The 71,886-nt window shown below is 46.6% G+C and overlaps 2 protein-coding genes across 2 annotated transcripts; one reads left to right on the top strand and one right to left on the bottom strand.

The window, feature by feature from the left end:
• Positions 1-44,902: 44,902 nt before the first annotated feature.
• On the top strand, positions 44,903-51,547 carry LOC147971998 (uncharacterized). Its single transcript, XM_087524198.1, has 3 exons — positions 44,903-45,238; positions 47,210-47,423; positions 51,429-51,547. The coding sequence occupies exons 1-3, from the start codon at positions 44,903-44,905 to the stop codon at positions 51,545-51,547; spliced, it is 669 nt and encodes a 222-aa protein (XP_087380324.1).
• Positions 51,548-57,521: 5,974 nt separating this feature from the next.
• LOC125530574 (3-hydroxy-3-methylglutaryl-coenzyme A reductase 3) lies at positions 57,522-62,060 on the bottom strand. Its single transcript, XM_048694953.2, has 4 exons — positions 61,054-62,060; positions 60,689-60,870; positions 59,095-59,441; positions 57,522-58,328 (listed from the first exon to the last, which is right to left on the bottom strand). Exons 1-4 carry the CDS (start codon positions 61,965-61,967, stop codon positions 58,083-58,085), a joined length of 1,689 nt encoding a protein of 562 aa, XP_048550910.1. The 5' UTR covers positions 61,968-62,060; the 3' UTR covers positions 57,522-58,082.
• Between the last annotated feature and the right edge of the window lie 9,826 nt (positions 62,061-71,886).

The raw sequence follows: 71,886 nt of genomic DNA, 5'->3' as shown, positions 1-71,886 counted from the left end.
CAGCGTCGTAAGGAAAGCCAAACCCTCGGTTTGGAGGACAAAATTTCAATCTGGAAGAGGTGATGAATCAGCCCTGTCCGAAGCATGGTACATGGGAAAAGCCGGCCGCTCACCTTTGGAAGGATTGCTTCATTATGAGAGAGTACAGAAATTCAAAATTCTTTCAGAATAATCATGGGCCGGACGGCGGCTTAGGACCCGGCTCTCACAGTCTGGGTTACGGTGGTGGCCGTTCTAGTTCCTGTTTTCAGGGCCAGGGTAATCAAGCTGGTTTTAATCAGCAGTCTGGTCAAGGGAATCAGCAACAGTCTGGTTATCAGAGTAATCCGAAACAGTTGAATAGTGGGCAGTACCACGTTTTCACCATGAGTCTGTGTAAGCGGGATCAAAAGCTCCATAAAAGGGCAGTAAACGCGGTTGAGCCAGCAATCCCCGTTACTTGCAATGGTCTGAACACCCTATTCTTTGGAGCCATGAAGATCACCCGCCCCGGGTTGACAACCTGGGTCACTTGGCTTTGGTCGTGGCGCCTCAGGTTGGAGGATACAACTTCAGTACGGTGCTCATGGATGAAGGCAGTAGCATCAATATCCTTTATTATGACACTTTTCGTCGCATGGGATTAACTGATAAAAATCTTAAGCCATCGAACACAGTTTTTCACGGTGTGGTGCCTGGTAAGTTGGCATATCCAGTGGGAAAAATACCTTTGGAAGTTGCCTTTGGAGATGAATATGATTCCAGATCAGAAACATTGACCTTCGAAGTGGTTAAAATCAAGAGCCCTTATCATGCCCTGTTTGGGCGGCCCGCTTACGCTAAATTCATGGCAAGGCCTTGTTATGTTTACTTACAGCTTAAGATGTCGAGTCACAAGGGCACCATCACAGCGCATGGAAGTCGCAAAGTAGCCTTGGAATGTGAGGAAGGAGACGTGGCTTACGCTGAGTCTGTTTGTGCAATAGAGGAATTGAAATTTTACAAAAAATAATGTTGACCCAGCGGATATGACGTCTTTGAAGAAGCCAACCACAGAGAACGACCCCTTGTTGAAATTTAAGTCGGCAGATGACACCAAGCTAGTTGACTTTGTTCTTTATGATTCATCCAAGCAGTTCAACATCAGTGCTAATCTGGATCCGCAATAGGAAACCGCGCTCATCAGGTTCATCCGTGAGAACCGGGACATCTTTGCATGGAAGCCTTCATACATGCCAGGTGTAACGAGGAAACTCGCTGAGCACACTCTCAATATTGATCCAAAGTTTAAACCGGTCAAGCAATTCCTTCGTTGTTTCAATGAGGAGAGGCGCAAAGCTATTGGTGAAGAAGTGGCCCAGCTCTTGGCGGCTGGGTTTATCATTGAAGTTTTTCATCCCGAGTGGTTGGCTAACCCGGTACTGGTGCTTAAGAAAAATGGCACCAGGCGCATGTGTGTGGATAATACAGATTTAAACACGGGTTGTCCAGCTGATCCCTTTGCTCTCCCCCGTATTGATCAGATTATTGATGTTATGGCGGGTTGGGAGCTTTTGAGCTTTTTGGATGCTTATTATGGTCATCATCAGATCAAGATGGTAGTTAAGGACCAGGAGAAGAAAACTTTTATTACTCCCTTTGGAGCCTTCTATTACGTGTCTATGCCTTTTGGGCTCAAGAGTGGCCAGGCAACTTACCAGCGGTGTGTGCAAAATTGCCTTCATGATCAAATTGGACGCAATGTTCATGCTTATGTGGATGATATTGTGGTGAAGTCTAGGAAGAAGGAAACCCTGATAGATGATTTGAAGGAGACCTTTGACAATCTCCGGGTCTACAAGATGATGCTTAACCCGGCCAAGTGTGTTTTTGGTGTGCCAGCAGGCAAGCTCTTGGGTTTTCTAGTTTCAGAATGGGGTATTGAAGCTAACCCGGAGAAAATAAAGGCTATCACCTCTCTTGCTAAACCGGCGTGTGTCAATGATGTTCGGCGTTTGGCGGGTCATATTGCGGCCTTAAGCCGTTTCATAAGCCGGTTGGGTGAAAAGGCTATCCGTCTGTACCAGGTGATGAAGAAGACAGATCACTTTGTCTGGAGTGATGCTGCTGACCAAGCATTTGAGGCTTTGAAGAAACAATTGGCTGAGCCGCCGGTTCTTGTTGCTCCAATTGATAAAGAGCCTTTCTTGATATATGTGGCTGCCAATAGCCGAGCTGTTAGTGTAGCCATTGTGGTGGAAAGGAAGGAGTCGGGCAAGGAGCATCCGGTTTAGCGGCCGGTTTACTACATTAGTGAGGTGCTTATTGAGTCCAAGCAGAGGTATCCGCATTGGTAGAAACTTGTATATGGGGTGTTCATGGCTAGTCAAAAGCTCAAGTGATATTTTCTGGGTCATCCCATCACCGTGGTTAGTTCTACTCCTTTAGGGGATATTATTCAAAATAGAGAAGCCACAGGTCGGGTAGCCAAGTGAGCCATTGAGCTTGGACCTCATGGATTAAAGTATACGCCTCGAACAGCCATCAAGTCTCAAGCACTTGCGGATTTCATAAATTATTGGACAGAGCTGCAGATACCTAAGGAGAAGCCGGATAACACATATTGGACTATTAACTTTGATGGATCCAGGCAGTTGAATGGCTCGGGGGCTGGAGTTGTCTTGACTTCCCCACAAGGTGATAAATTTTCTTACGTCCTCTGTTTGATGTTTCCTTGTACTAACAATGCAGCAGACTATGAGGCCTTAATCCATGGTCTTCGGATGTCTAAGGAGATGAACTTAAGCCGGGTGAGGTCTTTCGGCGACTCAGATCTAGTGGCTCGGCAAGTTTCTGGCACTTGGGATTCTAAGGATCCACTCATGGCGGCTTATCGCCGAGAGGTTGACGTTATTGCTGGTCACTTTAAAGGCTATCAAGTTGAACATGTTGATCGTAGGAAAAATGAGGCGATTGATACTTTGAGCCGGTTAGGGTCCCAGCGTAAGCCGGTGCCACCTAACACTTTCCTGGATATTCTGCATAACCCTTCAGTTAAACTGCCTACGGAGGAAGATCTAGCTATTCCTGACCCGGAAGCACAATTGGTGGCAGATCTACATGTTATCCCTGATTGGACAGTCCCATATTTGGTTTATATGACCCAGGGCGAGTTACCCGAAGATGAAACTTTGGCCAGGCAAATAACCCTGCGGTCTAAGTCAATGACTATTGTCAATGGAGAGTTGCATCATCATAGTGTTACAGGGGCATTTCAATGTTGTGTTTCTCCTGAGGAAGGCTGTGAGATTCTACAAGAGATTAATGAAGGAGATTGTGGTCACCATGTCGGCTCTAAGTCTCTTGTAACCAAGGCTTTTCGTCATGGGTTTTATTGCCTGACGGCTCATGCCGATGCAGAGGATTTGGTCAGTAAATGTGATGGTTGTCAGAAATTTTCACGGCGGGCTCATGTGCCGGCTCAGGAATTGAGGATGATCCCAATTGCTTGGCCATTTGCAGTATGGGGGCTTGATATGGTTGGGCCTTTCAAAAGTTCCAAGGATAAAAAGATCCACCTTTTGGTGGCGGTTGAAATATTTACAAAGTGGGTTGAAGTGGAGCCAGTTAGTAAGTGTGATGCCGCGACGGCGGTTCAATTCGTTAAAAAGGTGATTTTCCATTTTGGCTTTCCCCACAGCATTATAACTGATAAAGGCACTAATCTGTCCAGAGTTGCTATGAAAGAATTTTGTCAACGAGAGCATATTCGACTTAATGTATCATCAGTGGCTCACCCCCAATCCAATGGTCAGGCTGAGAGAGCCAATCAAGAGATTTTGCGAGGCATCAAGCCCCGGCTTATGGTCCCTTTGCAAAGAAAGCCTGGTTGTTGGGTGGAGGAGTTACCCTCAGTGTTATGGAGTATCAATACTACCCCAATAGATCTACGGGTTACATGCCTTTCTTCATGGTTTATGGAGCAGAGGCGGTTCTCCCTAGTGACATCCTTCACGATTCGCCTCATGTGGCGGCTTATGCTGAAGCTGGTAATGAAAAGGCACGTCAGGATGCACTTGACCTGTTGGATGAGGAGCGTGACCTTGCGGCAGCTCGTTTGGCGATTTACCAGCAAGATTTACGCAGTTATCATAGCCACCGGGTTAAAACCAGAACCTTTCAAGAAGGCGACTTGGTGCTCCTGCTTATCCAGGATCAGAATGATATGCATAAACTATCCCCACCTTGGGAAGGGCCCTTTATGGTCAGCAAAAATCTGAACAATGGGTCATACTACCTTATCGATGTTCGAGACCACAAGGACTCACGCACGTCGGAGGAGGAGACCTGTCGGCCATGGAATATTGCTCATCTTTGACCTTATTACACCTGAGCCACTGGCTCTTGTGATGTACATATCTTGACATTGTATATATTATGATGAATATAATAAAGCCGGCATCCCTGATAATTCAGGGCCTTTGTCGTTTCATTTTGAGAATAAGGAGTCTTTATTGTCACTTCATATGGTCACTTGGGGGCTTCCTGCTCATTGAGCATAGCTATGTGTACCCTTTTGATCCGGCTTGTACGCCATGATTACTAAATACTTGGGGGCTTCCCGCTCCTTGAGCATAGTTGTGATTACCCTATTATTCCGGCTTATACGCCTGGAATAACATATTACTTGGGGGCTCTTTGTTCAATAGACAAGAGTTTTTATGACCCTTGTAATAGGCTTGGAAGCCAGGTGTATGCACCTAAAAACCTGGGTTATCCTGCCTTTTAAGTCTACCACTCCGCCCAGATTGACAGGAATGACTCACCATACTTTTGACAAGTCAATCTTATACAGACTCTGAACTTGTCAAAGTTAAAATGACGATTGGTCATGTGAGGCCCGGCTTATAAGGTTGAGTGAAGGTTTAACTCAGCAGCTGTGCGGCCCTTTGAAAGCACTTGATTTAAAGGTTTGGTAGCCTGTGAAAGCCTTGTTTTTGTCTTTTGATTTATGTCTGATTTGAATATTTTTGAGGTTCATCTTTTGTGACATGTTAATACATGGTTGAACACCAATGAGGGCTATGATGACTTATGGTTCACATATGGATCTATCCGGAGTTTATCAACCCGGCCTGGCTTTGGACTATAAGTCACCAGTGTATGATGATCTTATAGACTTCGAAGCGCGGTGCTCTAAGTTTTGGGATGTTATCCCCTGCTACATACGGCGTTGTAAGCCGGCGGTATATGCCAATGGAAAAGGGCATTGTATGCTCAATCCTTTGGGTTGTAACCCTTCCTACACAGGTATGATAAACCGGCAGTGTGAGTAAATATCACAGGTATGATATTTTGTTATGTCTATATAAGGTTATGATTGAACCGGCCCTGGTTATGGACTGCTTTTAGTCACCAGTGGCTTTTCTACGGCATTATGACCCGCCCTGGGGTAAACCGCCAGGGTACTTGTAATTTGTTTGTGTCCAGGTAAAATAATAAATCTGGTCCACATAATTGATGCAATCATGAGCACAAGTGGCAGATCCTTAATTTGCAGATCAACAGTGCCATGCAAAACAAAATGTGCACGATGGCACAACAAATCAAAAGTTTAACTATCCTATTACAAGGCATACAATGGCCCAAGAAGGATAAGTGTTTTCACGATGCAAGTATCAAAGCTTTATGGTGCATAAGCCGGTTCATGATTCCTGACGGGTTGAAGCTTCCGGGTCATCTTGTGTTTCTTCTTCTTCAGCTCCTTGATCATCCATCAGCTGGAAGTCAGGCGTATCCCAGTTGATACTGGTCAATGCTCTAAACACAACTTCGTCATCAATAAGTTTTGATGGATCAATGTCGGGAGCGAATGAGGGAGTCCTGGATTAGGGGGTCTCCGGACAGCCGGACTATATCCTTTGGCCGGACTGTTAGACTATGAAGATGCAAGATTGAAGACTTCGTCTCGTGTCTGGATTGGACTCTACTTGGCGTGGAAGGCAAGATAGGCAATACGGATATGGACATCTCCTCCTTTGTAACCGACCTTGTGTAACCCTAACCCTCTCCGGTGTCTATATAAACCGAAGGGTTTTAGTCCGTAGGACAACAACCATAACATACAATCATACCATAGGCTAGCTTCTAGGGTTTAGCCTCTCTAATCTCATAGTAGATCTACTCTTGTACTACCCATATCATCAATATTAATCAAGCAGGACGTAGGGTTTTACCTCCATCAAGAGGGCCCGAACCTGGGTAAAACATTGTGTCCCCTGCCTCCTGTTACCATCCAGCCTAGACGCACAGTTCGGGACCCCCTACCCGAGATCCGCCGGTTTTGACACCGACATTGGTGCTTTCATTGAGAGTTCCTCTGTGTCGTCGCCGTTAGGCTTGATGGCTCCTAATATCATCGATAGCGATGCGGTCCAGGGCGAGACTTTTCTCCCCAGACAGATCTTCGTATTCGGCGGCTTTGCACTGCGGGCTAATTCGCTTAGCCATCTGGAGCAGATTGAAAGCTATGCCCCTAGCCGTCAGGTCAGATTTGGAAGTTTGAACTACACGGCCAACATCCGCGGAGACTTGATCTTCGACGGATTCGAGCCACAGCCAGGCGCGCCGCACTGTCACGATGGGTATGACCTAGCTCTGCCGTCGAACAGTACCCCAGAGGCCGCGCCCGTATCAGCTCCGACCCTTAGCTCGGGGCCAACTGCGCCGATCAAGGACGGGTGGCTAGACACCGCCTCAGGGGCTGTAGTCTCAACGGCGATCGAGCCGAACACCAGCCTGATCCTCCATGAAGCCCGTGACTCCAAGGTGCCGGACTCTTTTCTGGACTCCGAACCGCCCGCACCCCTGTCAATCGAATCCGATTGGGCGCCGATCATGGAATTCACCGCCACTGATATCTTTCAGCACTCGCCTTTTGGCGACATTCTGAATTCACTAAGGTCTCTCTCTTTGTCAGGAGAGCCCTGGCCGGACTATGGCCAACAGGATTGGGATGCGGACGACGAAATTCGACGCCCACCCACCACCCACTTCGTAGCCACTGTCGATGATTTAACCGACATGCTCGACTTCGACTCCGAAGACATCGAGGGTATGGACGACGATGTAGGAGACGAACATGAACCAGCGCCTATAGGGCACTGGAAAGCCACCTCGTCATATGACATATACATGGTGGATGAAAGTGCGTTATATCGACTAGAGGGGGGGTGAATAGGCAATTTTTATGAAAGTCTTCAAAACATGGGAGTTTTGAAGACAAACGATAAAATTAAACCTATTACCATGCAGCGGAAGGTAGGCTACACTAGGCAAACCATAGTCAAGTATTCAATGAAGTGAAAGCACAAAGACTAATAGCAGCTAGGTAGTAAGGATCAGGTAGGAAGATATTGTGAAGCCAAACAGAACACGCAGTCACTCAGTGAAGACAAATGATAGAGCAAACATACAATGACTTCACAAGGAGTAACAGTAAGTAAAGTGAAGTGAGGATGAAACCAGTGACTCGTTGAAGACAATGATTTGTTGGACCAGTTCCAGTTGCTGTGACAACTGTACGTCTGGTTGGAGCGGCTAGGTATTTAAACCTTAGGACACACAGTCCCGGACACCCAGTCCTGAACACGCAGCTCAGGACACCCAGTCCTCACCATATTCTCCTTGAGCTAAGGTCACGTAGACCTCGCCCAATCACTCTGGTAAGTCTTCAAGGTAGACTCCCAAACCTTCACAGACTTCGTTCACTGGCAATCCACAATGTCTCTTGGATGCTCAGAACGCGACGCCTAACCGGCTGGAGGATGCACAGTCCTCAAGTGTAATAAGTCTTCAGATCACACAGACAAGAAGACTTAAGTGATGCCCAATTCTCTCTGGCTCTGGTGGTTAGGGCTTTATCCTCGCAGGGAATTCTCTCGCAAAGGCTTCGAGGTGGGTTGCTCTCAAACGACAAAAGCCGAACTTTCAATCTGAGCAGCCAACCGTTTATGGTTGTAGGGGGTGGGCTATTTATAGCCACTTGGCAACCCGACCTGATTTGTCCGAAATGACCCTGGGTCACTAAGGAACTGACACGTGTCCCAACGGTCAGATTTCACACTCACACGGCAAATTTACTTGGGCTACAAGCAAAGCTGACTTGTCCGACTCTGGACAAGATTCACTCTCATAGTCTTCACTCGAAGACATAGGTTTTTGGTTTAGGCATCACTTCAGTCATTCTGACTGGTTCTCTTGGACCCCACTTAACAGTACGGTGGTTCCTATGACTCAACACAAAAGAAAAAGAACTATGAAAGATCTAAGTCTTCGAGCTCCATAGGCTTCATATCATGTCTTCTCTTGTCATAGTCTTCAATGTGAATATCTTCATATACCACCTTTGACTTCAATGTCTTCATGCATTTTTAGGGGTCATCTCTGGTAGTAAAACCGAATCAATGAGGGACTTCTACCTGTGTTATCCTGCAATTCTCACAAACACATTAGTCCCTCAACTAGGTTTGTTGTCAATACTCCAAAACCAACTAGGGGTGGCACTAGAAGCACTTACAATCTCCCCCTTTTTGGTGATTGATGACAAACTAGTTGAAGTTTTCAACGGGGAATATAATCTGTGAAACTGTAAAGGATAAGGAATTGTCTTCATAAGTTGCAAGGGCTCCCCCTGAAGATGTGCATATTAGTTAATTTGCTTTTGGAATGCAAATGCACATGGCAGGTGGTACTTGTGGAGATCCACTTCAACTTATGATGACAATCCACTATGCATGTGAAAGTATATGAAGATAATGCCATGCATAATGGAAAATGGACGTCTGCAGAATGAGCTAAGTGCGGAATTTATCGTCGCACATGCGGAATTTATCTTCGCAAAACAAGGTGGCAAATAAGTAGCAGACGACCATCTAGTTTAAGTGTTACAACTCATAAGAACCAAATGTAGCAAAAAAACGAGAGTTGTAAGCATGAAGCAAAATATAAAGCACCCGCCATATGAACCCGCTTGAAGACTATCAATCTCATATGCTTCTCCCCCTTTTGTTAGTAATGACCAAAAAGGTTTGAAGACATAGAGCATCTACTCGTTCCCATGAGGAGTAGGTGAAGTAGCAGGGTTGTTGATGTTGTTTGGCGGTGCAGAAGAGCTTAGAGGTGCTGAAGGAGGTGGCGGTGAAGTAGCATCGTCTTCTTCCTCAATAATTTTGGCAGTGACTGTGGCAGCAGAGGAAGAGAACTCAGAGTCTTCAAGGGATGGAGTTCCTAGCAGCACATCCCTTCGAGGAGGTGTGGAGTCAAACTTGAATCTCTCAGTGAAGCCATCCTCTTGAAGATCAGCTTCAGAAAGCATCATCGTTAGCCCTTTCCATGTGCGGCGACAGGTTTCACGGGCAACGAAAGCATTCTTGGTGGCAAGATTTCGAGTGCGATTAACATCCACCAAGAGGCTTTTCATCTGACGCTTCAGCCAGTCATGATGCCTATCTTGTTTCTGATGTAGAGCCACAAGAAGCTCTCGGTCGTTGAGAACACGAGTGCGCTTCTTGGGTCTTGGAGCAGTGGCACTGTGAGTGGCTTCAGTGGAAGCAGGGTGTGGTGCACGTGTAGTGCCAGCCAAAGGATACACCCGAGAAACTGCTTCAACGCCTTCAATGTTCTGTGTAAAACTCTGATGTTCTGCATTCTGAAGACTTAGAGGTTGCTTGGCAGGCTCAGAATATATGGCTTCAGTAGACATGTCCACGTCAGGCAAGAAGATCCGATGGTTGCGGGCTGAGGGCTGATACGAGATGGCGGAGTGTAGCTTGATCAGCCGCATGACCCAAGGGGCGTAGAACTTCAAACCAAACAGATCAATGCCTGATGCAGCAAGTTGGTGTATGAAGAAGTCCTGTGCATTGAAGCATTTGCCATGAAGTATATAGAAGACCAAAGTCTTCATTGTACCCTGAAGCTTGGCATTTGGAGAGTGCCCTTTGATAGGCCAGAGAGTTCGCCTGATGATGTGATAGATGGTTCTGGGCAGGTACTCAAGGTCTTCAACGAAGAACTCAGTGGGATAAGCAGCATCTTGGGGCAATGGCTTCATCATGCTGAGCATTTGACTCATATCAGGTTCTGGCCGCTGAAAGATGCTCTCAATAGCTTCAGCATGTAGCTGACAGCCTTGCTCGAAGAGATCGCCAGGAGTGGGCAAGCCAGTGAGCTCAATGATGTCAAATGCATTGGCTTCGTGATGAACGTTGCCAGTCATCCACTCTAGGACCCAAGTCTTCGGATCTTTGCTATACCCTTTGATGTGAAGTGTGGCATAGAATTGTAGCAGCAGCTCTTCATTCCAATACTCTTCATCGGTAACAAACTGCAGCAGACACACTTGCTTGAAGCAATCCAACGCTTCTTCTAGATAGGGCAGACCAGCTATAGCTTCAACATCAAGGCGCTTGTGTGGGAAGATGCGACCTTGGTTGTAAAGAATGCAAGAGTAATAGCTTCGCTGAGGATAGCTCCAGAACCGATCAGATGATATCCTTTCCCTTGAGTAGGGGTTCCTGGAGCTATTAAAGAACGTGTTGTCTGCCCTGAAGCCATTGATGTTGAAGGAGCCAGGTGCTGATGCAGGACCTGGAAACCTTGGCAGACTTGGGATTGGCTTCTGGACCTGAGGCATGTGCTCAACATGATAGTTGAATTGGGGACCGGCAGCAGACTCAGGAACAGAAGTGGCGGGATCAGTGGCTTCGCTGTCTTCTGAAGCTTTTGCTGGGGAGGGCTCCACATTAGCTTCATTGGTGGTTGTGGCAGCCTCAAGATTTTCATCCTCCACTTGACTAGCTGGAGGGTCGGTCACAGGAACGTTCTCCTGGAGAACCGCTTCTTGGTGGAACAAGGGAGTGGGATCTTGTGGTACTTCTTCTTCTGCGGCTGATGCAGCCGGAATGTCTTCAGCAGAGACTTGAGGCCTTGGACCTTTGCGAAGCCTGCGGAACGCAGACGACGCCTGTGGAGTTGGAGTGGGCTGGGCCTCATAGTCTTCTTCCTCTTGTGGGCGATCCGCCCATGAAGCATCCTGTGCAATTGGCGTCAGTGGACGACCAATGCTGATGAGTTCGCTGTTTTCAAACTGAGGAAGGACTGCATCATCTTCTACATTGTCATGATGACCAATGTCTTCAGCAGCGATGGGATCAGCTGCTGGAATGTCTTCAGCTTCAGGAGCCTCTGTGGAAGCAGGCTCATGAACTGTCAGTTGACGTTCTGCGTCAGGATGAACCATAGAAATGGGTTCAACTATCAAGGGCTCTGTGGGAGTAGCCCGAGCTTTCTTGGTCTTTCTCCTTTTCTTGGTGGGGGCAGTAGGAGAGGCTTCAAAGTGTTTCCTCTTCCTGGCTTCAGCCTCAGCAGTTCTTGTCTTCTTGAGCTCTGAAGCTGTTGACCGACTCTTTGGTTTCGAGCCAGTCATTCTTGTTGGGAAGACAATTAGAACTGCTTCTTGCCTTGGTGCATCAGATTCAGCCGTAGCAGGCTTCTTCTTCTTCTTTGCGGCCATCCTGGGGTCGATGCCAGGACGCCCAAGTGCTTTGCGCTTCTCAGCCTCATTATAGGCTTGCACACATCTGTCAGCCAGAGTCTTCATGCGCTCACGCGAACCCTGAGCTTCTGCACGCTTCTTCACAAAGGCTTCCTTGAGCTCGTGCATCATTTTCTTGAAGTTCTTCACTTCTTGCATGCTGAGCTTGGCCATATTCTTCTTGAACTGAGCCTTTTCATAGTCAATCTTTTGCTTCAGTTCAACAATGCGCTGGGCAATAGCAAGTTCTGAAGCAATGGCGCCTTAGAAGGCGACACTGAGGCCAATAGGTAGCTGCAGATCTTCAAAGCTGATGTTTGGCATGTCAAACCACTCGTCAATGAAGTTGTGGATGATGGTGACATCAAAGAGAGGCAGATCATTGAAGATTTCTGCTTCTTCTTTGCTCTTGATGAGTTGCTCAAGAGCGTCATTTGCAAGATCTTCATCACTTGACAGATCAATGTCGTCATTGCGCAGGATGGCAGCAGCTGTTAGCTCTTTGCCAGTGTGAGACAGAGGCATCTTGGCCTTCTGGGGCTTGGAGACGCATGATAAATCTTCAGACTGCACACTGTCTTCAGGAGGTGCAGTTGCCAATGGCTTCGCCCTTGAGACTTTTGGTGAAGGTGCTGGCTTTGAAGCTTTTGGCTTCTTCAACTGCTTTGGCTTCGGCACTGCAGGCGCGTCATCAGACTCAGTGTCAGCCGCAGGCTCATTCACTGCAGTCCCTTGAACCAAGATCTAGGTGATGAGGCCTTCAAGGTTGGTGAAAGGACCGATGACATTGGGTTCTGCATGTCGTGTGCCATCTGCCCTTGGAGATGAGGGACCAGGGTTGAAGTCTAACCCAAAAGTCTTCTTGTTCTTCTTCGCAGAGTTTTGAGCAAACTGGAAGTTGCGCTTGAACAGATTGTCGTCACGACACCATAGCAGTGACGACGAGTGTGCATCAGCAGGCTGTGGTCCACGAACCATGCATGGATAGAAGCCTTGAGCAATGGCTTCATCTCTGGACCTGGGTAGAAGATTCTTGAATAGGATGTCTCCCCACGGTCTCTTGATGGCGTTTTTCTCAGCATACTCCTGGGTCACAAATCTGTATTTGAACCATTGTTCTGCCCAATATCTTCGAATCCATTGGATTCGGGTCTTGCGCTGACTGTAATCCTCTTCAGGATCTGTCTTGTACATTTCTGAGAGTTCATCTGGAAGATCTCTGGAGGTCTCACCACGACGCTTTCTGCCACCCTTCCTTGCTGCCTTTTCTGAAGCCATAAACTTTAACTTGAAAGGCTTCAAGACGTTCAAAGGCTTCAAAGGTTTTCGTTTGCTGGACCAACAGGAACTGGCTTCGGGAGAATTTATGTGATGCTGTAAGAATTCTGCAAATGAATGCAGAGTATGAGAACCAAAGGATTCTCCCACGGACATGTACCTGTGACAGCATTAAGGTGCGAGGGAAGGGGAAGAGGTCATATGCATTCTCAGAAGATTTTGAAGATAAATCAGTTTAGAAGACATTGACCTCATCGTGCGAAGACATTCACTCATAGATAAGAAGTTGGTTCCAGATTTGTACGAATCCACAGATCGGTACAAGTGAGGAATCTAACTACTTTGTGAAGCACAAGTGAATATACTAGGCATGTTATGAGATGCAGTATGAGAGAGATCTAGCTTGTGTGCACAGAAACTGCTTGTGGTAGAAAGTGACAGATCAATAGGATCAACGGTGCTGTAAAAAGGGAGTTTTATTTACCACACTGAGAACTACTAGACGGAGTGGGAGATGAGGCCGAGCAGTTCACTCTTCCGTGCCCTAACTTGGCGACGGAGGACACCTACGGCGACGGCGGAGAGGATGATGTCCGCGGTCAGCGTGAAGACGGCGTCGGAGAGGTTGCGGTAGCGAAGCGCTTCGTCGCCGGCGTCGTCGAGAGCTAGCGGTGGCGCTAGGGTTCGTGCGAGGGTGGAAGAAGAGATAATGACCGCTGTGAGTGTGTATTTATAGGCACAGGGGTGGCACTGTGCTATTACACAGGTGCCACTGGCGATTCGCATCTGAGGAACACGTGGCCAGTATGCGGAATTTTGGGGTTTGTTCCACGTCCCACACACGCCTGGATTGTCGGGTGGTCGTTCCTACTTCTCCGGATTTCATGTGGAGGAATGAGCATTGAAAACGGACTTAAAGGTTGTCTCTGTATCTTCTGCTGACAAGGACGCAGAGAAGACATTCGACAGTTCAATAGAATGCATATGACTTGGAGAGATAGAGTTTGAGATAGAAAGCATAGAGAAGTTGGGGTCCGATCACATTCACTTAGTTCAAAAGATTCAACACGAAGACATAGCTATAAGTGAATGCTGTAGAGGACAGAACACTAGCATATATATATATATATATATATAATCAACATAGTGAAGATAATCATGAAAATATGTTGAGTTCGAAGCCAAACCAAATGTGAAGACATTGCGAGGTAATGCCATGAGTGAAACACTTCAAAATAGAACGTTTGGTGGTGGCGTTACCCACCGTATAGGAAGCATTAGACCCAGACACGGCGCACAATTATTGTGGCGCTCCGAAGTCAAATTCCACATTAATGTATTCACACTTAGAATGTATGTCTTCATTGATTGAAGATATACTTCACTTCGTGTGTTGCACATCTAAGTCATCAATATGCATATGGGTTAGGATGTGTGCCTGATCACAGGACATTAGAGGATTCCAGGATATTTAGCTCACACCGTAACTTGCAAAACCTCTTCTCATCCAAGGGCTTGGTGAAGATATCTGCCAATTGCTCTTCAGTGTTGACGTGTATGATATCAATGTCTTCCTTCACAACATGATCTCTGAGAAAGTGATGACGAATTTCAATGTGCTTTGTCTTCGAGTGCTGAACTGGGTTGTTGGCAATCTTGATGGCGCTTTCGTTGTCGCAGTAAAGTGGCACTTGCTTCAGATGAATGCCATAGTCCTTGAGTGTTTGCTTCATCCACAGAAGCTGAGCGCAGCAAGATCCAGCAGCAATGTATTCAGATTCAGCAGTGGAGAGAGATACACAGTTCTGCTTCTTTGAAGACCAACATACAAGTGATCGTCCCAGAAAGTGACATGTGCTTGATGTAGACTTGCGATCAACTTTGTCACCAGCATAATTAGCATCCGAGAATCCAACCAGATCAAACTCTGAGCCCTTTGGATACCATAATCCTAGAGTTGGGGTGTGAGCCAAATATCGAAGAATTCGCTTCACAGCTAAGTGATGCGACTCCTTTGGTGCCGCTTGAAATCGAGCACACATGCAAACACTAAGCATAATATCTGGCCTAGATGCACATAGATAAAGTAAAGAACCAATCATGGAGCGGTATACCTTTTGATCGAACTCTTTACCATTGTCGTCAGGACCCAGATGATGTTTGGCTGGCATTGGTGTTGTGAAGCCTTTGCAGTCTTGCATACCGAACTTCTTCAGGCAATCTTTGAGATACTTCTCTTGAGACATGAAGATGCCATTGCGTTGTTGTCGTATTTGAAGACCAAGGAAGAACTTCAGCTCCCCCATCATGGACATCTGATATTGCTCTTGCATCATATATCCAAACTCTTCACTGTACTTCTGATTGGTGCAGCCGAAGATAATGTCATCCACATATATTTGGCACACAAACAGTTCACCATCATATGTCTTCGTGAAAAGAGTGGGATCTAGGGAACCAGGTATGAAGCCTTTGCTCTTCAGGAAGTATTTGAGTGTGTCATACCAGGCCCTAGGGGCTTGTTTGAGGCCATACAGTGCCTTGTTGAGCTTGTATACCATGTCAGGATGTTTTGGATTTTCAAAGCCAGGCGGTTGTGCAACATACACTTCTTCTTCAATCTTGCCATTGAGAAAGGCACTCTTCACATCCATTTGATATAGAAGTATGTTATGATGATTTGCATAGGCCAGTAGTATGCGTATGGCTTCAAGTCTAGCCACAGGAGCAAATGTTTCATCGAAGTCAATGCCTTCCACTTGAGTATATCCTTGAGCAATGAGACGAGCTTTGTTTCTGACAACTTGACCATGCTCATCTTGCTTGTTGCGGTATATCCATTTGGTGCCTATTATATTGTGCTTCTGTGGATCAGGACGCTTAACCAGTTCCCATACATTATTCAGCTCAAACTGTTGAAGCTCTTCTTGCATAGCTTGAATCCATTCAGGTTCCATGAAGGCTTCTTCAACTTTCTTGGGTTCTGATATTGAGACGAATGCGAAGTGCCCACAGAAATTTGCTAGCTGAGTTGCCCTTGAACGAGTGAGTGGACCAGGTGCATTGATGCTATCAATTATTCTTTCAATCTGCACTTCATTGGCAACGCGAGGATGTACAGGGCGAAGACTTTGCTCTTGCTGTTCATTGTCGTTGTTGGAAGGAATGTCTTCAGGCTGAGCATTGTCTTCATGTTGATCAGGTGCTGAAATGATAAGTTCTTCTTCAGGATGAGCTTCAGAAGGTATAATTTCTCCAGTTCCCATTAGCTTGATTGATTCACTGGATGGAACTTCATCTAGTACACTTAGCAGCTGCTCTCTTTGTGAGCCGTTGGTCTCATCGAACCGCACATCCACTGTTTCAACCACTTTGTAATGAAAGAGATTGAAGACTATGTAGGAGTGCGAATCCTTTCCATATCCAAGCATAAAACCCTCATGTGCTTTTGGTGCAAATTTTGAGGTGTGATGTGGGTCCTTGATCCAGCACCTTGCGTCAAATACTCTGAAGTAACTGATATTTGGCTTTTTGCCAGTAAGGAGCTCATAAGATGTCTTGTTCAGTAGCTTGTGAAGATAAACACGATTGATTGTATGGCATGCAGTACCAATGGCTTCGGGCCAGAATTTTCTTGGGGTCTTGTATTCATCTAGCATCGTTCTGGCCATCTCAATTAGTGTTCTGTTCTTGCGTTCGATGATGCCATTCTGCTGTGGCGTGTACGGGGCTGAGAATTCATGTGTGATGCCCAAGGTATCAAGATATGTATCAAGGCCAGTGTTCTTGAATTCAGTGCCATTGTCACTTCTGATGTGCTTTATCTTGGCGCCAAAATTGTTCATAGCTCGATTTGCGAAGTGTCTGAAGACATCCTGCACTTCAGTCTTGTAAAGAATTATGTGCACCCAAGTATATCTAGAATAATCATCAACAATAACGAAGCCATAGAGGCAAGCAGTAGTAGTTAGAGTTGAGTAATGAGTGGGACCGAAAAGATCCATGTGAAGCAGTTCGAAGGGTTGAGTAGTAGTCATGATTGTCTTCGAGGGATGTTTGGCCCTCGTCATCTTCCCTACTTCACAGGCACCGCATAAGTGGTCTTTCTTGAACTTGACGCCCTCGATGCCTATGACATGCTTCTTCTTCGCAAGGGTGTGGAGGTTCCTCATGCCAGCATGTCCAAGCCTCCGATGCCAGAGCCAGCATTCTGAAGCCTTTGCTAGAAGACATACTGCAAGCTGTGGCCCTGCTGAGAAATCTACCACGTACAAATCATCTTTTCGATACCCTTCAAACACTAGAGACTTGTCAGATTCCATTAGTACAAGGCAACGATATTTCCCAAACATTATGATCATGTTCAAATCGCAAAGCATTGAGACAGACATTAAGTTGAAGCCAAGGGATTCAACAAGCATGACTTTATCCATGTGTTGATCCCTTGAGATTGCAACTCTACCTAGACCTAATACCTTACTTTTACCAGTGTCAGCAAATGTGATGTGGCTCTTGTCGGATGGACGTAAGGTTGAGTCCATAAGAAGACTTCTTTTGCCAGTCATGTGATTTGTACACCCACTGTCAATAATCCATTCTGAAGACGCTGGTGTCGTACCCTACAGTGCAGTTAGGGGGATAGGCTTCACCAAGAGCATTGTGAAGCAAAAACATTTGACGAACCAGTGGGTTATGAAAGCTTAGATCCAGGTTAGGACTAATAGGGAGAGTAGCAAGCGATTCAGGTACGAAGTACATAGTAAGACCATTTTGGCATTTGATCTTGCGCCCTACAAGATGTTTAAGGTCCCCAGCAATAGCGTCAGACAATTTTGGTTTTCTGCTGGAGACCTTTCCCTGCAAAAGAGAGTTAAGCCTTCTTAACCACCCACATCTTCAAGGGTGGCTTAGAAGCAATAAGTCTAAGTGCAGCATCTGAGAATTTTGGCTTTGAAGCCTTAGCAAACAGTCTTGCAGGCGGACAATAGTACTCATAAGAATAAGCAGAATAGTTCTTGGTCTTAAGAACATAGAGGTTTGATGAACCGCTCTCATATTCATATGCCTGAGTATGATTTTCCTGCAAAACATTTGCGTTAGTGCGACTCAGATGAGTCCTCTGTCTGTATGAAGCCTTTGGACCGTATGAAGCCTTTGGTCTGAGGTTTGTCTTCTTCACGTGAGGTGTCATGATGACATTCACAGGAAGACTCTCCAGACACCTTTTCGGAACCCAGATCTTCTTCATAGGCGGTCCATTCCTGCAGTTAGTACCAATGTACCTGGCAAACACTTCACCATTCTGATTCTTAAACAGTATATAGTTTGCATCAAAGGATTCATCAATGATAATGGGGTTAGCACAAGTGAAGCCAGATAGATTGGATGGATCTGCTGAAGGTTCCTTTGCAGCAACCCACATGGTTTTGGGGTACTGCTCAGGTTTCCAGTAAGAGCCATCTGCATTCATTTTCCTTACGAACCCTACACCCTCTTTCCTAGGGTTTCGGTTCAGAATCTGCTTTTTCAGGACATCACATAGCGTCTGATGCCCTTTAAGACTTTTGTACATCCCTGTTTCAAGCAATGTCTTCAACCTAGCATTCTCATCAGCAATAGCGGTGGTATCCTCAGTAGAGGGGTTAGTTACCGCATCAACAGTTGAAGATATTGCAACAGCAGTAGCAGTAGAACATTCAGCAACAGAAGTAGCATTATCACGCTCAATGCATTTAAGACATGGTGGTTCAAATCCTTCCTGAGCGGGACTGATCTATTTGGCGCGAAGTGACTCGTTTTCCATTTGAAGATCTTCATGAACCGCTCTCAATTTCTCAAGATCTTGCTTCCTTCGAAGATAATCATAGGAAAGCTTTTCATGAGTTGTTGAGAGAGTTTCATGACGACTTTCAAGTTCCTGATACTTAACGTGAAGATTTTTTATGTCTTCAATTAAGGATTCAGATTGAGTCATTTCAGCACCTAACAGATCATCGCTTCTGTCTAACAGTTTTTGAATATGTTCCATAGCTTTCTGTTGTTCAGTTGCAATTTTAGCAAGTGTTTTGTAGCTAGGTTTTGAACCACAATCAGAGTCATCGTCACTAGATGTTTGATAGTGAGTAGTGCGTGTGTTTACCTTGGCACCGCGTGCCATGAAGCAGTAGGTAGAAGCGGAGTAGTCCTTGTCATTTGCATCGGTGTCGGTGATGAAGTCATTGTCTTCAGTGTTGAAGATGGACTTGGCAACGTATGCTGTAGCCAAACTTGCGACGCCTGAGTCGGATTCCTCCTCAGACTCCACCTCCGCCTCCTCAGAAGCAGACTCCTCCTCTGAATCCATTTCCTTGCCAACAAACGCACGTGCCTTGCCAGATGAGCTCTTCTTGTGTGATGAAGACTTTGAGGAAGACTTGGAAGAAGACTTTGAGTATCTCTTCTTCTTCTTGTCGTCAGAGTCATATGACTTGCTCTTCTTCTTCTTTTTGTTCTCATTGTCCCACTGTGGACACTCAGAGATGAAGTGGCCAAGTTTCTTGCACTTGTGACATGTTTTCTTCTTGTAGTCATGAGCAGGAGCTTCATCATTCCTTGAACTTGATCGGGAAGACTTTCTGAAGCCTTTCTTCTTGGTGAATTTTTGGAACTTCTTGACAAGCATAGCAAGTTCCATTCCAATGTCTTCAGGGTCATCAGAACTGCTGTCAGATTCTTCTTCAGATGAGGAGACAGCTTTTGCCTTCAAGGCACGAGTTCGCCCATAGTTTGGACCGTAGATCTCTCTTTTCTCCGAAAGCTGAAACTCATGTGTGTTGAGCCTCTCAAGTATGTCAGACGGATCGAGTGTCTTGAAATCAGGACGTTCTTGAATCATCAGGGCCAGGATGTCAAACGAACTATCAAGTGATCTCAGCAGCGTCTTGACGACTTCGTGTTTGGTAATCTCAGTGGCGCCGAGGGCTTGAAGCTCATTTGTGATGTTAGTGAGTCGGTCAAATGTGTGCTGGACATTCTCATTGTCATTTCGCTTGAAGCGGTTGAACAGGTTGCGAAGGACACTGATTCTCTGATCTCTCTGGGTTGAGATGCCTTCATTGACCTTGGAAAGCCAGTCCCAGACTAGCTTGGATGTCTTCAAAGCACTCACACGGCCATACTGTCCTTTGGTCAGATGACCACAGATGATATTCTTGGCAGTAGAGTCCAGTTGAACGAATTTCTTGACATCAGCAGCAGTGACACCTTCTCCAGCCTTGGGAACGCTGTTCTCGACGACATACCATAGGTCGACGTCAATGGCTTCAAGATGCATACGCATCTTATTCTTCCAGTAGGGATATTCAGTTCCATCGAAGACGGGGCACGCAGCGGAGACTTTAATTATCCCTGCAGTCGACATAGCTAAAACTCCAGGTGGTTAAACCAAATCACACAGTACAAGGGAGCACCTTGTTCTGATACCAATTGAAAGTGCGTTATATCGACTAGAGGGGGGTGAATAGGCGATTTTTATGAAAGTCTTCAGAACATGGGAGTTTTGAAGACAAACGATAAAATTAAACCTATTACCATGCAGCGGAAGGTAGGCTACACTAGGCAAACCATAGTCAAGTATTCAATGAAGTGAAATCACAAAGACTAATAGCAGCTAGGTAGTAAGGATCAGGTAGGAAGATATTGTGAAGCCAAACAGAACACGCAGTCACTCAGTGAAGACAAATGATAGAGCAAACATACAATGACTTCACAAGGAGTAACAGTAAGTAAAGTGAAGTGAGGATGAAACCAGTGACTCGTTGAAGACAATGATTTGTTGGACCAGTTCCAGTTGCTGTGACAACTGTACGTCTGGTTGGAGCGGCTAGGTATTTAAACCTTAGGACACACAGTCCCGGACACCCAGTCCTGAACACGCAGCTCAGGACACCCAGTCCTCACCGTATTCTCCTTGAGCTAAGGTCACGTAGACCTCGCCCAATCACTCTGGTAAGTCTTCAAGGTAGACTCCCAAACCTTCACAGACTTCGTTCACTGGCAATCCACAATGTCTCTTGGATGCTCAGAACGCGACGCCTAACCGGCTGGAGGATGCACAGTCCTCAAGTGTAATAAGTCTTCAGATCACACAGACAAGAAGACTTAAGTGATGCCCAATTCTCTCTGGCTCTGGTGGTTAGGGCTTTATCCTCGCAGGGAATTCTCTCGCAAAGGTTTCGAGGTGGGTTGCTCTCAAACGACAAAAGCCGTACTTTCAATCTGAGCAGCCAACCGTTTATGGTTGTAGGGGGTGGGCTATTTATAGCCACTTGGCAACCCGACCTGATTTGTCCGAAATGACCCTGGGTCACTAAGGAACTGACACGTGTCCCAACGGTCAGATTTCACACTCACACGGCAAATTTACTTGGGCTACAAGCAAAGCTGACTTGTCCGACTCTGGACAAGATTCACTCTCATAGTCTTCACTCGAAGACATAGGTTTTTGGTTTAGGCATCACTTCAGTCATTCTGACTGGTTCTCTTGGACCCCACTTAACAGTACGGTGGTTCCTATGACTCAACACAAAAGAAAAAGAACTACGAAAGATCTAAGTCTTCGAGCTCCATAGGCTTCATATCGTGTCTTCTCTTGTCATAGTCTTCAATGTGAATATCTTCATATACCACCTTTGACTTCAATGTCTTCATGCATTTTTAGGGGTCATCTCTGGTAGTAAAACCGAATCAATGAGGGACTTCTACCTGTGTTATCCTGCAATTCTCACAAACACATTAGTCCCTCAACTAGGTTTGTCATCAATACTCCAAAACCAACTAGGGGTGGCACTAGATGCACTTATAGTGGATACACCCAATGAAGGCAATGGCGACGAGATAGCGGAGGATGACCCCTCAAAGAAGCAACCCAAGCGCCGACGTCAGCGGCGCCGCTCTAAGTCCCGCCAAAGCAAAAGTGGTGATACCGGCACAGGAGATAATAACCCTCCGGATAGTGCCGAAGACAACAACAATCCCCTCCAGCATGATTTAGAGTAGGAGGATGGAGGAGCCAGCTCTCCTGAGAGAGCGGCAGACGGAGAGGAGGAGGATGACAATCACATGCCCCCCTCGGAAGATGAGGCAAGCCTCGGCGACGACGAATTCGCCGTACCAAAGGATCCCGTCGAACAAGAGCGCTTCAAGCACTGGCTTATGGCCACGGCAAATAGCCTGAAGAAAAAGCAGCAACAGCTTCAAGCTGATCAAGATCTGCTAGCTGACAGATGGACTGAAGTCCTCGCGGCCGAGGAATATAAACTCGAGCGCCCCTCCAAGAGTTACCCAAAGTGCAGGTTACTACCCCGACTGGAGGAAGAAGCGTATGATACGGCTGATCGGCCACCTCATGGCCGCGATAGAGAGGCATTCCAGCCAAAAGCTCAGCCTCCACCCCGACGCCACTCAAATAAAAAGGCATGAGGAGATACGCCAGACCTGCGAAACATATTGGAGGACAAAGAAAATCATGCAAGATCGATCTACGGATCACGAGGGCGCACTACTCTACGAGACGATAAACGTCACTCCAGATACAGTAAAAGCAAATCCGGCCGGGCCGAACACAGCGGGCAAGACCCATTCGAGCTGCATCGTGACATAGCCCAATACAGAGGCGCCGCACACCCCTTATGCTTCACAGACGAAGTAATGGAACATCAATTCCCAGAAGGTTTCAAACCTGTAAATATTGAATCATACGACGGCACAACAGATCCCGCAGTATGGATTGAGGATTTCCTCCTCCACATCCACATGGCCCGCGGTGATGACTTACACGCCATCAAATACCTCCCACTAAAGGTCAAAGGACCAGCGCGACATTGGCTTAACACCTTGCCAGCGGACTCCATTAGCTGTTGGGAAGATCTGGAGGCCGCATTCCTCGACAACTTTCAGGGCACCTATATGCGACCACCAGACGCCGATGACTTGAGCCACATAATTCAGCAGCCAGAAGAGTCGGCCAGGCAATTCTGGACTCGGTTCCTTACAAAGAAAAATTAGATTGTCGACTGTCCGGATGCAGAGGCCTTAGCGGCTTTTAAACATAACATCCGAGACGAGTGGCTAGCCCGGCACCTTGGTCAGGAAAAGCCGAAATCTATGGCAGCCCTCACGACGCTCATGACTCGCTTTGGTGCGGGAGAAGACAGCTGGCTAGCTCGCAGTAATAACATATCAAAGAACCATGGTACCCCGGATACCAAGGACGGCAATAGCAGGTCATGTCACAAAAAACATAAGCGCTGTATTAACAGCGAAAATACCGAGGATACGACAGTCAATGCCGGATTCAAAGGCTCTAAACCCTGTCAGCGGAAAAAGCCATTCAAACAAAGTACGCCGGGTCCGTCCAGCTTGGACCGTATACTCGATCGCTCGTGTCAAATACATGGCACCCCAGACAAGCCAGCCAATCACACCAACAGGGATTGTTGGGTGTTCAAGCAGGCCGGCAAGTTAATTGCCGAAAACAAGGACAAGGGGCCGCATAGCGATGACGAGGAGGAGCCCTGGCAGCCGCACACTGGAGGACAGAAGAGGTTTCCCCCGCAAGTGCGGACGGTGAACATGATATACGCAACCCACATCCCCAAGAGGGAGTGGAAGCGTGCGCTCAGGGATGTATATGCGTTGGAGCCAGTCGCCCCAAAGTTCAACCCTTGGTCCTCCTGTCCGATCACCTTTGATTGCAGGGACCACCCCACTAGTATCCGTCACGGCGGATTCGCCGCACTGGTCCTAGACCCAATCATTGATGGATTTCACCTCATTCGAGTCCTTATGGATGGCGACAGCAACCTGAACCTGCTTTATCAGGATACAGTGCGCAAAATGGGTATAGACCCCTCAAGGATCAAACCCACAAAAACGACCTTTAAAGGCGTCATTCTAGGTGTGGAGGCCCATTGCACAGGCTCAATTACACTGGAAGTGGTCTTCGGATCCCCGGATAATTTCCGAAGCGAAGAGTTAATCTTCGATATAGTCCCGTTCCGCAGTGGTTATCACGCGTTGCTCGGGCGAACCGCATTTGCTAGATTCAATGCGGTACTGCATTATGCATACCTCAAGCTCAAGATGCCAGGACCTCGCGGAGTTATTACAGTCAATGGAAACACAGAGCGCTCCCTCCGAACAGAGGAGCACACCGCAGCCCTCGCAGCAGAAGCGCAAAGCAGCCTCTCAAGGCAATCAACTAGTTCGGCGCTTCAAAGGCCGGAAACCTTCAAGTGCGCTCGGAGTAATCGGCAAATAGACCACCTGGCGCGATCTAAGCTCGCGTAGCAATACGACGGCCACTCCAATCCCAGCCCAGCGGCGAAACTCGTGTCGCGCGTACATAATTACGCATTAAAAATACCATGGGCACAGATAGGGAGGGGGGCCACAACTGCGGCACGCCCCAAGACACGGCTTAAACTGCACTAGGGGCTTCCCGCTTGGTTATTTTCCTTTTTTTCAGGACCTTATTCTCTAGAAATACTGTCCGGCAGCACTATTGCCGAACACATGATGCAGCAACCAAGGAGGCAGACAGCTACGTCATACCACCGAACTCCCAGGTGGATTACTGTAACGAGCGAAATATTCGATTTAATATCATTCTTCAGCTTGCCCTTGGAAGGGCATAGTCCTACTCTTTGCTTATTGCACTATTTGTATCACTCTGCCTTAACACAATTTTTTGAATAAACAATGCATGACATTACGATTATTATTGCATTCTTGTTATATATATATATATATATATATATATATATATATATCTTTGTGTTCATTAATGACGCCTTGCAACCGTATACTTTGGTACGGCCAATACACCAGGGGCTTACGTACCCCACAATGCGGTGTGAAAAGTCCAAACACTTTCACAAGTGCGGCACCCCAAACTTATAGCATTATATGCATCAGCTCCGAATCATGTCTTTGGTCAAATGTTGGGTTTGCCCGGCTCCTATGTTTTGGTACCTTACGTTCCGCTCTATCGGCTAAGGTAGCGCTAGGAGAACTACTGCGATTGTGCCCTAGTTCTGCTGGGTTCAGCACCTTAGTAGAGAAAGCTAAAACTGACTGTCATGATAAGGCGAGAGACTGGTCGCTGTTCGGCGAGGTTTTCGAGTCCCTAAAGACTTATGCCGCTTAGAGTAAGGGGTCGGCCCTATCCGGCTTAAAGGTGTGTATCGCGCCCCAAATTCGGCCTTCCGAATACCAGGGGCTTCATCGAAATTTAAAATTATGGAATTCTATGGCTAAGTGAGAGTGATAAAGCATTATTAGTCCGGTTGCCTTGTTCGTTGTGCTGAGCACCTCCCTCGAAGGTCCCAAACATGGGAACAAGAGTGCTCAGGTTTATCCCGAACACCCCAGCACTCGTGGCATGGGGGCAAAAGCTGAGGACTAGCCATCTCTCAGATTGGATAAATAGCCAAACAGAAGGAAATATTTTAAATTCAAACAAGTGTTGCATAGCGCATATGAAATAAGTTTTCATAAACACGGGATAAAATGAGCAAGTCTCATTCAAATATTACACCTTTTGAACACTTGTCCACGATGAGACGGGCACCCGGCAGAACACCCTTGTAGTACATCTCGGGGTGGCGGTGCTCCTTGCCCTCCGGCGGCCCCTCCTTGATCAGCTTCACGGCGTCTAGCTTGACCCACTGTGTTTTTACACGGGCGAAAGCCCGCGTGCACCTTCAATGCAGACGAATCGCTTGACGACCTCCAGCCGTAGGCAGGCATCCACAAGCCGCCTCACCAGGCCGAAGAAGCTGTTCGGAAGGGCGTCGCCAGGCCACAACCGGACTATGAAGCCCTTCATGGCCCGATCGGCCGCCTTATGTAGCTCGACCATCTGCTTCAGTTGGTCGCTCATTGGCACCGGATGTTCGGCCTCAGCATACTGAGACCAGAACAGCTTCTCCATCGAGCTCCCGTCCCCGGCCTGGTAAAATTGTGCGGCATCGGACACACTGCGGGGAAAATCTGCGGATGCTCCTGAAGAGCTCCGGATCCGGGTAAGTAATCGATAATTTACTTTTACATGCTTGCTTTGCATATAGAAAGCCTTACCCGCCGCTATCTTCTTCATCGCGTCGATCTCTTGGAGGGCCTTTTGGGCTTCGGCCTTGGCACTTTTTGCACTCTCGAGGGCCGCGGCAAGCTCAGACTCCCGTGTCTTTGAGTCAAGCTCCAGCGCCTCGTGCTTCGCCACGAGAGCCTGGAGCTCTTGCTGCACCTCGCCCACCCGAGCCTCATGCTTCTCTCGCTCGGTGCGCTCCTTGGCCGCTTTATCTTTGGCCTTGGTTAGCGCTTGCTTCAGGGTCGCCACCTCGGTCGTGGCCCTTGGCAAATATTCGATGATCCTGTCATTTTGCAAATGCGTCTTCTTTTATATATATATATACATATCTATACACAGGGTATTACTTACCCTTGTTCTCCTCGAGCTGCCTCTTGGCAAGGCCGAGCTCTTTCCGGGACCCCTCAAGGGCCTGCTTCAGTACGGCGACCTCCGCAATTAGTGCGGCGGACGCCAGCAGCGAAGCCTGCATATGCATATTGACACACATATATTAGACTCCTGCGATATTATTTGATCCTATGTTCGGCTTTTCTTTGTAAACACTGAACAAAGCATCAGGGGCTACTGTCTATGCGGTAATATTTCTACTACACTTTAAAACACTTACCTCGAAGCCTGTTAGAAGGCTGGCACAGGCTTCAGTCAATCCGCTCTTGGCGGACTGAACCTTCTGGATCACCGCACTCATGAAAGTACGGTGCTCCTCGTCGATGGAAGCGCTGCGAAGCGCTTCCAGCAGATTGTCTGGCGCCTCTAGATGGACAGAGGTCACCAGCACAGGCGTCTTGCCCCTCTTAGAAGGAGGCCGCCTGCCCGAGCCTGGAACCGCTGGAGGTTCCGGTGCGGTGTTCGGCTGAGAGCCGAACTATGAGCTCTCAGGGGCCCCGTCCCCTCGGCTCCCGGAGTCCGGAAGGTCGCCTTGTGGCGCCTCCGGGACTGTCTCCCCTCGATCTGGTGCCTCTTGAGACAACACCTCGGCGTCGTCGGCAGGATGAGGGGAGGTGGCGGTCGGGACTGGATCGCTGTCCATGTCCGACGAGCCCAGGGAGCCGTCCGAAGATACCTCGATATTGGCTCGTGGCGGCCTGCATAATTATGTTCACGTTAGGGAAGGCAGTGTGACAAAGGAATCCTATGAGTTACTCTGGTATCCGAATACTTACGATCTCCTCGGGGGCTTGGCCCTGGGCAACCACTCGTCTTCGCCTTCGTCGGCGGCGGTGGAACTGTCCGGAAGGAGAGTCCTTCCCTTCTTGGACCCTTCGGCCTCCTTAGTTGGGGCGGCCTTCCTTTTCTTGTCTCCCCCGACTGGAGGGGGAGCATCTTCTTCTTCCTCCTCGTCTTCGGGGGAGCAGTGTGCCGCCAAGTTATCGGATGATGAGTTCGATAACACCTGGCGCCGGGAACTCTTTCGGGTTCCCTTGGCCTTCTTGGTCTTCTCCGGCACCTTGTAAGGAGCCGGAGTCAGCATCTCCGTCAGGAGAGCGCCCGCAATATCTTCGGGCAAAGGGGCCGGACAGTCGATCTGCCCCGACATCTCCACCCAGTCCTGTCAAAGGCATGAAGATTAGACCCCGCACATAATTAAGCTAGGGAAAAATAAATGTCTTACGGGACGTATTGAACTCACCGAACGTGCTAGGCGCTTTGCGCTTAGTCCGCGGTCCTCGGCGAGAGAAGGAGGGACCTCGGCGCCCTTGAACAGCACCTTCCAGACGTCCTTGTGCGTCGTATCAAAGAGCTCGCTCTGATTCTGGTGCCGGTCCGGGTTGAACTCCCACAAGGTAAAATCCCGTTGTTGACACGGGAGGATCCGGCGGATGAGCATAACTTGGACTATGTTGACAAGCTTGAGCTTCTTGCTCGCCATACTCCGGATACATTTCTGGAGTCCATCCAGCTCCACCGACGAACCCCATGACAAGCCCTTCTCTTTCCAAGAAGTGAGCCGTGTAGGGAATCCGGATCGAAACTCGGGGGCTGCCACCCATTTGGCATTGCGCGGCTCGGTGATGTAGAACCACGCCGATTGTCTTCCCTTTATTGTCTCCACGAAGGAGCCTTTGAGCCATATGACGTTGGGCATCTTGCCCACCATGGCTCCGCCGCATTCTGCTTGTTGGCCTCGTACCACCTTCGGCTTGATATTGAAGGTCTTTAACCACATGCTGAAGTGGGGCCGGATGCGGAGGAAAGCCTCACACACGACGATGAACGCCGAAATGTTAAGGATGAAGTTCGGGGCCAGATCATGAAAGTCCAGCCCGTAGTAAAACATGAGACCACAGACGAATGGATGGAGGGGAAACCCTAGTCCGCGGAGGAAGTGGTGAAGGAAAACTACCCTCTCGTGACGTTCCGGGGTAGGGACGATCTACCCCGTAACGGGCAACCGATGCGCGATGTTCGCAGCTAAGTATCCGGCTCCGCGCAGCTTCTTGATGTCTCCCTCCGTGACGGAGGAGACCATCCACCTGCCTCTCGCTCCGGACATGATTGGAGAAGGTTGAGGTGGGATGTGCGGACTTGGGCGCTAGAGCTCGAGTGTGCGAAAACGGATGAGCAAAGGAGGAAGAAGGCGTGGATAGAAAGGTGAATCCCTATCCCTTTATATGGGCGGACGAAACTAAGCGTCCCCACTTGCCTGGTAAAACTCACTTATCCCCCAAGCGCCGTAATTGATGGCGTGGTTGGGGTTACCCACGCCCGTATTGATGAGAATCACGTAATAAGGGGACACGATCTCTGCTTTGACAAGACGTGTCGAAAAACCGCCTCGTGTTATGTGCGGGGCTGGTTGAAGGAAACGGTTCGAATAATCACCGGGCCATGACATAACATCATGCTGCCAAAACAAGCCAGCAAACTAGATCTGTGAAAATATTATTCTCTCTACGGTGGAATGTGGAACTTATTTTGCAGGGTCGGACACTATCCTCATGTTCAAATTCTTCTGTGATGTATTCGGAGAAGGAACCCGCCTTGCAATGCCGAAGACAATACTGCGCGCCGGACTCATCGTCATTGAAGCCTGGTTCAGGGGCTACTGAGGGAGTACTGGATTAGGGGGTCTCCGGACAACCGGACTATATCCTTTGGCCGGACTGTTAGACTATGAAGATGCAAGATTGAATACTTCGTCTCGTGTCCAGATTGGACTCTACTTGGCGTGGAAGGCAAGCTAGGCAATACGGATATGGATATCTCCTCCTTCGTAACCGACCTTGTGTAACCCTAACCCTCTCCGGTGTCTATATAAACCGAAGGGTTTTAGTCCGTAGGACAACAACCATAACATACAATCATACCATAGGCTAGCTTCTAGGGATTAGCCTCTCTGATCTCGTGGTAGATCTACTCTTGTACTACCCATATCATCAATATTAATCAAGCATGACGTAGGGTTTTACCTCCATCAAGAGGGCCCGAACCTGGGTAAAACATTGTGTCCCCTACCTCCTGTTACCATCCAGCCTAGACGCACAGTTTGGGACCCCCTACCCGAGATCCGCCGGTTTTCACACGGACAGCGAAGGTATGCTTACGAATTGGCAGGATGAGATCTGTCTCCTGATGAATTGGCGCCTTCACTTTCTTATTATCAGCATCATAAGCCGCCTGATACTGTGATAGTTTGGTCTCTTCAGCCAGTCGGGTTGCCAACAGACGCATTGATCTTACTATATCTGCAAAATCATCTACATTGAAGGGCGTCCCATCTTCCTTTACACTTGGGCAACCGTTGGCCAGATCCTCTGGGTCAAGATCTGCTTGGCATGCTTTAGCCCAGCTTAGGGAAGTTAAGGCGCCGACTCTGGCAGAGGCTCATTTCAGCTCTTCAATCCTCTTAGGCACTACTGACAGCCTTTCCAATGTCTCCTTGATAAGAGTAGGCGGCCGTTTTTTGTGCAGTGCGGCAGCAATGCTCTGTTGAGCGCCAGTATATAATTGTTCTACAAGAGTGTAGACGGCCTTCAACCGGACGCGCATGTCTGAGCCCAAATTGACGCTTCGAGAGCCTGTGTCAGTTCATATATTAATAAGCCGACACAGTTTATAACAGATTCATTGGGATGAGTGGAATTGGGATTAATACTTACTGGAGATAGCCAATGACATGTTATTGATTTGCTGTTTTAAGCCGGACAGTTCATCAGTCACCGGCTTAAGAGCGGCTTCAGCTTCTTCTGCTCTTTTCAATAGAGCCACCTTCTCAGTTTCCCAACCATCTTTGTCAGTATTGAAGTTCTGCTTGAGCTGCTCAATGTTTTCCAAAGCAGTCCTCAATTCTGATTGGGCCTTGGATGTTTTAAATTGTTCAGTTTTTATGTTGGCCTTCAGATCATTGAGCTACGAGTCCTTCTCAGAAAGTTCAGCTTGTGGTATAAGCATGGAAAGATATCATGAGTATGATTATTGATTGAAGTCCCAAGCACAATGCAAGTATTTTCCTTGGCACTTGGGGGCTAATGTACATTGCTCTTAAGAATTTTTTGAAGTCCCAAGTACAATACAATTATTATACTTGGCACTTGGGGGCTAATGCATATTGCTCTTTGTTAAGACAGAATAATTGACTGACCCGGACAAATGATGTAATCAGGTTTATAAAGACTACAAAATTGGATTGATGACTTCAAACAGGATGATTAGTCCCGACTTATTCATCATTGATTAAGTCAGCCCTTGGGAACTACTGAGGCAAAGTTGATTTTTGTTATTTTAAGTCTCGGCTCAACATGCTAGTTAAACCGACCCTTGGGGGCTACGGGTGCAAAGTTCATTACTACTATTTAAAGTCCCGGCTTAACATGATGATTTAAGCCGGCCCTTGGGGGCTACTAGTGATGATGCGCGGTTCTTTATGGCAACTGGAAAGTCTACAACATATTCAATTTTTTATCATATCCTATAGACTTGGCGGCTGATGGACAGATAATTATGAAGGATAATGGTGATTGAATTACCTCATAGCGTTCCTTCATCAAATTAACCAAGTCGACTTCAAAGTCACGGCTGGTGTATAGACGGTTCAAATAACCAGAGTGGATGTCTTGGGCGCTGAAGTGAGCATAGCTCTCTAAGTCTACCTTCCACTTGCCTTTATCTTCAGCACAAATTTCTTCTTTGGCGTTGTGCTTAGACAAGACAGTGGGGTGACTCGGTGCTGTGAAACCAAATCTGGTGACGACTACATCGTCAGTTTTTTCCTCAGAAGGTTTAACTGGGCTTGGCGGCTTAGAGATGGCCGGCTCAGCATCCATAGGGTCTATGGAGACTTCATGATCTTGAGGTGGTGGATAATCAATAATATCTTCAGCAATTGGGTGAGAGAGTTCTGGTTGTTGTTGTTCCGGCTCAGACGGATTGACATCATCGACCGGTTTATTCAGCTTCGCCTTTTTGTTGGGTTTGGCCTAGCCCCTGAAAATAAGAAGTATAAAGAGGTCAGTATAATAATCAGGCATAAGGTTTCAATGATTGAGTATACTCTTACCCAGGTACAGTTTTGAAACCTGGGATTTGAGTTCCCGTTGACTCGCCAGAAGAGGAATGAGAAGTCCCATGATAGTTTGAATCAGACGGATTAAGAGGCTGTCGGAAATAACCCATCTTGGGATAAAGTATATCAGAAATATGTAAGACCTCTGGGCGGCGTTTGCGAGCCGGCGTGTTTGGTAAGCCGGAGGAAGTAATCACACCACCCCTATGTCGGGTGGTGCGGCGAGCTTCGTGTTGCTGTTTCTTCAAAAGAAAGTTGGGATCCAAGTGAGCTAGAGGGTGAGAAAAGCTTACTTTCCGGCTTCCTTGTTGGGTTTTCTGTCTTGGTAGAGGTTCTGAGCCGGAGGAAAGAATAATTACCTCTGCGTTGCCTGCACGGCTGGCTTCTGTGTCGTCATGATAACAATCATTGTCAATGAGATGTATAAAAAAAGAGCCAAGCGAATCAAGTCTACCTCTGACTCATCGTCATCAGCATCATCATCAATGTTTAAGCCGGCAGTCTCGGTGGTCTTCGTCTTGGCATGTCTTTTGGTGACCTTGGTTTTAGTACGAGCTGGTTTGGCCGGCTTATCTTGTGGTTTCTTCTTCCAAAATGGAGAATCAGCCTGTGGAAATCAAAAAAGATTATAAGTAGGTATAACTATTACAAACATGATTGAGCGGAAGGTGTGCAACACTTACGGCTGGTGGTTTGTTGAAGGTACAGAAAGGACCGAGTCATGTTTTACTGCATTCCTTTGCGGGCTCGTTCACCAATTTCTTGGTGGCTTCTGTAATTTTGGCGTCAGTCGGTTGAATGTTGCAGTGGCACTGAGGATCTTGTAAGTCACCAGTATATTCACACATTAAGCCGGGGCGACGGCTTAATGGCAAGATGCTCCATGGCACCTAGCACCGAACAAAGTCAACGCCGGTTAGGCCATTATCAATGAAGGCTCTAAGCTTTGAAAAGGCTGGTGCATATTTTGCCCGCTCCTTTGCGTTCATTCTTGGGGGAAGCGGATGTGTGTTGCTAAGCCGGTGGTCGCGGTAACCCAGCAGAGGATTCTCGTCTGATGGAGAAGTGTCTTTACAATAGAACCAAGTTTGGTTCCAATCTTTGGGGTGTCTCTATGGCTTGGCGTAGGGAAAGTTGACTTCTTTCCTCTTCTGAGTTGAGATCCCACCGAGTTCCAAGCTAGGCCCGTCAGTAAACTCTGTCTGGCGGTTTAAGTAGTAAAATTCTCTAAATAATTCAACGGTGGGCTCTTCTTGAAGATAGGCCTCATAGAAGACATGGAAATTGCAAATATTGGATACAGAGTTGGGCCCAATATCTTGAGGGTGAAGTTGGAAGAAATGAAGCACGTCACGGAAAAACTTTGAGCCGGGCGGGCTGAACCCCCGGCTCAGGTGGTCAGTGAAGACAATTACTTCTCCGTCCTTGGGTGTAGGAGGGTTTTCTTCACCAGTGACCCTCTAGTGGATATCTTCTTTCTTGGCTAGAGCGCCAGTTGCAACAAAATTGTTCAGGTCTTCTTTAGTGACCTGGGATTGGACCCAGTTGCATGAGGTATATGTCTTAGCCATTTCTTTGCTGATCTGAAAGGAAGATTATGCTGGTTTAAGATTATATGGTCAAGCCGGCGGTTGGCTTAAAGGCAAAAATAATGAAGCATGCATAGATGTTAAACCGAAGGATGGCATTGAAGTTATAAAGATAAGTCGTTGGCGGCTTAAGAGGGGACTAATGGTACCTGGCGGGTTGCGGTTTCTGAGTTAAACCGCCCACACAAATATTGATTTCACAGATCTGAGAATGGGAAAATTGCTAAGTGTTGGAAAAGCAGATTTCATAGATTGATGCTACAATTTTGGATCTACGGCACTTCAGAGAATGGAAAATATTTAGACCTAAGTTGCAGTACGTGAGTAGTTCATGTGTCCAGATTGGTTTTCTTACGCAAGTGAGATGTTCTAAATAACAAAAATGAGTACCACGACTACCGTCGGGCAGGAGGGGTACTAAGTTTGAATCAAAAGTTACAAGCTATAGCGAAGAATGAGGATGAACTCCGACAAACTCGTGGAAACCCTAATGGGATCTAGAGGAAAGGGAAGGAGGAGAACTCACCAGAGTTGTTGAACAGCAGAGACGCACAGACAGCGAAGAACGAGGATGAACAGCGGAGACGCACAAACAAATCAGGTTGATGCAGCGGCCGTTGTCTAGGCGGTGGCAGAGCTCGGGTGTTGAAGCGATGCGAGGAAGAAGATGGAGATGATAAGGCAAGGGGGGAAAGTGAAAGGGACCCCTGGTCCTACTTATGACAATGAAAGGATAAGTGACATGCGCGGGAATCGATGAGGCCAAAAAATGGATATGCAACAACACAGACGCCTTGATTTTTGGGAACTTATTAAAAAAGAGGATATACATATATTGAGATTTGGGCTTTGCGTAATATTAATGACAGGTGATGTCACGGCGGCTTATCGCAATCCTAGGAGATGACGTCATGGCGGGTTACAAGATCTTGCAAGAGCAGACGAAGAAGGATTTTTTCTAAGTGTTGAAAGATTGATATGAACAAGCTCACATCAACCTGGGGCCTAATGTTGGGGAGATAACTATTGGGTATGACCCTCCCAGGAGGGGCCGGGTCATACCACTGGCGGATCATAAAATACAAAGCCCATGAAGATGTTGAAGATGGCGGTTCATGAAGCAGGCTTACTGAAGGCCCAAAGCCCAAAGGCAACTTAAATCCCACATGTGTAAACCGCTATATATGTATAACTTATGTTGTAAGGCATGCGTAGTTAGTCATCGGGCCGGACATGGTTCGTCTGAGCCGGCCGGGACTCCCTGAGCCGCTGGGCGCCAACTTGTGTATATAAAGGGACGACCCGGTTGTGGTTTAGGGCAAGAAACAAGAGATCGAATGCAAGGTCAAGCTTATTCACTCCCTGGTAATCGAAACCCAAGCAATACCAACTCAAACTGGAGTAGGCCTTTAGCTTCACCACAGGGGGCCGAACCAGTATAAACTCCCTATGTCCTTTGTCCCGTTTAACCCCTTTAAGCTAACCTAGTTGCGATGGCTCCACAACTAAGTCCTTCTACTAGGACATCTGCCGTGACAACTCGACGACACCTTGTGTCAGCCATCTACCGATTCTCCGATCTACATTTTGCTCATTTCCACTGGCTTAATTCAGCTGATGTGACCCTCATTCCAAGGAAAGATGGCGCTGAAGATATTTCTGACTTTTGCCCTATCGGCCTAATTCATGCAATCGCGAAGATTATTGCTAAAGTGATGTCCAACCGGTTAGCCCCTCACATGAATGGCATTGTTTCACAGGCCCAAAGTGATTTCGTCAAGCAGAGATGTATCCATGATAATTTCATGTACGTGCGAAATCTGGTGAGGCGCTTTCACCGCAAAAAAACCTGGCACTGCTCTTTAAGCTGGATATCAAGAAAGCATTTGATTCGGTCTGTCGGGACTATCTTCTTGACCTCCTTCGTCACCTGGGATTTCCTCCATGCTTCAGAGGATGGATATCAACTCTCTTGTCGTCGGCCTATTCACGTGCCTTGCTCAATGGGATCCCTAGCATTCCAATCAAGCTAGGAAGGGGCTTGAGGCAAGGCGATCCTCTTCTCCCCCTCCTCTTCGTGTTGGCCATCGACCCTCTTCATCACATTCTCAAGAAAGCCCCTGCCCAAGGAAAGTTGCACCTGCTTGGTGGTGATGCAATGCCAATCAAAGCATCACTTTATGAGGATGACATGGCGGTTTTCCTTGCGCCCATCAAAGATGAGGACAAGTTCTTTGCGGATACTCTTGCAAGCTTTGGGGAGGTCTCGGGGCTGACCACGAACTGCTCTAAAATCCCTATTGCCCCATCTGATGTGATGCTTTGGATCTTGATGATATCCTCCAGCCAACCTCACCTCCTTCCCAATGAAATATCTTGGTCTACCGTTGTCGACCAAGAGACTAAAAAGAATCCATTCTCAACCCCTTAAGGATAAGATTGCTGCCCAACTTACGCCTTGGATGGGTAAGCACGTGGCGTCACCAGGAAGGGTTGTATTGGTCAAGTCGGCCATCACGGCAATTGCCATATGTTACTTGACGGCGCTAAACCTACTTGTTGAGGTCATGAAGAAGATTGACTCCATTCGTTGTGCATACCTTTGGCCAGGTTGTGACAAGGTCGCGGGTGGGAAATGCAAGATCAACTGGGAGTAGGTGTGCAAATCCAAAGCACATGGTGGACTGGGCGTTCTCAATTTGGAAAAACTTGCTACTACCCTTGGCCTCCATTGTTTGTGGGCTGCTTGGAAGGATCCGGCCAAACCTTGGGTCAACCTTGGGAACCCTTGTGGGGGTAGAGACAATGATATTTTCATCGCTGCCACCAAGGTTATAGTTGGAAATGGTCTCCGAGCCTCATTTTGGAACTCTGCCTGGCTGGATGGCATGAGACCTAAAGATGCCGTGCCAAAAATCTTTGACCTTTCTACAAGAAAAATCTGCTCCGTGAAGAAGGCCTTGACTAATAATTTCTGGGTTTCCAATTTGGATATTGGTGGAAATCTCAACGTGGGCCATATATCTGAGTTCGTCAACCTTTGGGGTAAACTCTCGCTCGTCAACCTCAACCCTGAGGATCTTGACTCAATTACATGGAAGCTCACCAATGATGGCCAATACTCGGCGGCGTCGGCTTATAGTGTTCAATTTCTTGGATTTGTGGACACGAACATGCCTCTGTTGGTGTGGAAGAATTTGGCTCCCCCCAAATGCATTTTTTTGCTTGCTTGGTCATCAACAACAGAGTTTAGACAGCTGACTGGCTTCAGCGGAGAGGATGGCCAAATTGCAACCTTTGTCCGCTTTGCAAGCAGATCTAGGAGTCGCGGCCCATCTTCCTTTCCAATGCCGCTACACCATCCGTGTGTGGGGAATGATTAAATCTTGGCTTCATTTGAAGAATGTACATCCGGCAGACTGGAGTGGATTGCCTTCTGCCGGGGAGTGGTGGCGTGTCAATGCTTCGGGGATGTCTCGGCCCCGAATGGCGATGGTCTCTCTTATGCTGCTGATTTCTTGGGAAATATGAAAAGAGAGAAATGCACGTGTGCTTCGAAACAACACAGTTTCGGTGTGTGTTCTTGTTGCTCGAATTAAAGAGGAAGCTTCTCTGTGGTGCCTAGCTGTGGCAAAATTTTTGTGCAATATTATGCCGCAAGAGTGGGGCTTGTAACTCGGCCCCTGGCCTAGACCCTAAAAACCTTCTTCTTATTCAATGTAAATGGCAAGCCTTTTGTCTTGTTTCAAAAAAAAGAAAATCTCTATCTCTATCTCTATCTCTATCTCTACTACTTAAAAAAATGGTAAGGTTCCCATTTCACCTATCCTTCATCCAACCTTCCTTATATATGTTTCACTCTTTCCTTCTTCTCTTTGATTTTCTCCCATCCTTTCTTCCTAAAATAGAATCAATTGTTTCATGTTTTATTAACTTACTAAATTAAAAATATATTTTGTTTGGTAAATCATTAAATTCTTACCAAATAAATGTTTAACAATAAAATGGCAGGTCAATCATGTCGGTTGCATACAAGAACTTGGTACGTTTTTAGCGCATCAATAAGATAATAGACGTGCACTCACGTGCTAATCTAGTGAAATGTTTATAACCCGTTGCAACGCATGGGCAATTGTCTATATAGACTAAAAGATAGCTAAAATTGCAATTTTCGTTTTCGCCGTGCGTCAGTGCGCCATAAGAAGCTGTTAGAGCAACTCTAGCAGACCCCGCAAAAACTTGACCCGCAGAACGCGTTTGCAATTTCACGAAGATCGCGTTTGCGGGTCAAAAACTAGCGCGGCCGAATAGATGCTGTAAAACAAACTGTAAAACTGGAATAAAGAGCTCCTTCCTCCAGTCCGGCCATTGCCGCCCCTTCCTCCAGCCGGTCGCGCCCAACCCCGTCGGCCGCGCCCCATCGCCCGTCGGCCGCGCCCCATCGCCCATCGGTCGCGCCCCGTCCCTGTTGGTCACGCCCCATCACCGTGCCGGTCGCGCCCCGCCTCGCCGGCCACGCCCCGTCGCCTCCGTCGTCCGCACCCCACCTTGCTGGCCACGCCCCGTCGCCTTCGTCGTCCGCGCCTTGCTCTATTGCCAGGCGAGCCGTGCCCCTTTTCCTGCCGCGTCGGGAGGATTCCGGCAGCCAGGCTGAGGTCATGGGAGGCCATGACGATGTCGAGCTCGTCTAATTCGAACCGGCGGCGATCGATTGCGGCGTCTAGCGGCCTTTCCCGATGTGCGGTGATGAATTCCGGCGAGTTTAGGACGGATTCCGGCAAACTCCGCAGCGGCGTGTTTGCTCCGACGAGATTTGACCGGTAACGGGGGCCCCTAAATTCGGCCTTCCAACCTCCAAAGATAAGGGTTTCGGGTGTACATTTGCGGTGGCCCTTAAAATTTTTACGGGTTGGACCACTTTTACGGTTTCTGTTCTGGAAACTTTTTTGCCCCAAACTGTAAAACGTAAAAAATTTGTGGGTTTGACTATTTATACGGGGTGTGCTAGAGATGCTCTTACATTTCCGACCCGGTTCTTGTTCTTTCTCACAGCTGCAACTGCCCCTCGCAAAAAAAGAAAAAGAGCTGGAACTGCCGCCTACGGTAAGACGTGCGACCCATGTTACTGGTGGTTCGGAACAAAAATTGCTAGGAATGCTCACGCCAAAATAATCATGTGCAACTACTTTACCCAGGCAAATTAAGCAATGCATCCAAGCTTGTGGTTCACGTCTCTTTACACATCCTCACCACTTCAGGTATTTCCGGTACTCCACAATCCAAGTTATGAAACTTTCCAAAAAGATTAAACTAAAACAAGGGAGATAGAAACAACTGATATCAACCGTGTCATAAAATTGAATTTTATATTCAAAACGAGTATCTTGAAGAAAAAGGACCAACGTAGATGTGAATGGTAGCATATCCAATTTGGGCCAATAATTAGGCCTGTCAATAATATCAACGATGGCCTTATCATTTTCGTTTTTCTACCTACAAATGAGGTTTGGATTTAAATTTTTGTGATACGGTAGATTCATTTAGTACAAGTGTTAGCCTAAAAAGTTAGTGCACGTGTGATCTTTTTTCATAACTAATGTAACCATTTAGATGGCGGATACTATTCTCCGCGTAGCCCCCGAGCGCCTCGCCCTCTTCATGTGGTGGCCCATTCCGTGTTTCTTTCCCCACTAGTTTTCTGGAGGGTTCTAAAACCTTCCCGATACCCCTTTTTTTACTTTATTTTGATATTTTTATTTTATGTTATTCATTTTGTTTTTATTTTTTTAATTTTATTTCATTTTCGGGTTTTCCTTTTCCTTTTCATCCAAAATTGGTAAAACAAAATCACAAACAAATTTCTAATTGATGATATTTTTTGGAAATCGTAAAAAATGTTGAAATTCGTGAATATTTTATAAAGTTGTAAAGATTTTTTGAATTCAAGAACAATTTTGAAATTCATGAACATTTTATTCAAACTTGCTAACATTTTTATTGAAAGTTGAGCATATCTTCTCAAATGTATGAACAGTTTTGAAATTCATGAATATTTTTTGAATCTTGTAAACATGTTTTGGTATTCATGACCATTTTGCTCAAAGTAGCAAACATTTTTTAAAACTGGTGAACATTTTTCAAACTCACAAACAGGTTTTTCAACTTCATGAACATTTTTTATTATTCATGATTTTTTAATTTCCTGACCATTATTTTTCTTATGAACATTTAAAAAAATCGGGATATTTTTTAAAAATTCGTGAATATTTTTTTGAACTACTGAATAGTTTTTGAATTCACGAACATTGTTTCAATTCGTGAACATTTTTCAAATTCAAGAATGTCTTTTGAACTTGAGAACATTGTTTTTAACCCCCGAATATATTTTTTGAATTTGAGTGCATTTTCATATTCTTGAAGATTATTTTAAATTCAATTTTTATAATCTGAACATTTTTCTAATGAAGCATAAAACAACCGTAAAAAATGAAAGGAAAAAACAAGGGCGCCCGCCCCGCACCTGGGCTGGCCCAAATCGTTGGCAGAGCAATAGGAGACTATTCAGTGACCCGCGCGCAAGCTAGGAGGTCTCGATGGGCTAGGTCGAGTAAAAATACTAAGAGTGCAAGAGGTTATGCACCTATGAAGAAGCACGTGCATGAGCTAAAAGTTGTCGATTTCTCCCTAGCGGTCTGATCTAGTTTTCGGAGGGTTAGATCATCATTTTTGGGAAGCAACTCTCGAGTTATACGTGGGCAACCCATGGTTAATCGGGCCATCGAGCCGGCAAGTAGGCCTCCAATTCTGATCCTGCTAATTTTTGTGCTTTGAAGTTTGGATACAGAAACATAAATGGTGTTACATACTTTAGAAACATACATTTGCAGGTTGTATTGAACTTTCTTTAACGAAAAGTCAAAGAATAAGCAGTACAAATTCCCATAAAATTTGATCAGTAAATACACATTGTAGTTGACACATGCGAGTTCTTCTAATAATTATTCAATCACACATGATGTTTGATCAAATAATCAATTTGTAAATTTGCCCTTCATTTAGAAAGAAAGAAGGATATTGACTGAAGCACAACCATAACCATAAAAATTATCCTGAGTAGTGTCCGATGGTATAATCCTGTGTTATATATCCGATGGTACAACCAAAAAGTGGAATGGGTTGGTTTTTCTCTTTTGTTTGGTTGGAGAATTGTCATGGTAAGTGGAATATAGCTCTTTCATTTAGATAACGTAAATTCTAATTTTCAGCAATATTTTATTCTCCTCCCTATCTCTACTAGAACATATACAGGGTGCGGAGGTTAGGATATGTACCTCCGTGTCCCCGTTGCTAGCCGTTGTAACCACTCGCCAAACGTCCCGCTGGTTGCTCGCTGCTTGTTTGCCGCCGTGTTGCTAGTCGACCACCCTGTTGCATGCTAGTCCACACCATGAGAGAGGGAGAGACGAGGGTGCCAAGGAGAAGCGACTCGTAAAGTCAAAGAAGCGGGAGTGTTCATCACCAAAGCAGATCGAGAAAGGAAGAGAGTTGAGTGGGTGGCGGCGGTGGAACTTAAAAAGGGTTTGGATGGAGTGAGTCGGGGACACGTGAGAGACGAGAGGACGTGCCGCGTGATTCCTCCAAATTGGAGGTATGTGTGCTCCGCATAATGATGCAATATTCTAATAGGGTGAACGAGTGGGTTTCGGTTCCATGACCAACCAAACATGAGAATGAGGCCCAAGTGTGATACGGACCCATTACATTCCACCATGTGATCCAAACCAAACACATCCTTAGAACACCTCTAATCAGACCCCTCAAATTGCCCTCATATCTTTGCACGAACATCCCAAAGAGGAGAGAGAAGGCAAAACTACATTCAACCGGACCCCCAATTCGTCCTCATATTTTTCTGGTGTCCTCAAACACTCAAACTCAACCCATATTTGGGAAGAATATGATGGTGTTTGGGCAGTCTGCCACATTGAATGCAGCCCATCCCGTACCACCTTATATCTTTCTTTATTGTTTTTTTTCTTTGTCTTTCCATCCTCACCAATCATATGCATTTTACTGGACAATTTGGGGTACACGGCTACATGCACGAACAAATAAGGGTTCAAAGCGAGCATGTATAAGGGGCCAAGTTAGCTCAGTCCGAATGGAGATGCTCTTAGCCCATAATAAAAACAAATGCTAAACCTGCAGGCCTGTTAAGGGGTTATTACGAGCTCTTCCTCTAATTCTTTCCAACTCTCATGAATTTCACCGGGATGGGGCCCCTCCCTTGTCCTTAGTCCAATCAAAACTTTCCATATCAAGATCAATCCATACACCTTACGTAACCTCGTAGATGTAGCATTGGAGAGCTCTTATTTGGCGACCTACCGTGGAACTCAAGCAACCGCGCACCCCCGACCAGCGGGACGTAGCTAAGTGGGCCGGCAAAATGCGGGAGCTAACATTACATGTGTTTTTTTTTCAATTGTTGCTTTAAAAAAGGTTCACTAATTTCAAACAATGTTATGCATTTTAAAAAATTGGTGTGGATTAACAAAAAGTTCATAAATTCGAAAAACAATTGTCAATTTAGAAAATATTTGCAGTTTAAACAATGTTCACGATTTTGAAAATTGTTCATAAATTTTAAAAAAATCCCAGTTTGATACAAATATTTGTGGATAAAATTTTTCACCAATTACAAAAATATTGGTGTTTTAAGAAAATATTCGTGAATATGTAAACAAAAGTCCACAAAGTTTGGAAAATGTTCTGGAATTAAAAAAATGTCCACGTTTTCAAAACATATTCGTGTATTTGAAAAATATCTGTGAAACTGAAAATTGTTCAGGAGTTTAAAACATTTGCGTGAAGTAAAAAAAAAGTTCAGCAATAAAAAATGTTCGTGTATTAAATAATGTTCGATAAATTTAAAAAGGTTCTCAATTTCAATAAATGTTCGCAAATTTAATGTTTTGAGAATTTGGCAAAATTATTTGTGGAATTTGAAATCTTTCATAAATTTATAAAAAATAGAGAAATTGTGATAATATTGTTTAATTTTAAAACAACTTAAAACCTGACATGTATCAGAAAGCCAAAAAATAATTAGAAGTAGAAAAAACCCGAAAGAAAATACAGGAAACCAGGCCTTGGAAAGGGGACTTCCAAGTTGGGCCGCCCCAATAGTAAATAGCTGCACTGATGTGTATACGTTACTAGATTTTCTATTTGACGCTCTATGCGTCCAATTGTCCCTTGGAAAGGAGCAACTAACTAACGGTTACCCCTTGCGGGGCTAACGAATAAGTCACTTTTTTGGTAGTATGTCAGTGCGTATGGTGTGCTTAGGCGCCGCCACATGTCACGTATTGGGTGCTCGGATTTTCTTAGTTTTATTTTTCTGTATGCATTTTCAGATTCTATATGGCTTTTTCAAGGGTATTATGTCTTTTCAATTTTTTCTTGGTTTTCTATACGTTTTGGTGGAATTTATTTTTCCAAAGCACACTTCTTGAAAAGAAATAAAAACACAATCTATGCTTTCTTCAGAAGAAGAGAAAAGCATAGCATGTGCTTTTACGAGAAGCACAGTTCTGCGTCCGTGAGAAGCACAGTTGTGCTTCCATGAGAATTACAACCTTGTTTACACGAGAAGCACAACATTTGCTTCCCCAAAAAATAGAGAAAAACACAATGAGTTTAAATAATTTGCGTGATGTAAAAAAATCAGCAATCAAAAAATGTTCACGTATTAAATAATGTTCGATGAATTTTAAAAGGTTCTCAATTTCAATAAATTTTCGCAAATTTTAAAAAATGTTTTGAGAATTTGGCAAAACTATTTGTGGAATTTTAAAACTTTCATAAATTTAAAAAAATCGTAAATTGAGAAAATATTTTTTAATTTTAAAGCAACTTAAAACCTGAAATATATAGGAAAGCCAAAAAAATTAGAAGTAGAAAAACCCTGAAAGAAAATACAGGAAACCAGGCCTTGGAAAGGGGACTTCCTAGTTGGGCCGGCCCAATAGTAAACTGCACTGATGTGTATATGTTATTAGATTTTCTATTTGACACTCTATGCGTCCAATTGTCCCTTGGAAAGGAGCAACTAACTAGCGGTTACCCCTTGCGGGGCTCACGAATAAGTCACTTTTTTGGTTTGTCAGTGCGTATGGTGTGCTTAGGTGCCGCCACATGTTGCATATTGGGCGCTCAGATTTTCTTAGTTTTATTTTTGTGTATGCATTTTCAGATTCAATATGGCTTTTTCAAGGGTATTGTGTCTTTTCAAAATTTTCTTGGTTTTCTCTACGTTTTGGTGGGATTTCTTTTTCCAAAGCACACGTCTTGAAAAAAAAGTAAAAACACAATCCGTGCTTTCTTCAAAAGAAGAGAAAAGCACAACATGTGCTTTTATGAGAAGCACAATTCTGCGTCTGTGAGAAGCACAATTGTGCTTCCATGAGAATTGCAACCTTGTTTACACGAAAAGCACAACATTTATTTCCCCAAAAAATAGAGAAAAACACAACCTATTCCTCCCCTCCCCCCACAAACAAAAAAATGAAAACGATAACTATGCTTCCGGGCTCCAGTTTGTTTCTTTTGTTATTCTTTTTTTATGCCATTTTTTTCCTATATTACTTGTTTTCAATTTTACATGATTTTTGGGTTGAAAGATATTAAGATGGGATCTACTTTTGGCGATCTTGTGACACGAGAAATCTAACGGTGAAAACAACAGAGGTATTTAGACGCACGGTTCAAGACATAAAACGTCTTTAATAAAAATGAATCTATGGAAAAAAAAACATCGATCCACTGTCAGCGGCTAAGAAGGTGGCGAGTGACCTTTGCAAGAGGTAACTTAACTAGTGATTGTGAATTGTCGAGAAAACGCACAGACGGGCCACACTACCGAACGACTGGGTAGGCCCAATTAGATAACTTACAAAGACATGATTCCATTTTCCATTTTTGCTACTTTTAGGTTTTAGAAACCATCTAGAATCTTCCGGTCTGACTTATTTGTTCTTCTTTTTCTCTTTGATTTTATCAGACATTTTCTTTCCTTTTCCTTTTTATCTTCTTTCACTTTCCTTTTCATTTCACCCCCCCCCCCCTTTTCAGTTTCTTTTGTAGAAAAAGAAATATCTGTGTTTCCGAAACTATTTCTTGGTATTTCAAAAAATGCTTTATTTTTTCAACAAAAATTAACGGTTCCAAAAAGTATATATATTTTAAAATGTTCAGTATTGGTGTTTCTAAAAAAATCTACATTTCATAAAATTTCATGCGTTCAAAAAGATCATATTTTCTAAAACTGTTCACTTTTTTTACAAAAATGGTTGTGGTCTCAGAGAATGTCCGTGGTTCCAAAAAATGTTCATACTTTCAATAATATGTTTATATTTTACTGAAAAAAAGAATTTGGAAAAACTTTCACATTTTAAAAAATTGTTCAAAGTGTAAAACATTGTTTTCTTTTAAAACAAAATGTTGTCAAATTTAAAATTCCTCACTTGAAGTAAATACACATTTTCTCTTTAAAAATGACAATGAAAAAATGACTAAAAATTATAGAAAAAACAACAAAAACCAGCTGGCTAGGACTGCTCCCTTGAACCTGTCGCTAGCACAGGAAAATATAGAACAACACGCCGGGTAGAGCTGTTCGCTAGAACCTTCCTCGCTAGCAGGAAAGTGTCTCATTGGGTCGGCCCATTGGCAGTCGCTCCGTGCGATCAACACACTGTTTGACGCGGAGAGCATTGAATAGGCGCTCCCTAGGAGCAACTAACGAACAGTTACCTCCCACTCCCATCGACGCGTCTTGGGCGATGCAGGCGGCGCACGGGGAATGGGCGACGCGGAGGCGCGCGGTGCGGGCGGTGTGGGCGCAACGCGCGGCGCGAGCAGCGCGGTGGCTCGCGGCACCGGCGGCGTGGGCGTTGCGCGCGGCGGAGGCGGCGCGGCTGATGCTAGCAGCTCTGGCGGTGCGAGCGATCCCGACGCGGCGGGCGACGCGCGTTGGCGGGTCTGGTTCGCTTCGGATCTCGTGTTGGCGCGGCGGATCTCGCTGGACGTCGGCGTTCTTTGGCTCTGACGAGAGGCGCTGCGCATCGTGCTTCTGGACGAGCGCGGGAAGACGGTGGACGCGCGATTCCTCCGGGAGGGTAAGTCCTTCGACATCGGCGACATCGTCGCTTTTACTTGCCAGTTTGCTCGCGTTGGTGACAGGATTCCGGCGCCGAGCACGGCCGCTGCCGGTGCAGCGAAGGATTTGACCGTGGGTCAACAGAGAGCGGACGCGCGGAGGGCCTGGAGCCGCCCCATGCATCTGACATGAGGGCCAAGGATCCTGGGGCGTGGACCGGGTAGCCATGTCTCCGAGGCTCGCCACGTGGGACAGATGAGATCCGACCGCCATGGATCCCCTAAAACTAGGGTTTCGTTGGGCGCCGCTCATATAAATCCACACCCGATTCCGCTCTCCCCCATTTTAGATCTCAGCGAGGGCCTTTCTCACTTCTGGGACGCGCCGTCGCCTCCAAAAACTAGGGTTCCTATATCCTTCGCCTGGTGGGAGGGCAAAATCCGTGGTGATCCTCGTTCCTTTGCTCAAGTTGCGAGCTCTCCACCCCACCCTGATCCGATTCGTGAGGTTAACACCATGAGAGAGGAGGGATTTGGGGCTGGGCGCCATGGTCGGGGGGCTGGGCATTTCGACCGCGGCCTGGGACGCGGTCGCAGCCTCGGCCGCAACGTGTGGAAGCGCAAGACAGATTCAGGCGGATCCTCAACTCAGAAAGCTTTTGGATCGGGGGATGCTGGATCCAGGAAGTGGGACGAGGCGGCCGGCGGCAATCTTGCTACTCCCCCTCGATTTGGGAGGTGGGCCGAAGAAGAAGGGAACACGAGCGAGCCTCGTGCGATGGAGAAGAACCCTGCATCTCCGTGTGCGCGTGATCCTCCTGCTTACGCTGGTAACAATGCCCCTCCTTCTCTCCCATGTTAGATCTGTAATCTGAATGGTCATCCTACTGCTAGATGTGCTCAAGCTATGTGTGAGCAGTGCAAGAAGAAAGGGCACCTGTCTGTGATATGCACTGAATTTTTACCTTGGGAATTTTCGCCTGCTATGTGTGGTTTTCAAAGCAAAGGGCAGGGGTTCTTCTATATTCCTGATTTCAGCGTGGATAGACAGCCTGGGGAGAGGATTTTCAATGTTGTTGTTACTATCACCGAGGGGGATGCGCTAACCAAAGACATAGAGCACGAGCTTAGTGTTTATGTGGGTCAGGGATGGCGCTGTTCTGCTAAGTTCTTTGCTCCGAACATGTTTGTGATGAGGATGCCTAACCCCAGAGAAGTTGATCGTGCTCTTTTCGTTGAACATCTTAAACTGAAAAAGTGTGGTGTGGCTGTTAAATTTTCCCCCTGGTCTAAGGATATAGACTCTGAAGGGCTCCTAGAAGTTGCTTGGGTGAGGATTGGGAGAATCCCTCCTAATAAACGCTGTGATAAAACTGTAGCTTATGTGGGGGGGCTTGTGGGTATAACCCTGGAAGTTGATATGTCTACTTTGAATCGCCCGTCTTCTGTGAGAGCTAAAATAGGATGTCGATCTGTGAAACAACTACCCAACACAGCTGAAGGGGTGTTGGGAGGGCGTTTCTATAAATTTACTTTTGAGGTGGAAGAATCCTGGTGGTTAATGCTTTTGACGAAGAGGTTGTGCGTGTTGATGCCAAAGACAACCCCTCTAAGCCTGATCAGACTCCTAAGCACAAGCGCGCTGATCAGGGGTGGATGAAGAACATTATAATTTGAAAAGTGGGGAGAAAGGGGAAACATCTGCTCGTGGGGGCAAGACCTGTCGTCTGTCTCCACAGGAGCAAGAGATGTCCATGTCTTCTGACAGTGAGGTGGACTCCTCTCTTCTCATTGAAACGATGGCTAAAGAGCACGAGCTGGCAGGAAATCATATGATCCAAGATACCTCTAAATGGTTGACAACTCTGAATCATGGTGAAACCAGTGTTTCGAGGGGGAATGGAAGTATGAGTCAGGAAATGAAGGTACAAAATTCATCTGCTATTCGTCGATCATTATCTTATGCTGCTGTGGTTTCTAACCCTGCTCAGATTGTGGAGGTGGAGGGAGATGTTGATGCAGGCTTGAAGAACAACTGTGATTATGTGGTACAACTCCCATCTTCTGAATGCAGTGATGAGATTATTCTCACTCCCCCTCTACCTCCAGAAGCAGCTCTTAAATTCAGCAAGCGTAATGTGCAGAGGATGCAGGAGAATATTGAAGCTAAAGCTATTGATCTTGCCCAGAAAAAAGACTTAGGAGGTAAACACACTGCTTGTACTAATGCTTTTGATGTTCTCTCCAATTTTGAACTGTTACATAGAGCTTCTTGCATGGGTGTGAACATACCTGATAATGATTTCTCCTGTGTGGACGTACTTAGAGAATTGGAGAGGGTTAGAGGTAATTTAGCTGATAAAAATAAGATGGATGAGAAGAACAAACCCATTGAGGATAATGGGGATGATATTTTGGTTACTAATGGATTGGGTAAATCTATCCCTATTAATCTTACCTGGCTGGACCAGGAAGAGGTTCTACATGAACAGATTTCTTTAGGTAAAAACAAAAAGAAAACTAAAAAGAAATCTGTGGTTAAGCTTCCTAGACCTGTGACTAGGATCCAAAGGAGACAAACCCCTACGGAAGAGGTGCCCCGTAGCCCTGCAAAGCCTCCTGGCAAGGCTACTCGATCTCATTTTCATAAAGCTCGTTCCAAATGAGAGGCCTCATTTGGAACTGTAGAGGGGCAGGCAAGAAAGGGATGGCCACCTGCCTCTCTGACCTGATTAGTGACCATTCCTTAGACTTTGTTGGGCTGCAGGAGACTATGAAAAAAAGTTTTCCCCTAAATGCATTAGGAGGATTGATCCTTTTGGTCTGTTTCATTGGGAATGGATCCCATCTGCTGGGAAATCTGGGGGTATCCTGAGTGGTGTGAGACATGATACTTTTGATGTTATTTCCTGTAATAAAGGCAAATATATTTTGCAAATGGTGATACGTGACAAAAAGATTAAGAAAGACTGGGGTCTCATTGTAGTGTATGGATCTGCTCATGAGGAGTTTAAGAAGGAATTTTTAGTGGAACTTGCTGCAATGTGCAGCAACATGAGTGTCCCCTACATTGTGGGAGGTGACTTTAATATTTTGCGTAACTGCAATGAGAAAAATAAGAAGATGAATAGTAGCAGATCTACCGATCTTTTTAATTCCATCATCAATGCCCTGGCTCTTAGAGAGATTTATACTAGTGGGGGTAAATATACATGGACTAACAATCAGGCGCACCCAACTCTGGAGAAACTGGACCGGATTTTGATGTCTGAAGACTGGGAAAATCTCTTCCCTATGGTTTCGGTTAGGAAATTAGTTCGAGAAATTTCTGACCATAACCCACTGCTGCTTTCTAGTGGGGAGGAAAGTAGAGAAGCTCCTAAACCTCGTGAGTTTCGTTTAATCTTGCCTGGATTAAGGATGAGAACTTCTTGCCTACTGTTAGTAGGATCTGGGCTAGAAGGGTTCAGTCTTCTGACCCTATTGATATCTTGAATATCAAACTTAAAAGATTCAAAACCTACTTCAAAGGTTGGGGATCGGATAAATATGGCCACGACAAAAAAAAAGAAGAGCTCCGGATGGAGCTGGCCATGCTAGAAGAGCTAGAAGAAGATGGTCCCTTGTCCCCTGAGCTATACAGCATCAAGGTTGATGTTAGTACTGAGCTTCATGACATATTGGTGAATGAGGAGATATATTGGCTCCAACAGTCTCATGAACGTTGGCTCTTGAAAGGGGACCTGAACATGGACTATTATCATAAAATTGCAAATGGCCGAAAGAGGAAGAACACAATCCACTCCCTTAAAGCTGGGGATGCGGAGATCGAGGGCACTGACAATCTGATTGCTCATGCCACGGAGTATTACAAAAATCTGTTCGGACCTGGGTCCGGTAATCTGTTCCACCTTGATCCTGACACTTGGTCTGTTGAGGAAAAGCTCGATGCTAGTGATAATGCTGATTTGTGCCATGAGTTCATGAAGGAAGAGATCAAGGAGGCGTTGTTCTCTATGGCACATAATAGAGCCCCTGGCCCTGACAATATTCCTGTTGAATTCTATCAGGTATGCTGGGATATCGTTAAAGATGATCTTGTGAGGCTTTTTGTGAGCTTTCATAATGGGACTTTGGATGTTCAACGTCTTAACTATGGGGTGATCACCCTTTTGCCCAAGTCTTCGGGCGCGGATAAAATCCAGCAATTTAGACCTATATGTCTCCTGAGATGTCCATATAAGCTTATTACTAAAGTTTTGGATCGGCGAGTGGAGAGGTACGCTGATAAGCTCATTAGCTCGACCCAAAATGCTTTTATCAAGGGAAGAAGCATTATGGACGGGGTGTTGTCGCTGCATGAAATTTTGAATTATACCCATGTGAAAAAGAGGGTGGGGGTCGTCTTGAAGCTCGACTTTGAGAAAGCGTGCGATAAGGTGAACTGGGAATTTTTGTTGGAATGTCATAAGCTTCGTGGTTTTAGTGACACGTGGTGCAACTGGATTAAACAGATCCTACTCAATGGTACAGTTAGTATCAAACTTAATAATCAGGTCGGTCCTTATTTCCAGAGTGCTAAGGGTGTTCGACAAGGGGATCCCCACTCCCCTTTCCTGTTTAATCTAGCTGCTGATTGTCTTGCGAAGATGATCTCCAATGCCCAAAATAATAACTTGCTGGTGGGTTTGGCTTCGGATCTTATTCCTAATGGAGTTGCGGTGCTCCAGTATGCAGACGATACTATTATCTGTCTGGAACACAATGTTGATAAGGCAGTAAACCTAAAGTTGCTGTTGTACATCTTCGAGCTTATGTCTGGTCTTAAAGTGAACTATCAGAAAAGTGAGATCTTCACTGTGGGGGGCGATGAGAGCATGGTGAAATACTATGTTGAGTTGTTTAACTGTGATGTGGGTAGCTTCCCCATCAAATACCTCGGCATGCCTGTTAGTTATTCCACACTTAGAGATTCTGATTGGGAGTTCATAGTGGCTAAATACCTTAAAAGATTCGAGGCGTGGATCAGTAATGCTGCATCCATGGGGGGCAGACTAACTTTGTTGGACTCAATTGTCACCCAAATATCCTTATATCATATGTCTATGTGGCTTATGAGCAAAACCTTCATTGAAACACTTGATAAACATAGAAGGAAATTCTTTTGGCAAGGTTGTAACAAGAAAAGGAGGTATCATTTGGTCAAATGGGGCAGAATATGTACATCTCGAGATAAAGGTGGCCTGGGAGTTAGAGATCTTCGTAAACAAAACATTAGTTTGATGGTCAAATGGTGGTGGAAACTCGAGACCCAAAATGGCCTTTGGCAAAAAATCATTCATTCCCGTTATTTGAAAAAAAAGAACTGTGGCTACGGTTGAACCCAGGTTCAATGATTCTCCGTGCTGGAAAGCCCTTCTTAAAGTTAAGGCCCTGTATATGGCTGGTAGAAAGATCAAAACGGAATCAGGAGATCTAACTAGAGTGTGGAAAGACTCTATTAATGGGTCTAGACCATTCCAGGACTGTTATCCCCTTCTGTTTGACATATGCACCGAGCAGGACTGCACTGTCGCAAAAGTCAAAGCTGTGACTCCCAACACCTTCTTTAGAAGAAGGCTTACCCCTGATCTTCAGAGGCAATGGGAGGATATGAGGAAATATATTGACAGTATACAGCTGGGAGTAGGGGGGACCAAGTATACTGGGGGCTAAATGGTAATGGTAGATTTTCTACCAAATCTATGTACAAATGGCTAGAAAACCCTCTTAGTGGCTGTCACTATAGATGGATTTGGAAGGCTAAGATCCCCCTCAAAATCAAAATTTTCCTGTGGCAGCTATCTCAGGATGTTGTCTTGAGTAGGCAAGTTATGAAGGAGAGGAGATGGCCTGGGGATCCCAAATCCTCCTTTTGTGACAATATTGAATCATCCTGCCATTTGTTTTTCACTTGTCCTGTGGCTAAAGTGGTGTGGCATTGTGTTGGGATGGCTTTAGGGATGGACCTCTGTCCAAACAGTTACTGGCAATATTTCTCCTGGTGCCACACTTTCCTTCCCTATGGGAAGAAATACTATACTGTTGGCCTGGCGGCCGTTTGCTGGGCTATCTGGTTGGCTAGAAATCGAGCCACCTTTGAGAAGAAACATATTAAGACACCGTTTGAGATTGTGTTTTCCGTGTGCTCCTTTTTGCTATATTGGGCAGGTCTTCAGCAAGGTGATGGAGTCAAAGAGCTGCGTAGTGGGGCGGCGATGGTCAGGTCAAGCACTATGAGCATGATGAAGATGTGCGAGGCGGCGAGGAGACCGATCAAGGGAGAATGATCTCGCAATCTCGCCTGCTTTCAGAGTTGCCGCTGTCGTTTCCAGCTGCTGTCCGTTTTCTATTTGGCTCTTGTGATGAGCTTTTGGCTGTAATAGACTGTAGTATTTCAGGTTGTCATTGAACTATGGTGTTGTCAGGTTTTCGTTCCATGGCGTTCGTTTCGATGTCGGGCGAACGCAGTGGGTTTCCTGGCAGTGCCCGAACTCGCTGCACCTCTTTCCCTTTTCTCCTGTTTGTTTCTCGGAACAATGTATTTCCGTTCATTTGCAATGGAAAGGGGTCATGCCCGGTTCGAAAAAAAAAACGAACAATTACCTCTTGAAGCGCTGCCGCAAGGGTCACTTTTTCGTCTTGGAAGCAGGTCATGATGTGCCCAACCACCGCCATGTGCCGCGTGCTGGCCGTTCCCTCTGGATTTTTTTTTAATTTCAATACCCTCGGGTGCAATGTTGAGACTGGGTCTCGGTTGACCAAGGTCGTTCGATTACTCCGGCGATGCTTCAAGCTGGGTTGTCCCTCCCGCTGTCATGCCCTGCGAGCTCTACCCTTGTGATCGCTGTGCTTGGGTCGTGATGAGCTTTCTCATCAATCAACTGTCTCCAAGGGTTCTTGGAGTGACTCCCTTCTCTTCCTCTTATGTGTTGTTTGGTGTGTGTATGTGTGTGTGTTCTTTTCCTTCTTCTCCCATGTAGCCCTGTTAATTCTGGTTCATTTGAACCCATCTTGTAGAGGCTGTAAGCCTCATAGGCAACTATGAATGAAAAAAATTCGGCTGGGGATCCGTCCCCCCCCCCCCCGGTGACCATTCAAAAAAATACGTGTTTTCGGGTTTTAGATGTTCTTTTTGGTTTGGTTTTTTGATTTTTGCCTGGTTTTTCTTGGATTTTGGTATCTTTGTTTTCTTTAGAAACAATATTTTCTGCAAGAGGCACAACATGTGCTTCCGCAAGAAGAATGTGCTTCTCGAAAAAAGAAAAAGCACACCATGTGCTTTAATAAGAAGCACGACCTGTAATTTCATCAGAAGCACAACCAATGCTTCCACAAGAAGTACTGATTTGTATCCGCGAGACGCATCTTGAAAAGGAAAAGGCACAGTTATGCATCCTCAAAAAGAAGTGAAAAGCTCAACATGGGATTCCACGAGAAGCATAGTTATGCTTCGCTAGAAGCACAACCTGTTCTTCCCTGGAAGAAAAAAAAAGGAAAAAACACAGCATGTGCTTCTGAAAAAGGTGCAAACCGCGACCCTGCTTCCGGGCTCTGAGTTTTTTTTCTAGTTTTGTTGTTGCCGTTTTCTTTCTTTTTTCTGTTTTTATTTATTTTTCCCTTTTTGGTGATTTTTTTGTCGGAACCTATTGACAATCTAGTTTCAAAGATCTCAACGCGATAAATCCAATGATGAAAACGCTTCATCGTTTGGACGTATGATTCAAAAGAGAAAACATTTCAAATAAACAAATTTATGAAAAAAAGAGAGAGAAAAGTGGGTCACCTGTCAGCACCTAAGAAAGTGATGAGTGACCTTTGCAAGGAATAACTCTTAACTAATGATTTCGGCGCTCCCCTCGTTACCTCGCTATCCATCAGCCTATGCGCCAAACAGGATCCCCCGTTGCATTTATTCCCCTAACAAATAGGAAGAAAAGGAAAATGGGCCGGTTGTTGATGGGCTCTGTGGCACCGGAAAAGCAAAGAAATAGGGGTCAGTTTGGTTCGAGGCCTGGCCCTTATGCCTGGCAAAAAGTAATGCCTGGATGTCGCCTGAGAAGTTGAAGAATTCTGCCTGCCCAGGCTTGCCTGGTTCATATGCGTTTGATGGATAGTCGCCGTACTATAATACTCCCTTCGTCCAAAAATACTTGTCATCAAAATGGATAAAAAGAGATGTATTTAGAACTAAAATATGTCTAGATACATCCCCTTCTATCCATTTTGATGACAAGTATTTCCTCGAGGGAATACACATTAGATAGATAAAACTCTAAACACCCATCATTTCCATGCAAAAGAAATATTAAAATAGTACCAGGCAGATGCATCAGCCCACCGGGCGTGTCAAACGGGACGCCTGGCCCAGGCTAATCATGTTGCCTGGCTGGCCATGGCAGGCTAATGGCATTGACAAGTTTTTAGGCCAGGCTACAATAAGATGATTGAGGACACCAAGCAAACAGAATTCAGGCAAGATCTCAGGCACCCTTCAGGCCAGACAATCTTGCTTAGGACATGATCCAAACATACCCTAGGTAGTACTCCCTCTGTTCGGAAATACTTATCGGAGAAATAAATGTATCTAGATATATTTTAATTCTAGATACATCCATTTTTATGCATTTCTCTGACAAGTATTTTCGGACGTAGGGAGTACTTACTGGATGCCACTCCGTCCAAAATAATTTTTTTTGCCGCCGCACATGACGGACAGCGGCGCAGTCAATGCGGTGCCACGAGGAGCGCAGCGGCGACCGGCCGTCACGCCATGTGGTGCGATTGCATGAACCGGCTGTACGTCGTTTCTGGTGGCACATGCATGCACCCTGTCGATCGGCGACCGGTCCGCCCGGAGATCGTGAAAAATCTCGTCTGCTTCTTGGGCCCGTGGATCACGAGCTTGTGTCCGGTCATCTGGTGTCCGTCCCATGCAGAGCATGGCCCCGGCAGCGATAGACGCACTCTCCGGGCTAATCACCAATGATTGATTACAGTCGATGGCGGTTAAGCTCTTGAATACTCCGGGGCCGGGGCCGGGGCCCGGAACACGTGCTGTACCGGACGAACAGATGGCTTGCGTCGCGAGGAGTCTGTCAGTGACCACATCCACAGCTAGTGCGTCGCTCGACGATCACTGTATTCTCTTCTGCTGAAGGAAATACCGTGTTCTTGGTTGGAAACCATCGGCACCCAACATGGCTTTGGTGGCCACTGCTAAGCCAAGAGTGTCATACTTGTATTTCTTATTCCTGTGAGGACCCAGCCATGAGTGCTCCCATGCTTGTGTTAGACGAGCCCTCAAAGTGACCGGACGTGTTCGTTTTGAACCTCTATTCATCCGTTCGCATAACTATATATTTTTTATTTCTCATATGTCTGTGCATGTGATTGGTGAAAATGAAAAGAGAGAAATAAAAGAATAAATAAAGAAAAAAAAGATGGTGACACGTCCTATGTGGCGGACTGACCGGGTGCGTCCTGGCACGTCGGCGAGCCCTCGTATCCTTCACATATTTAAGATGGATATGAGGGTTCGTGGACAGCCGCGTATAGGGATGATATGAGAGGTCCGGTTAGATTAACTTTTTGTTTCTCTCCCCTGTCCGCTCAGTGGTCTCCGGACAACTTGAGGAATTTGGTTGTAGATGCTCTTACAAATTTCTTTACATATAAGCAGGGCCGTATCTCTGCATGTGCAACCGGAGCAGCCGCACAGGGCCCCCAAAACTATGGGACCCCTAATTTTGCTAAGCACGTACTAATAATAAGTGGATCGCAAACTAATGAACTATGAAATGAAATTGTAAAGAGAAAAAAATAGCAGTCAACCGTGGAACCACCACCGACCGAGGCCCCACAACCAAACCTATCTCTCTGTATAACGCAAGGAGAACTCCTGAAGCAGATTACTTATCAAGTTCTACAGTGCTCTTCTCTGTCTTCCTTGAGACCTCAGTGCTCAGTGGCAAATCAAACCCCCGAATTAATTCCCTGGAAATTAACTTTACATCGTTCTTTCTCGAGTCCGTGCACCCTCTGGTATCCTAATAGCTCAAAGTTTTTCTTTTGGTGTGATGTAATCCTTTGAAACACTGTACTACTACTACCACATTGCTAAAAAAATCTATACTACTACCACAAATATACAGTGATTAATAAAAATATTTTTTATTGGCTTTATTATACAACGGGGCCTAAATTGTGATCTTGCTCCGGGGCCTAGATTTCCGGGATGCGGCCCTGCATATAAGCATACTCTGGCAGAACAAACAACAACTAAGACTATGCTGACTGTCGAGGCAACTAATTTACAGAAAAAAGCATCGAAAACAAACATGGTCACAAGGAGAAGAGATTCAGTTGAACCAAAAAACACATGGGTAAAATTATCACGGACCACATCTTCTTTACAAACGAGCCACGAACTACATCAAGGGCAACAGTAGGATGGCTTTGTTGTCGGCGTCAAAAAATTGTTCATTTTGAAGGCCGACTGATGTGCTGTCCATTGGCTTTATTGCTGTCGTTAGGAACATGTTTATTTTAAAGGTTGACTAGTGTGCTGGTTGTTTGTTGCCGACGTGAAATTAGGGGGCGACATTCTGTAGGCCGCTGACTTTGTTGCCGGCCGCATGAACCGCGGCCGATGGCATTAGCTACATCTTTTGTTGCTTTCAAAAATTTCCATGCAGGTGAACAGGATGCCGTCGTGCGTGGGCAAAAATCCGGATGGACGCTGCCCCATTACCACTCTCAAATGGACAAAATCTGAATAAAACGGACGTCCATCCGTTGGAGTTGCCCTTAGATCATCTACAAGCAGATATGTCAAATATGGTCCCTCAAACGCCCGCGGAGCAGTGACCGTACATGTCTCAAATTTCAATTGTTGCATCCGAACATCTCATACTAGATTCCTAAATTCATACAAGGACATGCAAACAAAATAACCTACATACTACGTTGATCATCTAGCTACTCATCGTCGGAGATGTCGACGATCTCCGTGCCCGGCTCCGGTAGGATTGTCGGCGGCTGCAGCTCTGGCTCCTTTTCTGACGCCTCCGGCTGCTCCGCTCCGGCCTTCTTCATCTCTATCTTCGTGTCGAGTTCGGCGAAGAGCGCGTCCGACGCCGCCTGCTCCTGCCGGAGGAATGGCCGGTTGGCCTCCACATAGGCCTCATCCTGGATGGACTCCAGGATGGCTTGCTGCTCCGCCATCTCGTTGGACCGGGCGACGGCGAAATCCGCCTCCGCCTGCTCCATGTTGAAGCCCGACAGCTATTCCTCCGCCTCATCCACCTTCATCGGAGCAGCTCCTCCTCCTCCTTCCCCCTGCTCCTCCTCCTCCGGCTCCAGCGAGTCCGGAGGCAGCTCGGCAGCGATGCGGGCTGCGCGCGCGGCTTGTCTCGCCCGGCTCTCCTGCTTGATCTCGGTGCGGCGCTCCCGTAGTAGGTGATCTTCCTCCGGGCCATGGTGGACCACCAGAGCGTGGGCGGAGCACCGAAGCGGGAGAGGAAGGTGGACGGGCTCGGACTAGTGGTGCGGAGAAGGGGGGTGTGGATGGACTAGGGTTGCGGGACTCCAGCTGGGTTAAATAGACAGATTTACTCTCGGGCGGCGAGCAGGAACAGGGCCATGCGGCGACGAAGAAGGCGTCCGTCGAACCGTCGGGTTTCGAGGCGAGTCCTCCTGGGACCCCTTCATCTATCCTACATGACGGGTGTGTCCAAACATTCCCATATCCGCCTTATATTTGAGATGATATGAAGGATGTTGATCAGCTGGGCATTTTAAGCTCATTTGAAGGGGCCGTCTGGGTTAAAAAAACATGACCAGGCAGCCGGACCGGATGTATAAGACCGGTTTGGGGGGTGCCCGGCCATAGGTCCATGACTTCAACCAAACACACGGGCCCGGAGCACGTGCTGTACCGGACGAATAGATGACTTGCGGTGTGAGGAGTCTGTTTGTGACCACAATCACGATAACCGTGTACCCTCTTTCTGCTCAAGTATATACGTGCTCCTCCTTGGAAACCATCGGTATCCGACATGGCTTTGGTGGCGACTGCTAAGCCAAGAGTGTCAAGTATTTATTTTCCTGTCAGGACCTAGCCATGAGTGCTGCCATGCTTGTTTGACTAATTTCTTAACATATACTCTGACAGAACACACAACAGCTGGGACTCTGCCGAGGCGATTAATTTACAGAAAAAAGCATGGAAAACAAACACGGTCACGAGGAGAACGGATTCAGTTGAACCAAAAAACAAACGGGTAAAATTATCACGGACCACAACTTCTTTACAAGCGAGCCACCAACTACACCAAGGGCAACAGGTAGGGTAGAAAGATCAAACAGACGAAACTGAATTAGTTACAATGTTACTACTACAAGCATTCCTGGAGGCAGTAACAGAAAGGAACAGAAACAGGGTAATGTAAGCTTTGGACAAAAACAACGAAGGTGTCAGAAGATTCAAGACGGGCAAAACAAGACGCGCACTGGGCGGCTGCTGTGCGGGACAACATCAAGAAAATAAAAATAGGCCACATCCAGGGTGGAAGCACAGGGTGGTAAATACAGCTGCTCTCTTCTCCTCCTGGTAAACCATGACCGATCTCCAGACAAACTGTTCATCCGACGGGGTTTCCCTTTTCACCTCCTGAGCATTGCCATGCCATTCCACGCAAGGAATCAACTTTCCTTCCTTGGCTGTCCACTCCCACGAAGGTGAAGGGGGGATTTATATATCCGGCGAACATTTCGTTTTGTCCATTTGCTTCTGGCAAGGGCCCAAGTTGTGATGCACGCGCTTCAGCAAGCGGCGGAATTGGACATATCCTTCCTGGATCTGTTGTATTTCATGTGGCTCTGGACCAGATGGCCGGCTGCCTGAGCAGAGATGAGGGACAGCTCGCCAGCCAGGACCGCACCAGCCACCACCGTGGCGAGCAGCCTAGCATTCGATCCCGGGGATTCCCTGTTGGCGCCTTTGACGCCCAGTAGGTCCAAGCAGGCCGACTGTGAGGCCAGCTGCGTGCCTCCACCAACTGTGCCCACCTGCATTTCGATCATCACAACACACCCATCAGCTCATATCATATATATATCGTAGTTGGTGCTGAAGGTTAGGTGTATGATGATAATTAACCCAATTATGTACAGGGCGATGGATGCCTTTCTCGACAATAATAGCAAACACGACGTTACAGATTAAGCCACTAATAAAACAGATAACTGCCGGTCTAGCCTGAGCTGGCTGATGACGAAAACAATAGCGAGAAGGCGAACAGCAAACGAAAGGAATAGTAGTTTAGAAAACCAGATGGTGTGGAGAACAATGTCCCACAAAGGAATAATAAAATTGGCATTTTGGCATATAAAGAACTTATTCTAAAGAACAAGCAAGCATAGTTGAACATGCCATCTATATCGTGCTTCATGACAACAGAATCAAGCCCTATGCATGACAGCGTTATTTTAAAATCTCCAGGTAACCTAACAAAGGGATAATTTAAACTCACTAACATACATGTATATGTTTGCAATTAAATGGGTGGGACCATTATAGGATCAACAGCATGATAGATGATACCAAGATATTGATATTTGTTAATAGTTTCCTATTCACATAACAGGATGCCATCTAATTGATTGAATAATCAATGGTTCTTCACAAAGGACCAGGGTCTGAAGTGCAAAATTCATCAATCCGTGGATAACAAAATAAGGGGATGACTGACAATCAACATAAACTCCAGACTTGTCACTTAAAAAAGAATATGAAGAGCATGATTCCATCATGAAGAAAAATATTGCTTCGTACCTCAATGGATGGCATAGTAACGGAGATGTGAAGGTCTCTGCCACCATTTACAGCTTCCAACATCGTGATACACTGTGAGCTCTCAACATTTTGTGCAGGATCCTGACCAGTGGCAATGAAGATAGCTGATACAATGTTGCTTGCGTGGGCATTGAAACCCCCAAGAGCTCCAGCAACAGCTGAACCAGCAAGGTTCTTGATCACATTCAACTCGACGAGTGACTGAACGTTGGTCTTGAGAACCTTCTCCACAACGTCCTCTCTGATTATTGCCTCGCAAACCACAGACTTACCACGCCCCTCAATCCAATTTACAGCAGCTGATTTCTTGTCAGAACAAAAATTGCCTGTTGTTTATGGAAGTTTAGTTAGGAAATTATGTAGCGCCAAAGATATGTGAAAAAGCTAGATGCATACCACTATACTAAGTATAAATGTACTGCTATGAATACGGTGCATATCTGGTGTTAATCAGCAACAACTGTAAGTAGTTTTCAATATCTATAAACCACTTGAGATTTTTACAGATTGGAACATCGCTCTATGACTGTACTGTGCAAAATTCGGCGACTGGTATTACTTGTGTCATGACAAAACATGAGTAAGACATAATAGGGAAGACAAGGATGAGGTGGCCTTGTCCAAATTTCCTTGTGTGAATTTTCGTCCTCTCTCGAAAGTACTAAGAGCTGGCAGCAAGCTGGAGAGATCGGACAAAAAGGTAGCCCAACTACTACAAATGAAAACAACTGGAGTCCACGTCAGTTTGGATCGAGAGCTGACACCAAAGGGATATCCAATTAAAATAACAACCGAGGCTCATCTGCCGCTTTCTATTGCATAACAAGTAAATCCAACTAAAACACCTTAAACATCTATCATGCCAGTTGCTTCATTCATCAACTCTCTGAGTTTGAATATTTGCAGAATGGGATTTAATTAAGAGAATCTGCTGTGCTCTTATTCTTTGATACCATCATCTAACCATTCATCAACTATAAAATTATCCAAAATGTTATAGAACTGAGGTCACGTTCTTAAGCAATCAGAGCTAACGCCCTGAGGCAAGTTGGATCCTGCACACAAATCCTAAAGTGTTCGCTCCCACGCACCCCTCTGGGCGAACTACGAAGCTGGTGGCAAAAATGAGCGAACACATTCCGGATGGCAATTTCAGTTTTTAGAGCATGGCAATTTTCAGCTTTCCATTGAGGTAGCATGGCAATTTCCTTCGGTCAACATGACAATATTTCTGAGCATGGCAATTTTTACTTCAGAACATGGCAAGCCCTTTACAACAGCACGGCAATTTTATCTGTTTTCGCATGACAATTCTGAAGCATTCAATGGAAGTGTTTTTTCTTTTTGCGGTCGAACTTTTTAGTTTGTTCCACCCTGCCTGGGGGAATGATCGTTTCGCTCGGGTTACCCCTGACCTGACGTCAGACGTATGTTGGCGTCCAAAATTATTAGAAGGCTCTGATAAGTCATAACTAGCCACCATAATAATAATAATAATAATCTATCAATGGTACAACATCATTCACGATCGAAGAAAGCAAAAACAAACTTATTTATAAACGTGCGAAAATACCTGAGATGCTGACGACATCCATATCAGGGAAATCCTCCTCTAGATAGTCCAGCACATGTTGCACGCCCTTGGAGATCATGTTCATCCCCATGGCATCACCAGTGCTGCAGGTGAACCTCATGTACAGGTTCCTCCCTGCCAACGCGCATTTGACCCCCTGCAGCCTTCCAAACCTCGTTGATCTGCACAAACGAAGCATTTTGGGTTAAAAAGGAAACATCGCTGATTTGATTGATGGACAGTGATGTGGCACATAAACATATCGTCAAACACAAGAGACGTCGTAGCTTAATGACATTTGTCGTGCGAGCGGAGCATGGGCTGAATATGACAGATAAAAGGGGCACTAATCTAGTCTGTTATACCTGCTAAAGACCACAGACAGAGTGTCGAAATTGTCCGGGTTCTCCAAGAACCTCATGAGCTCGGCGGCGCGGCGGGCGGTTGGGAACCTGGCGACGGGGGCGCGGCTCATCCCGTCACGGAACACGACGCTGGAGGCACCGCCAGACTCGGCAATGGCCTTGCATCCACGGTTGGTGCTGGCGACGAGGCAGCCCTCGGTGGTGGCCATCGGGACGTAGAGCCGGCGGCCGTCGAGGAGGAGCGGCCCGACGACGCCCACGGGCAGCTGCACGTACCCGACGGGCATCTCGCAGCACTGGCCGAGAATGGACGCGTAGTCGAAGCCGTCGAGCGGGAGGCCGTTGATCTCCCTCCCCGTGATCCGGCGCAGCGACTCGCGGCGGATCCCGGCGGCCCGGCGGCAGTCGCCCAACTTCGTCTCCAGAACGTACGAGGGGATCTTCCCGGCAACGACCTGGGAAACGATCTCCTCGTCCTCCTCCGGCATTACCTCGGGCGCGGGGCCGGCGCTCTGCAGCAGCGCACACTGCGCGGGAACCGCGGGGGCGGGGGCGGGCTTGGGCTGGGCGGAGGCGATGAGGAAGTCCTCGTCCTCGTCGTCGCTGTTGGAGACGACGGACTGGACGAAAGCGATGCCGAAGAAGCTGAGGAGGTAGATGAGCGAGGCGACGAGGCCGCAGATGGCGAAGATCTCGGTGAGCCCCACGACGTGGAGCGGCGTGGAGGAGCGGATCTTCTCGCGCCAGCGGCGCATCAGGTAGGCGAGCGAGGCGGCGAAGAGCGCGGAGAAGATGAGGTTGGTGTGGCGGATCGGCAGCGGCAGCGCGTCGCCGGCCTGCACCCTCGCCCCCCTCCCCTCCCCGGGGCGCGCGCCCCCGCGCGGCGGCGTCGCGCGGCGAACCTCCACGGCCATGGCGGGCGGCGGCGCTGGGCTCGTCGGCGTCCGGAGCGGGCGAGTCGTGGGGAGGGGGGGTTTGGGCTGCGAGATTGGGGAAAGATCGGGCCGGCCGGGCGGTTTAATATACTGGCCTCGCCCCGCAACGAAAAAAAAAGCCTCGCCACGTACCGGCGCTGACAGGCTGGGCCCACTGCCAGCCGCGCGGCTTCGGGGCCCGCGGCCCAGGGTGTCTCTTGTTTTTTGTTCTCAAGTGGGTCGGGTCTCCGGTCTCGGGTGTTCCCTCGTGTCTTTTCTCTTGGGTTTCCTTTCTGCTTCCAGTGACTCCGCTGCCGTGTGTTTGGCCGCTGCAATGTCGCGTTGGCACGGTACGTGGTATGGCATCGTAAACCGCGGGCTGTGTCGCGGGGCGCACGTCGGGCGGGGTGGTAGGTACCCATGCCGCTACGTGCCCCGATCCCTTGCGCGCACGCGACGTCCCTAAAGAGCTTTCTCGTTCAAAACCCAGGCGTCGAGATATGTGGCATTTTAAACGCTGGATGCGGTGCTGCATTTTCTAAGCGTCCCTTCATTTCAAATTATAAGATGCTTTGGTTTTTTTTCCTGAGTTGGATGCAAGTAGACGCGTTTTTATGTGTCTGTTCACTCGTATAAGTATGTATAGCCAGTATTAAATGTTGGAATTTTGCTAGTAGGCCTTTGGCCTAAAGCCCAACTAAAATTCTAAAATTCTCTTGGCCCATTCATGCACACATGTGAGTGGAGTGAGTGAGACTAAAGCTTAGTCCCACCCCGAAAGTTGAGAGAGAGTTGCACCTCTTTATAAGGTGAGTTCTTCTACCACTTGTATGAGCATGAGAAGAGGAGACGCGACATTGCAGCGGCCAAACACATTGCGCTCCTCCTCCTCGCTCGCCGCGTCGCGGGTTGCGGGATTGAGCCGAGGACAGAGCTATGCACGTTGTCTATATTTTTGCTGCTCGGGGAAAATTGATGAGTCATTAATTAATAATTAACGGACGTGTTAATTGCTAAACCGTTTCCGATTCTTTTGGATCGTGACGACTCGAATGTGGGGTTTACTCCCACGACCTACCCGGCCCGCACTATATATTCAGGCAGACGTCTACCCTAGCCGCTGCCGCTTCGTATGGTTTCTCACCACCGTTCCAGATCATTGCGCCGCCAAGCAAGTCTTCTCCATCCCTCCTTTCGGTGTGCACCGGGAGAAGGGACAGCAGGCCTCCGGAACCCCGCATCTCGTGATCCTGTACGGGAGATGGGGCGATCAGGTTTTTGGGAAGCGCACTCGCGCGACTGCTGGCAGCGACGACTTCGCGAACGACGACTTCTTCCCCGACCTCGGCAACCTCATCCTCGACGACATGGGCGACAACGTCAACGCCGGCGGTGCTGCTCCCGCTGCACCGTATGTGATTCTATCCTTCCTGTTCGAGATCGTGGTAGAATTCATGTTTCTAGTATGTGCACTAGATGTGATTTGTTCATCTACCATGCTAGTTCGCATGATTAGTTTAATCTCTGCTATTGCTGTCATGATCTATTTTCTATTTATTCGGATTATATCTCGTAGTAATTTGCTCATATTTCCAACAATCCAAAAACCTGATTATAGGCAATTTACTCCGAGTGGTTTTGCTGCGCATTTGAAGCCGCCTGCCTTTAAGGGGGAGCAATATAAGAGGTGGCGCACGAGAGCAGTCTACTGGTTCCAGACCATGGGCTGCTATGACGCCACCAAGGGCAAGCCTGAGGGCGATCTTAATCCAGCACAGCTGAAAGCTTTTGAGAAGATCGATACCCTCTTTAAAGGCGCTCTTCTGAGTGTTCTTGATGACTCCATTGTGGATTCGTATATGTCGTTTGACAACGGCAAGGACATGTGGGCTGCGCTCGAGGCCAAGTTTGATGCCTCGGACGCCGGCAGCGAGTTGTACGTCATGGAGCAATTCTATGACTACAAGATGACTGATGAGCGCCCTGTTGTACAGCAGGCTCATGAGATACAGTCACTCGCAAAAGAACTTGAGTACTTCAAGTGTGTGTTGCCGGACAAATTTGTTGCCGGAGGCATCATTGCCAAGCTTCCACCTTCGTGGAACAATTTTGCTACTTCCCTGAAACACAAGAGACAGGAGTTTTCCGTTGCGGATCTCATTGGTACTCTTGATGTTGAAGAGAAGGCGAGAGCAAAGGACACACGTGCTCGAGTTGTTGAGGGAGGTTCTAGTGCCCACTGTTGTGGAACGTTGCAGAAAACAAAAAAAATTCCTACCTTTCACCAAGATCAATCTATGGAGTCAACTACCAACGAGAGGAGAGTGCATCTACATACCCTTGTAGATCGCGAGCGGAAGCGTTCAAGAGAACGGGGATGATGAAGTCGTACTCGTCGTGATCCAAATCACCGATGACCAAGTGCTGAACGGACGGCACCTCCGCGTTCAACACACGTACGGAGCGGATGACGTCTCCTCCTTCTTGATCCAGCAAGGGGGAAGGAGAGGTTGATGAAGATCAAGCATCACGACGGCGTGGTGGTGGATGCAGCAGTGATCGCAGCAGGGTTTCGCCGAGCTTCTGCGAGAGGGAGAGGTGTAGCAGGGGAGAGGGAGGCGCCAAGACTTCAGGTTCGTCTGCCCTCCCTCCCCCCCTTTATATAGGCCCCCTGGGGGGGGCGGCCCTGGAGATGGGATCTCCCAAGGGGGCGGCGGCCAAGGGGGGTGGAGTGCCCCCCAATGCAAGTGGAGGCGCCCCCCACCCTAGGGTTTCCAACCCTAGGCGCAGGGGGGCCCAAGGGGGGGTGCACCAGCTCACTATGGGCTGGTTCCCCTCCCCACTTCAGCCCATGGGGCCCTCCGGGATGGGTGGCCCCACCCGGTGGACCCCCGGGACCCATCCGGTGGTCCCGGTACAATACCGGTGACCCCGAATCTTTCCCGATGGCCGAAACTACACTTCCTATATATAATTCTTCACCTCCGGACCATTCCGGAACTCCTCGTGACGTCCAGGATCTCATCCAGGACTCCGAAAAACTTTCAGATTACTGCATACTCATATCTCTACAACCCTAGCGTCACCGAACCTTAAGTGTGTAGACCCTACGCGTTTGGGAGCACTACTAGGGAAAACGTTATACACAGAATCTTAGCAGCAATGCAGTTTAAAAACAGGCGCTACTGCTAACTAGCAGTAGCGAGCTTAAAGGAACCGCGCTACTAATAAGTTGATAGTAGTAGCGCGGTTTTATAACCCTCGCTACTACTAAGTGATTTTCACCGTGCCCCTCCGGACCAGCCATAGTAGTAGCGCGGGTTATAAACCCACGCTACAACTAAGTTGATAGTAGCAGCGCGGGTTATAAATCCCACACTATTACTAAATGGTCTCAATCGTGCACCCAAGACATACCATAGTAGTAGCGTTGGATTAGCGTGGGGTATAAACCCAACGCTACTGTTAAGTTATCTCCTTGCTGCCCCACCTCAGCCTCTCACCCCTGCTCTGCCTTTCTCTCCCACGATGCCTCTCCTCGTCCTCCACTCCCCACGTTTCCCCCAACCAACCCCGCCGCCACCACCGACGCCGACGACCTCCTCTCCACCAACCCCACCACCGGCGCTCCCCACCTCACGTGCGGATCCTCCTCCTCGTCGTGCCCTTGTGCCGGCCCCAAACCCTAGCTAGGGGCCCCCTTCTCCGGGTGCGGCGCGGCGCGGGGAGGGCTCCCTCTTGCCCGCCGCCGATGCAGACGGTCCGTCGGTGGTCCTACTACTTGCTCCTCCGACCCTCCTCCTGCTGCTACTAGTGCGGACCGACGCCATGGAGGTGAGGTTCCCCATTATCCTCTCTTTCTCTTCACCGCAGGCAGCCCCTGACCCCCTTGGATTCGATGTGGCAGGCCGTGTGCAAGCGGGGAAGGACAGCGTGGCGCGCCTGGTGCGCGAGCTCGAGGGCGCCGGCCTGCTCGTCGAGCGCGTCCGCGGCGTCCCCGCCGAGTTCATCAAGGTCAGTGCGGCCGCCTTTTTTCCTTTTTCAGTTCGTCTTGCCATGGCATCCTAATTCCAACTAATGAGGCGGTTTCCGCGAGATTTTGTTACGAAGAGGACTTCCCCCTGCGCCCTGTGTTGTTTATCTAGACTAGATTGTTGTAGTACCTTGATTTTAGCATTCAATCCCTGTGACTAGTAAGTAGTGGATAGTAGAAGAATGTGTTCATAAATTCAGTGTAAGAATGTCTACAGAAGATACAGAGCAAGAGATGGTATCTTTCATCAGAGTTTCCTCGTTAGATGAAGATTTTGTTCACCTGCTTATCCTAGTTGACCTGCGTAGATGCATGATTTACTGCTGACCTGCATGTGAAATGAAGGAAATATGCCCTAGAGGCAATAATAATGTTATTATTTTATTTCCTTATATCATGATAAATATTTATTATTCATGCTAGAATTGTATTATCCGGAAACATAATACTTGTGTGAATACATAGACAAACCAAACGTCACTAGTATGCCTCTACTTGACTAGCTCGTTAATCAAAGATGGTTATGTTTCCTAACCATAGACATGTGTTGTCATTTGATTAACAGGATCACATTATTAGGAGAATGATGTGATTGACATGACCCATTCCATTAGCTTAGCACCCGATCGTTTAGTATGTTGCTATTGCTTTCTTCATGACTTATACATGTTCCTATGACTATGAGATTATGCAACTCCCGTTTGCCGGAGGAACACTTTGTGTGCTACCAAACGTCACAACGTAACTGGGTGATTATAAAGGAGCTCTACAGGTGTCTCCAAAGGTACATGTTGGGTTGGCATATTTCGAGATTAGGATTTGTCACTCCGATTGTCGGAGAGGTATCTCTGGGCCCTCTCGGTAATGCACATCACATAAGCCTTGCAAGCATTTCAACTAATGAGTTAGTTGCGAGATGATGTATTACGAAACGAGTAAAGAGACTTGCCGGTAACGAGATTGAACTAGGTATTGAGATACCGACGATCGAATCTCGGGCAAGTAAAATACCGATGACAAAGGGAACAACGTATGTTGTTATGCGGTCTGACCGATAAAGATCTTCGTAGAATATGTAGGAGCCAATATGAGCATCCAGGTTCCGCTATTGGTTATTGATCGGAGACGTGTCTCGGTCATGTCTACATTGTTCTCGAACCCGTAGGGTCCGCACGCTTAAGGTTTCGATGACAGTTATATTATGAGTTTATGAGTTTTGATATACCGAAGTTAGTTCGGAGTCCCGGATGTGATCACGGACATAATGAGGAGTCTCGAAATGGTCGAGACATAAAGATTGATATATTAGACGGCTATATTCGGACACCGGAAGTGTTCCGGATGATTTCGGAGAAAACCGGAGAGCCGGAGGGTTACCGGAACCCTACCGGGAGAAGTAATGGGCCATATGGGCCTTAGTGGAGAGAGACAGGGGCAGCCAGGGTGGGCCGCGCGCCTCCTCCCCCCCTGGTCCGAATTGGACTAGGAGAGGGGGGCAGCGCCCCCCTTTCCTTCTCCCTCCCCACTTCCTTCCCCCTCCTAGTAGGAGTAGGACTCCTCCTGGCGCGCCAATAGGGGCCGGCCAGCCTCCTCCCCTTGCTCCTTTATATACGGGGGCAGGGGGCACCCCTAGAGACACAAGTTGATCCACGTGATCATATTCTTAGCCGTGTGCGGTGCCCCCTTCCACAATAATCCTCGATAATATTGTAGCGGTGGTTAGGCGAAGCCCTGCGACGGTAGTACATCAAGATCGTCACCACGCCGTCGTGCTGACAGAACTCTACCCCGACACTTTGCTGGATCGGAGTCCGGGGATCGTCATCGAGCTGAACGTGTGCTAAAACTCGGAGGTGCCGTAGTTTCGGTGCTTGATCGGTCGGGCCGTGAAGACGTACGACTACATCAACCGCGTTGTGCTAACGCTTCCGCTGTCGGTCTACAAGGGTACGTAGATCACACTCTCCCCTCTTGTTGCTATGCATCACCATGATCTTGCGTGTGCGTAGGAAAATTTTGAAATTACTACGTTCCCCAGCAGTGGTATCAGAGCCTAGGTTTTATGTGTTGATGTTATATGCACGAGTAGAATACAAGTGAGTTGTGGGCGATATAAGTCATACTGCTTACCAGCATGTCATACTTTGGTTCGGCGGTATTGTTGGACGAAGCGGCCCGGACCGACATTACGCGAGACCGGTTCTCGCGACGTGCTTTGCACAAATGTGGCTAGCGGGTGACAGTTTCTCCAACTTTAGTTAAACCGAGTGTGGCTACGCTCGGTCCTTGCGAAGGTTAAAACAGCACCAACTTGACAAACTATCGTTGTGGTTTTGATGCGTAGGTAAGATTGGTTCTTGCTTAAGCCCGTAGCAGCCACGTAAAACTTGCAACAACAAAGTAGAGGACGTCTAACTTGTTTTTGCAGGGCATGTTGTGATGTGATATGGTCAAGACATGATGCTAAATTTTATTGTATGAGATGATCATGTTTTGTAACCAAGTTATCGGCAACTGGTAGGAGCCATATGGTTGTCGCTTTATTGTATGCAATGCAATTGCGCTGTAATGCTTTACTTTATCACTAAGCGGTAGCGATAGTCGTGGAAGCATAAGATTGGCGAGACGACAACGATGCCACGATGGTGATCAAGGTGTCGCGCCGGTGACGATGGTGATCACGACGGTGCTTCGAAGATGGAGATCACAAGCACAAGATGATGATGGCCATATCATATCACTTATATTGATTGCATGTGATGTTTATCTTTTATGCATCTTATCTTGCTTTGATTGACGGTAGCATTTTAAGATGATCTCTCACTAATTATCAAAAAGTGTTCTCCCTGAGTATGCACCGTTGCGAAAGTTCTTCGTGCTGAGACACCACGTGATGATCGGGTGTGATAGGCTCTAGTTTAAATACAACGGGTGCAAAACAGTTGCACACGCAGAATACTCAGGTTATACTTGACGAGGCAAGCATATACAGATATGGCCTCGGAACACGGAGACCGAAAGGTCGAGCGTGAATCATATAGTAGATATGATCAACATAGCGATGTTCACCAATGAAACTACTCCATCTCACGTGATGATCGGACATGGTTTAGTTGATTTGGATCACGTAATCACTTAGAGGATTAGAGAGATGTCTATCTAAGTGGGAGTTCTTTAGTAATATGATTAATTGAACCTAAATTTATCATGAACTTAGTACCTGATAGTATCTTGCTTGTTTATGTTTGATTGTAGATAGATGGCCCGTGCTGTTGTTCCGTTGAATTTTTATGCGTTCCTTGAGAAAGCAAAGTTGAAAGATGATGGTAGCAATTACACGGACTGGGTCCGTAACTTGAGGATTATCCTCATTGCTGCACAGAAGAATTACGTCCTGGAAGCACCGCTGGGTGCCAGGCCTGCTGCTGGAGCAACACCAGATGTTATGAACGTCTGGGAGAGCAAAGCTGATGACTACTCGATAGTTCAGTGTGCCATGCTTTACGGCTTAGAATCGGGACTTCAACGACGTTTTGAACATCATGGAGCATATGAGATGTTCCAGGAGTTGAAGTTAATATTTCAAGCAAATGCCCGGATTGAGAGATATGAAGTCTCCAATAAGTTCTATAGCTGCAAGATGGAGGAGAACAGTTCTGTCAGTGAGCATATACTCAAAATGTCTGGGTATAATAATCACTTGATTCAATTGGGAGTTAATCTTCCAGATGATTGCGTCATTGACAGAATTCTCCAATCACTGCCACCAAGCTACAAGAGCTTCGTGATGAACTATAATATGCAAGGGATGAATAAGACTATTCCCGAGCTCTTCGCAATGCTAAAAGCTGCGGAGGTAGAAATCAAGAAGGAGCATCAAGTGTTGATGGTCAATAAGACCACTAGTTTCAAGAAAAAGGGCAAAGGGAAGAAGAAGGGGAACTTCAAAAAGAACAGCAAGCAAGTTGCTACTCAAGAGAAGAAACCCAAACCTGGACCTAAGCCTGAAACTGAGTGCTTCTACTGCAAGCAGACTGGTCATTGGAAGCGGAACTGCCCCAAGTATTTGGCGGATAAGAAGGATGGCAAGGTGAACAAAGGTATATGTGATATACATGTTATTGATGTGTACCTTACTAATGCTCGCAGTAGCACCTGGATATTTGATACTGGTTCTGTTGCTAACATTTGCAACTCGAAACAGGGACTACAGATTAAGCGAAGATTAGCTAATGACGAGGTGACGATGCGCGTGGGAAATGGTTCCAAAGTCGATGTGATCGCGGTCGGCACGCTACCTCTACATCTACCTTCGGGATTAGTATTAGACCTAAATAATTGTTATTTGGTGCCAGCGTTAAGCATGAACATTATATCTGGATCTTGTTTGATGCGAGACGGTTATTCATTTAAATCAGAGAATAATGGTTGTTTTATTTATATGAGTAATATCTTTTATGGTCATGCACCCTTAAAGAGTGGTCTATTCTTATTAAATCTCGATAGTAGTGACACACATATTCATAATGTTGAAACCAAAAGATGCAGAGTTGATAATGATAGTGCAACTTATTTGTGGCACTGTCGTTTGGGTCATATCGGTGTAAAGCGCATGAAGAAACTCCATACTGATGGGCTTTTGGAACCACTTGATTATGAATCACTTGGTACTTGCGAACCGTGCCTTATGGGTAAGATGACAAAAACACCGTTCTCCGGTACTATGGAGAGAGCAACAGATTTGTTGGAAATCATACATACAGATGTATGTGGTCCGATGAATGTTGAGGCTCGTGGCGGATATCGTTATTTTCTCACCTTCACAGATGACTTAAGCAGATATGGGTATATCTACTTAATGAAACATAAGTCTGAAACATTTGAAAAGTTCAAAGAATTCCAGAGTGAAGTTGAAAATCATCATATAAAATTCCTGCGATTTGATCGTGGAGGAGAATATTTGAGTTACGAGTTTGGTGTACATTTAAACAATGCGGAATATTTTCGCAACTCACGCCACCCGGAACACCACAGCGTAATGGTGTGTCCGAACATCATAATCGTACTTTACTAGATATGGTGCAATCTGTGATGTCTCTTACTGATTTACCGCTATCGTTTTGGGGTTATGCTCTAGAGACGGCCGCATTCACGTTAAATAGGGCACCATCAAAATCCATTGAGACGACGCCTTATGAACTATGGTTTGGCAAGAAACCAAAGTTGTCGTTTCTGAAAGTTTGGGGTTGCGATGCTTATGTGAAAAAACTTCAACCTGATAAGCTCGAATCCAAATCGGAGAAATGTGTCTTCATAGGATATCCAAAGGAAACTATTGGATACACCTTCTATCACAGATCTGAAGGCAAAACTTTTGTTGCTAAATTCGGAAACTTTCTAGAGAAGGAGTTTCTCTCAAAAGAAGTGAGTGGGAGGAAAGTAGAACTTGATGAGGTAACTGTACCTGCTCCATTATTGGAAAGTAGTACATCACAGAAACCAGTTTCTGTGACACCTACACCAATTAGTGAGGAAGCTAATGATGATGATCATGGAACTTCAGAACAAGATACTACTGAACCTCGTAGATCAACCAGAGTAAGATCCGCACCAGAGTGGTACAGTAATCCTGTTCTGGAAGTCATGCTACTAGATCATGATGAACCTACGAACTATGGAGAAGCGATGGTGAGCTCAGATTCCGCAAAATGGCTTGAAGCCGTGAAATCTGAGATGGGATCCATGTATGAGAACAAAGTATGGACTTTGGTTGACTTGCCCAATGATTGGCAAGCAATTGAGAATAAATGGATCTTCAAGAAGAAGACTAACGCTGACGGTAATGTTACTGTCTACAAAGCTCGACTTGTCGCAAAAGGTTTTCGA

Source organism: Triticum urartu, chromosome 5A (assembly GCF_056163025.1).
Source record: "Triticum urartu cultivar PI428250 chromosome 5A, HENAU_Tu73, whole genome shotgun sequence".
In the NCBI taxonomy this organism is placed as follows: domain Eukaryota; kingdom Viridiplantae; phylum Streptophyta; class Magnoliopsida; order Poales; family Poaceae; genus Triticum; species Triticum urartu.
This window is presented reverse-complemented; position numbering and strand designations above follow the sequence as displayed.

What these genes read in the sequence shown, in the direction of transcription:
- LOC125530574 (XM_048694953.2), bottom strand. Translation starts at nt 61,967, where the DNA reads ATGGCCGTGGAGGTTCGCCGCGCGACGCCGCCGCGCGGGGGCGCGCGC. An exon ending in CTGTCTGTGGTCTTTAGCAG is followed by an intron (nt 60,871 to 61,053) that starts GTATAACAGACT and finishes TCGTTTGTGCAG; the next exon opens with ATCAACGAGGTTTGGAAGGC. An exon ending in TTACTATGCCATCCATTGAG is followed by an intron (nt 58,329 to 59,094) that starts GTACGAAGCAAT and finishes ATCGAAATGCAG; the next exon opens with GTGGGCACAGTTGGTGGAGG.
- LOC147971998 (XM_087524198.1), top strand. Translation starts at nt 44,903, where the DNA reads ATGCAGGCGGCGCACGGGGAATGGGCGACGCGGAGGCGCGCGGTGCGG. An exon ending in CGCGCGATTCCTCCGGGAGG is followed by an intron (nt 45,239 to 47,209) that starts GTAAGTCCTTCG and finishes AACCCTGCTCAG; the next exon opens with ATTGTGGAGGTGGAGGGAGA. An exon ending in CCAGAAAAAAGACTTAGGAG is followed by an intron (nt 47,424 to 51,428) that starts GTAAACACACTG and finishes TATATTGGGCAG; the next exon opens with GTCTTCAGCAAGGTGATGGA.